This window comes from Siphateles boraxobius, unplaced genomic scaffold (assembly GCF_051911475.1).
Source record: "Siphateles boraxobius isolate OS27281-9 unplaced genomic scaffold, OSU_SipBor_1 61, whole genome shotgun sequence".
Taxonomy (NCBI): Eukaryota; Metazoa; Chordata; class Actinopteri; order Cypriniformes; family Leuciscidae; genus Siphateles; species Siphateles boraxobius.
In genome coordinates, this window is record NW_027509188.1 from 9,074,868 (window position 1) to 9,146,956 (window position 72,089).

At 41.1% G+C, this 72,089-nt stretch overlaps 2 protein-coding genes and 1 pseudogene across 2 annotated transcripts; 2 read left to right on the plus strand and 1 right to left on the minus strand.

The window, feature by feature from the left end:
- Positions 1-22,604: 22,604 nt before the first annotated feature.
- On the minus strand, positions 22,605-24,490 carry LOC143718299 (general transcription factor II-I repeat domain-containing protein 2 pseudogene; annotated as a pseudogene).
- Positions 24,491-30,160: 5,670 nt separating this feature from the next.
- On the plus strand, positions 30,161-31,799 carry LOC143718547 (uncharacterized). The gene is made up of 4 exons (XM_077209565.1): positions 30,161-30,171; positions 30,277-30,364; positions 31,137-31,301; positions 31,596-31,799. The coding sequence occupies exons 2-4, from the start codon at positions 30,284-30,286 to the stop codon at positions 31,797-31,799; spliced, it is 450 nt and encodes a 149-aa protein (XP_077065680.1). The 5' UTR covers positions 30,161-30,171; positions 30,277-30,283.
- Positions 31,800-54,458: 22,659 nt separating this feature from the next.
- LOC143718347 (uncharacterized) lies at positions 54,459-69,519 on the plus strand. The gene is made up of 3 exons (XM_077209433.1): positions 54,459-54,514; positions 56,125-56,273; positions 66,354-69,519. The coding sequence occupies exons 2-3, from the start codon at positions 56,189-56,191 to the stop codon at positions 67,364-67,366; spliced, it is 1,098 nt and encodes a 365-aa protein (XP_077065548.1). The 5' UTR covers positions 54,459-54,514; positions 56,125-56,188; the 3' UTR covers positions 67,367-69,519.
- Positions 69,520-72,089: the final 2,570 nt, after the last annotated feature.

The following is a 72,089-nucleotide window of genomic DNA, read 5'->3' on the forward strand; positions in this document are numbered from 1 at the left end:
ATCAAAACATATAAAATAAATTATTTGCAAAAAATAATGACAAAACTGAGGAATCAGAAAAATAATAAGAGCAAGGGTTCAACAATGACAATTATTGTTGAAAACTGTAAAAATATTATTATTATTTCTCAACTGTCTCAATACAGTGTAACTGTCCTCAAAATCTTTTTTATTATTATTATTGTAACAGACTTTGTTGGATTGTACATGACAGAATCCAACAAAGTCTGTTAATATAATACCGGTAATGATGTACTGGCGCTCGTTGTATGTTTGTATGCAATCTATTTTTCCCCTCGGGGCTTGCCGTAGATAGGAATGGGTCGTGCGCACTTGGTACTGGAGTGTCGCGGGTTTTTGGAGTTAGTGATCTGATGTGTGGTATAATAAAGTGGAGAAGAGTTCAAACTGCTATGTTTATTATTTATTCAAACTGCTACCCTTACACCTAGAAGGTTAAGTTCCCCAGCGGCTATTTTCTCCAACTTAAACCGATACCTTGACTGTGCGCAGTTGCGCACGAATTGTCTATGCACTCGCGAGGTGTCTAGATTATGCGCATGACTTAAACGCTGGCAGACACAGCAGCAGTTGTTGGCAGGTATATTGATCATGAAATCAGAATTTTCTTGTCTTGAATTATTCATTCATATTCATTCATTCATTTATGTCACTTGTTTAAGTCATCAAAAAAATAAAAAAAATAAACTCGATTGGGGGGCCCCCTGGTGGCCAGGGGGTCCCAAGCAGCCGCTTAGTTCGCTTATGCCTCGGGCCGGCCCTGGGTTCGGGTGAGAGAGTTTGTCTGAGGTAATTAAAATGTGTGGGAGTTAACGAGTTAAATGCAGTTAAACGTATTTGATTATAAATGTTTAGAACTGCTGAAGCACGAGTAATAGTCAATTTTCCATTAAGCATTACGATAATAATGTGTATCGTGAGGATGATGTGTAACGTTAACGGTTTCTGTCTTCCGTCTAATTTGTTCGTTTTGCTAAAAATCTTCACTAATATCCCCAGTATTTCATTCATACTCGACGAGGGCGCTATAAATTATGACTGACTTTACATTAGTCATAAAACACATGAATCAGTCATGAATAGTTCCCGATCTTTCCAATAAAGCTAACATAACGCTTAATGAAAAGCTGAAAACATGAAAACAAATAACACGATGGTGACAAAATACAGTTTGTGATCGCGGTTATATTCCTAAGAATAATGCAATAAGAATCGTGTTCATCACTGTTGGATGAATGTATTTTCTTCCTCGTTTTTTAAAAAGAAGCCTTTGGGATCGAAAACGGAAATTATTTTAAATAATGATGTTTTAAATTTGAGTTTTGGTTATTCATCTTATTGCCATATGTTGATGCTTACGTCACCAGTGTTGCCAACTCCTCAGTAAGGAAAGTAGCTATTGACTGTCCTAAAAGTAACTAGAAGGCGGTAAATGACGTCATCGCCTAATTTGGACGCTGTAAAGAGAGAGGAATAACGTCACTGGAGAGACAAAAGGTGAGTAAAAACCACCCTGAATATGTTTATAACCACAAATGAACTTCTAATGTCGATTCTTTTATTTTTTTATTATTATAATTTTTTTACGATTCACAACCCTCCTCCTTTATCCGGGCTTGGGACCGGCAAAAGTGACCCAAAAAAGACACTCTGGTGGAGTTAATATTTTTTTTTGTTATATATATATATATATATATATATATATATATATATATATATATATATATATATATATATATATATATATATATATATAGGCCTTTTATTATTATTTTTTGTATTTTTTTATTTTGTGTGTTTTTTACCTGGTCCACTTAGGAACCTATAAGTCACTGTAAAACATTAACCTTTTTAACCAATTTTTTTGTATACATTTTTTTTCTTTTTGAGTTTGGTTTTTAACCCTATGGTCCACTAAGCCTAAGGAACCTACAAGTCACGCTAAAATATTAACATTTTTAACCATAAAATTTTTTTGTATACAATCTTATTTTTCTTTTTTTCTTAAGTTTGGGTTTTAACCTTATGGTCCAATTAGGAACCTACAACTCACAGTAATACATGAACATTTTTAACTAACATTTTTTGGTATACAATCTTTTTTTTTTTTTTAAGTTTGGGGTTTAACCTTATGGTCCACTTAGGAACCTACAAGAAGTCACAGTAAAACATTAACATTTTAACTATAATATATAAAAGAAAAATGTTTATACAATCTAGATTAACAATCTAAATACAAAATCTAAATCCTTTTGCGCATGCGCGTGCGATCTGTGTTTGTGTTTGGAGCTCCGTCGAATTGATTCATTAATCCCTGATTTTCTTCTTTACCACTCATTTATAAACAAGCACTTTCTATTTTTATATCATGTGAACTTATCCTCAACACTATTCCTTATAAAAAACAATCGGATTGCTTTGATATCGCTACTTAGATCCAACTTTCCGAATCTCGGCTACTAGCCTTTAGCCCGCTAGCATTTCATGCGTGGCCTCGCGCCTATCGACCCTCTCATTTTACACCCGTTTCACTGAAAGGATACGGGTTATATCCATCATTTCAGTCCTAAATTAGTAGTGATATTGGTAGTATCACTACTAATTTACTGTTCATCTGTTATAATGGCGAACATATCGGATGTGTGTCTAACGTTACCTCTGAGTGCAGGTGAGGACACATTCGAGCTGGTTTCGGTACGATTGGAGCTGGAGTCGGTGGAGAAGCAGATCCGTGTTCTGCTGGTGAAGCAAGCCGAGCTGCGAGATCGGCGATCAGCGCTTGAAACATCACGCGCCGATGCTCACAAGTCAGTGGTTAGTAACTTTTTGACTCCGACTTCGTCTACTCCGTGCGTTTCTCTGCCCAGGAGGACGCGATCATCTCTGCCTTCATTCACTCCGGCACCGAGGCAACACCATGGACCCTGGGTGATCCCACAGCGGAAGACACGAGCCAGGACCAGACCAAGGACTTCCCTGCCCCTCCCGGTCTTCGAGATCTCCACCCGGAACCGCTTCTCCCCTCTTCGCGAGCCGGAACGTGACGCCGCCGTGATCATCGGCACTTCCATGGTCCGTCATGTCCGTGCTACCTCAGGTAAGCGTAAGGTGCGCACTCACTGCTTTCCTGGTGCTCGTGTTCTTGATGTCGCTGCGCAGATTCCCGAGATCCTGAACGGTGACGAGCGCGTCGGAGCTGTGGTCCTACACGCGGGGACGAACGACATCAGGCTGCGGCAGACGGAGGTTCTGAAGAAGGACTACAGAAGCCTGATCGAGACGGTTCGCAGCACATCGCCTGAAGCAACGATCATCGTGTCTGGACCGCTTCCCACGTACCGACTAGGACAAGAAAGGTCCAGTAGATTATTTGCTCTAAATGAATGGTTAATGTCATGGTGTAATGAACAGAAACTGCTCTTTGTAAATAATTGGAATCTGTTCTGGGAGCGACCTAGGCTCTACCGTGCTGATGGCCTGCACCCCAGCAGAATCGGAGCGGCTGTTCTGTCGGACAACATCTCCAAGACGTTAGACACCATATGACTAGTAAGTCAAAGTCCAAATCACAGTCTTTGCTGTCCCAACTTAATTGATATAAGTAAGTGTAGAACATTATATAGAAACTGTATCTATTCCTCGCTTAGTGAGGCCAAACAATAAATCTAGTGTAGGATCTAGCAAAAATCTTATTGTAATTAAACCAGAAAATCTAAATATCAGTGAACAAAAACAATTTCTAAAAATAGGTCTTCTAAACATTAGATCGCTCACACCTAAGGCGGTTATTGTAAATGAAATGGTCACAGATAATAGTTTCGATGTACTTTGCCTTACTGAAACCAGGCTTAAACCAAATGATTATTTCGGTCTAAATGAGTCTACTCCACCAGGATACTGTTATAAGCATGAGCCCCGTCTGATCGGTCGTGGCGGCGGTGTTGCAACAATCTATAGAGATATTCTTAATGTTACTCAGAAAACAGGTCACAGGTTTAATTCGTTTGAAGTACTTGTGCTAAATGTTACGCTCTTAGATGTAAGAAACAAATCCATATTATCTCTAGCCTTGGCTACCCTATATAGACCCAGGGCCCTATGCTGACTTCCTAAAAGAGTTTGCATACTTTCTCTCAGATCTATTGGTCAATGTCGATAAAGCAATAATTGTTGGAGACTTTAACATACACGTAGATAATACAAATGATGCGTTAGGGACTGCGTTTACAGATTTATTAAACTCCTTTGGGGTCACGCAAAACGTCAGTGGTCCCACTCATCGTCTAAATCATACACTAGACTTAATTATATCATATGGAACCAATCCAACTGATATAAATATTATACCGCAAAGTGATGATCTCACTGATCATTACATGGTATCTTGCGTAATACGTACTGCTGAAATTTGTCATGTTGCGCCACGTTATCGACCAGGCAGAACAATCCTTCCAACCACTATAGATAGATTCTCAAATAGCTTACCTGATCTATCTCAGCTGCGCAGTGAACCCAAACAAACAGATGAACTAGAGGAAATGACTAGCAGTTTGAGCACCATGTTCTCTAGTACACTAGATATTGTTGCACCAATTAGATTAAAAAAGGTTAGAGAGAAAACTAAAGCACCTTGGTACAACAGTGCTACGCATGCAATCAAGAGAGAAACTCGTAACTTAGAGCGTAAATGGAAACAAACTAATTCAGAGGTCTTTAGAATCGCGTGGAAAGACAGTATGTCACGTTATAAAAAGGCTCTAAAAGCAGCCAGGGCTGAGCATCTCCGCAAACTAATAGAAAATAACCAAAATAATCCAAGGTTTTTATTCAACACCGTGGCTAGACTAACAAATAAACAAACATCACCAGAGCAAAATATTCCATTACAATATAGTAGTAATGATTTTATGAATTACTTCAATGAGAAAATAGAAAGCATCCGAAACACAATTGTAAATATACAATCCTCTATGATGTCTTATGATTCAGCCTCAATTATGGCCCCTCTAGAACAACTACACCGCTTTACAACTATAGGACAGGAAGAGCTAAATAAACTTATCATTGCATCTAAACCAACAACATGTTTATTAGATCCAATACCCACTAAACTACTGAAAGAAGTGTTACCTGTAGTGGAAGAGCCTCTTCTCTTCTTAATATTATTAACTCGTCTTTATCTTTAGGTCATGTTCCAAAAATATTCAAGCTGGCAGTAATACAACCTCTCATTAAGAAACCGCAATTAGATCCAAATAACTTAGCAAATTACAGACCCATCTCAAATCTTCCATTTATGTCTAAAATACTAGAAAAAGTTGTGTCCGCTCAATTGTGCTCTTTCTTGCAAGAAAATGATATCTATGAAAAATTCCAGTCGGGATTCAGACCGCATCATAGCACAGAAACTGCGCTAGTTAAAATTACAAATGATTTACTTTTAGCTTCTGACCAAGGCTGTATCTCAATACTAGTTCTACTCGATCTTAGCGCTGCGTTCGACACTATCGATCATAAAATACTCTTGGATCGACTACAAAACTACACTGGTGTTCAGGGACAGGCATTAAGCTGGTTTAGATCGTACTTATCAGACCGTTATCATTTTGTCTGTTTAAATGGGGAAAAATCTAAGATAACGTCAGTAGACTATGGAGTGCCGCAAGGATCGGTGTTAGGCCCTCTGCTATTCTCAATATACATGCTGCCACTTGGTAATATTATAAGAAAACATGGAATTAATTTCCACTGTTATGCTGATGACACTCAATTATATATCTCATCACGACCAGATGAAAACACTAACTTATCTAAATTGACAGAGTGTCTAAATGATATAAAATGCTGGATGACGTGTAATTTCCTGCTATTAAATTCAGATAAAACGGAGGTACTACTTATTGGTCCAAAAAACTACCCACAAAATCCCTTACAATACAACTTTAATTTAGAAGGATGTCCTGTTACTTTATCCACAACAGTAAAAGACCTGGGTGTTATACTAGACCGCAACTTGACTTTCGAAAATCATATTTCATATATTACAAGAACAGCCTTTTTCCACCTTAGAAACATTGCTAAGCTACGTAATATGCTATCTGTTTCTGATGCAGAAAAGTTAGTTCATGCATTCATGACCTCTAGACTAGATTACTGTAATGCTTTATTAGCTGGTTGTCCTGCATCCTCAATAAACAAGCTACAGTTAGTGCAAAATGCAGCTGCTAGAGTTCTTACTAGATCAAGAAAATATGATCATATAACACCTATTTTATCATCTCTACACTGGTTACCTATTAAGTTACGTATCAATTACAAAGTATTCCTACTGACCTATAAAGCCCTAAATGGTTTAGCTCCTGTGTATTTAACAGACCTTCTATCGCCATACAATCCATCGCGCTCTTTAAGATCACTAAATTCGAGGCTTCTGGTCATTCCTAGGATATCTAAGTCCACTAAAGGAGGGAGGGCGTTCTCGCATTTAGCTCCTAAACTCTGGAATAGCCTTCCTGATATTGTACGAGACTCAGACTCGCTGTTCCAGTTTAAAACTAGATTAAAGACGCATCTCTTTAACCAAGCATTCACTTAATGCTTAACCTTTGATAGTACTGCTGAATCAGTTCGAATGCATTAACATTATGAACATCAGCTATGCTAATTATTTCCCATCTGCCTTTCTGCTGTTATCTCTGCTGTAGATAAATAGCGTTCGTCAGCTCCAGTTGGTATCCAGCCTCTCACGGAGACTTCAGATGCCCCAACGCCTGTGAAGAGACGACTCGACGCCTGTGAAGAGACGACTCAAAGCCGGCGATATGTTATGCCATAAATTAATACATGATTAACTAACTGTATTTTTCTATGTACATTTCCGAAATGCACTTTCTGTAAAGCTGCTTTGAGACAATGTGTATTGTGAAAAGCGCTATACAAATAAATTTGAATTGAATTGAATTGAATTGAAATAGACCAAAAAGAGATAACAGAAATAAAATAGGACATAGTAGAGAAAATCTGAGAAAATGGTAACTAGTCTGGCCCTAATTCAGGTTTTTTTTTTCAGACCCCCCTCCACATACAGACAGGCTGTGCTGGCTCACAGAAAGAGTGGCTCATGGTCATTTTGGACAAGGCTCTCTATGGCAGGTTCAGCAACTGAGGGAGCTGACTTGAACGAGTAAGCAGCTGATGTGCCAAAAAGCTGCAAAACATTATCTGGGATCTGGTGCTCATAACAAGCCTCACCAGACAGCTTCAGTCCATATCGGATGTACAGGATGGAGTTAAGGGTCTGCAAGGACATCCGATTTCTGAGCTTGCTTTTTTACCAAACTCATCTGGCTGAATACTCTCTCGACTTCAGCATTCGAGTGTGGTAAGGACAACACAGACACAGCAGCCATGGCAAGTTCTTGAAACGGGTTGATATCAGCTGCATCTCTGAACTTTCTAATCTCACTCCAGAAACTCATTGTGTTTTTTGTCTCATTCCATTTACTAAGGTGGATGGCACGCCATTGATGGACAATCTTGTCTATGTCTGCAGGGGAGTAGCCGAGGAGCTTGGCTATTTTTTCTATTTCTCCAGGGCTCTTATTGTGCTTTAAAGTTTCCTCCACATTAAAAACTGACATGTACTGCAATGCTTCGATGTTGTCCGGCAGTCTCACCCTCAACTCATTAGTGAGAGAGATGGTGAAGGCTACACACCACTTTCGGACATTGATTTCATCCTCCGACACAAGATGGAGCTCAGCTGCCTTTGATTCAAAAAGGTAACCAAGGTACGGTTTGGGACTGATGTATCCATCTATTGGCCCTTTAAGAACATCAATTTTTGCCAGTGGATTCAGCACCCTGTTACTCACAGACTTTATCAGGCTAACCAAGCTGTCAAGTAGCTTAAGAGGATCTACTTGTTCACCCTCAAAAGCCTTGATGGCCAACTGTACCTCAACCAGTACTGACTTCAAAAACGTCAGATACAAAATGTTTTGAGGGTCGCTATACATGGAATACAACACCTCAGCCATGTAGCAGTGTTCACTGGACTTGGTGACTGAGAAATGCAGCCTAAGCTCCTCCCACTGGTCCAAAATGCGTGAAACCGCAGGTTCAATGGAGAGCCAACGTGTGGCACAGACCTTTGTTATTTGTAAAGGTTTTTCCCCACAGTTAATGGTCTCATATATGGCCTTGTAGGCCTCCCTACGCTTTGGAGACACTGAAAACAGTTATAAGTCTCTCGTACCAGGTATTCCACGCTACGGGGGATGGTGTCATTGGAAGCATGACTTACAGCAAGCTGCAGAGAGTGGCATACACAGCGAATAAGAACCAGATCTTTGAGGCCATACTCTTCTTTCAGGACTTTATGGACCCCATTGTTAATCCCCTTCATGACAGAGGCATTGTAAGTACCTATCCCCAGGAGTTTCTCTTTTTTTAGACCACACTTCACGAGGAAACCCACAACAGCACAGGCTATAGATCTGTCATCCCCTCCCTCCAATTCAACAAGCCCCAGAAATGTTGAGACAACTGTCTGCTTGGTGTCACTAAAGTACCTTATCACAACCCCCAGGTATTTAGAAACACTTATATCTGTGGACTCATCGAGGAGGAGACTGAAACGCTGATCACCCACATCTGCAACCAACTTTTTGAGAAAGTATGGTGCTAGAACACCATTAATCATCTCTGTGCACTTTGTCCTGTGCATTTTGAAATGGGTAGCAGCAGTGGAGTCTGAGAAAGCAGCTCTACATGCTTCTCCTATATGATCACATGCCAGCATGGAACAGTGTTCAGCAATAGCTAATGCCATGGTGGCCTCAGCCTTTTTAGCAGAGTAACTTTTTTGAATCATAAATGGCAGGTTTTTTTGGGTGGAACTATCATAAGGCTTTGCCTTTTGAGTGTCTTTTTGAGTTGCCTTGTGTTTTTTAACATCACTAAGTTTGGATTAGAAATCAGCCTTGCAATACAAACAGTATGCCGTGTATTGTCTCCAATAAACGGCTTTAACCAACCTTTGAATTCAGGGTTTGATTCCCACTCCTTGCTGTATTTTTGTGTGTACAGTTTCGACATGATGAGCTAGCTAACGTTAGCTAGTTTAGCTGATTGTCACAGAAAGGCACAAACACGACAAGATGAGTAAGTGGACCAGAGTAAGTGTGGCTCAGTGCCTGTGTGAGTCAAATAAATGCAGCGATTTATTTTTAAGTGGTTTAATTATTTTAGACAAAGTACATTTTACATTTTAAATCCCTTGATGAATGTAAGACAGGGCGGGATCAGCCAGCGGCGGCTTCACGCACATGATGCGCGATTCATTTGCAGTCAGGACGCGGAGGGGTGAACATCTCCGCGCTCTGACTGCAGCTGGGGGAGGGGCTGCTGCGCGAGAACTGGGCCGCCTGTGAGTGCTTTGACACGGGGATGGATCAATCAGACGGCAGCACCCACTCGTTGAGAAGAGTAAGAACAATGTGCGGTTTCACGTCAAAAAGTCTCTAAAAGTCTCAAATAACACCAGTAAAAGTCCCATCTGACTTTCTGCTGTTATCTCGGGACGCTAGTCCCGAGGTAAATAGCGTTCGTCAGCTCCAGTTTGTATCCAGCCTCTCACGGAGACTTCAGATGCCCCAACGCCTGTGAAGAGACGACTCGACGCCTGTGAAGAGACGACTCAAAGCAGGCAATATGTTATGCCATAAATTACTACTTGATTAACTAACTGTATTTTTCTATGTACATTTCCAAAATGCACTTTCTGTAAAGCTGCTTTGAGACAATGTGTATTGTGATAAGCGCTATACAAATAAATTTGAATTGAATTGAATTGAAAAGTCGTTAGATTTGTCGCTAGCCGCTCTCTTGAAAATGTGTCGCTAGAGGGGTCTGAATACTCGCTAAATATAGCGACAAAGGCGCTAAGTTGGCAACACTGTACGTCACGATGATAAAACGGCACCTTTGCATGCAAAAGTCACCAAAAGCCAAACTAATAGAGAATGAGGATGTGACGTCAAATGCAATTTCATTTCCTCATTCGGATTAAAATTTTTAATTTTCATCAAACCAGTATAACTCCTCTTTCTCTATAATGCTAACGTTACTTAAACACATGTTCAAACATCCATAGGCCTACCTGTGTTTTATCTGACTTATTTCTCTATTTTGCTTGAGTTTATAGGTCGTTGTTGCTCCTGTGTAAGTATTTAATTTGACAGCCTGACATACTCTTACGTGTGGGTTTTGCTGTGTCTTGTATATCACGTGATTCCTTGTTTGTCATGGGACCCTGCCATGTGTCTTGTCTTTTGTTGTTGTTGCTCAGTGTCCACAGGTGTTCCTCGTCCATGTTTATTAGTCTCCCCAGGTGTTTCTTATTAACCACGCCCCCTTGTTATCTTGTTTAGCTTGTTTGTCTGTGTATTTAAACCCCTGTGTTTTAGTTGTTGGCTGTCGGTTGTTGTTTTATGTTACTCCTGTCCTGTTCTGAGTTCCCTGGATTCCCTGTTTTTGTATTTGTTTAATTAAATGTGTTGCGATTGGATTCACTCTCCGATTCATACCTGACTGGATGTAACAGAACAACCGACCAACATGAATCCAGCAGCACAGATTATGTGTCTCCATCAGGGAGATCGGCCCATAGAGGAGTACGTGAAAATTTTTATTGAACTGGCAAACATAACGTCTATGGATTCTCAGTGCCTCATGATATTTTTTAGAGGCGGACTATCTGAGCCACTCAGTTATTTCATGCCCTTGCATGATCCTCATGGAACTTTAGAGGAGTATCTTGACCTGGCCCTTGTGTTGAGCGGCTCAACTTTTACTGTGGGTTTGGTGGAGGAGGAGCTCCGCAACCCCACAGTACCTGAGCCAGAGACCGTCCAGCCAGAGACCGTCCAGCCAGAGACCGTCCAGCCAGAGACCGTCCAGCCAGAGACTGTCCAGCCAGAGACCGCCCAGCCAGAGCTTCACGTCAGCCACGTCCAGCCAGAGCTTCACGTCAGCCACGTCCAGCCAGAGCTTCACGTCAGCCACGTCCAGCCAGAGCTTCACGTCAGCCACGTCCAGCCAGAGCCTCACGTCAGCCACGTCCAGCCAGAGCCTCACGTCAGCCACGTCCAGCCAGAGCCTCACGTCAGCCACGTCCAGCCAGAGCCTCACGTCAGCCACGTCCAGCCAGAGCCTCACGTCAGCCACGTCCAGCCAGAGCCTCACGTCAGCCACGTCCAGCCAGAGCCTCACGTCAGCCACGTCCAGCCAGAGCCTCACGTCAGCCTAGTCCAGCCAGAGCCTCACGTCAGCCACGTCCAGCCAGAGCCTCACGTCAGCCACGTCCAGCCAGAGCCTCACGTCAGCCACGTCCAGCCAGAGCCTCACGTCAGCCACGTCCAGCCTGAGCCTCACGTCAGCCACGTCCAGCCAGAGCCTCACGTCAGCCACGTCCAGCCAGAGCCTCACGTCAGCCACGTCCAGCCAGAGCCTCACGTCAGCCACGTCCAGCCAGAGCCAGTCTTCGAGCAAGAGCCAGAGCTTCACGTCAGCCACGTCCAGCCAGAGCCAGTCTTCGAGCAAGAGCCAGAGCTTCACGTCAGCCACGTCCAGCCAGAGCCAGTCTTCGAGCAAGAGCCAGAGCTTCACGTCAGCCACGTCCAGCCAGAGCTTCACGTCAGCCACGTCCAGCCAGAGCCTCACGTCAGCCACGTCCAGCCAGAGCCTCACGTCAGCCACGTCCAGCCAGAGCCTCACGTCAGCCACGTCCAGCCAGAGCCTCACGTCAGCCACGTCCAGCCAGAGCCAGTCTTCGAGCAAGAGCCAGAGCTTCACGTCAGCCACGTCCAACCAGAGCCAGTCTTCGAGCAAGAGCCAGAGCTTCACGTCAGCCACGTCCAGCCAGGGCCAGTCTTCGAGCAAGAGCCAGAGCTTCACGTCAGCCACGTCCAGCCAGAGCCAGTCTTCGAGCAAGAGCCAGAGCTTCACGTCAGCCACGTCCAGCCAGAGCCAGTCTTCGAGCAAGAGCCAGAGCTTCACGTCAGCCACGTCCAGCCAGAGCCAGTCTTCGAGCAAGAGCCAGAGCTTCACGTCAGCCACGTCCAGCCAGAGCCAGTCTTCGAGCAAGAGCCAGAGCTTCACGTCAGCCACGTCCAGCCAGAGCCAGTCTTCGAGCAAGAGCCAGAGCTTCACGTCAGCCACGTCCGGCCAGAGCCAGTCTTCGAGCAAGAGCCAGAGCTTCACGTCAGCCACGTCCAGCCAGAGCCAGTCTTCGAGCAAGAGCCTGAGCCAGTCTTCGAGCAAGAGCCTGAGCCCGTCTCCTGTTCGCCAGAACCGGAGCCAATCACCTGCACGCCAGAGACTGAACACGCCGCACTTGAGTCTGCTCTGGAAGACAGCGCTCATTGTGGTGTCCATGGCTGTTTTGTGTGTGTGGGCAGCACACACATCAGCGACAGCCCATGAACCCAGCCCTTCGCCACTGGTCCCGTCCAGCCCAGAGTTTCCTTCGCCGCTGGTCCCGTCCAGCCCAGAGTCTCCATCCCCTCTGGTCCTGCCCAGCACAAAGCCCTCTTCCCTGCTGATCATGCTCAGCCCAGAGCCCGTTGATCCTGCGCCAGAGCCCGCTGAACCAGAGACTGTCCACGTCACTTCTGCCGATTCAGAGACTGTTCACGTCACTTCCTCAGAGCCAGTGTCTACGGACAAGATGGCCGCCTTCGAGCCAGTGAGTGTGTTGTCTGTTCCCGAGCCAGTGTGTGTGATGTCTGTTCCCGAGCCAGTGTGTGTGATGTCCGTTCCCGAGCCAGAGTGTGTGTTGTCCGTTCCCGAGCCAGTGTGTGTGTTGTCCGTTCCCGAGCCAGTGTGTGTGTTATCTGTTCCCGAGCCAGTGTGTGTGTTGTCTGTTCCCGAGCCAGTGTTTGTGTTGTCTGTTCCCGAGCCAGTGTGTGTGTTGTCTGTTCCCGAGCCAGTGTGTGTGTTGTCTGTTCCCGAGCCAGTGTGTGTGTTGTCTGTTCCCGAACCAGTGAGTGTGTTGTCTGTTCCCGAGCCAGTGTATGGGTTGTATATTCCTGAGCACGAACCAGTGTGTGTGTTGTCTGTTCCCGAGCCAGTGTGTGTGTTGTCTGTTCCCGAGCCAGTGTGTGTGTTGTCTGTTCCCGAGCCAGTGTATGGGTTGTATATTCCTGAGCACGAACCAGTGTGTGTGTTGTCTGTTCCCGAGCCAGTGTGTGTGTTGTCTGTTGCCGAGCCAGTGTGTGTGTTGTCTATTCCCGAGCCAGTGTGTGTGTTGTCTGTTCCCGAACCAGTGAGTGTGTTGTCTGTTCCCGAGCCAGAGTCTGTGTTGTCTGTTCCTGAGCCAGAGTCAGTGTGTGTGTTGTCTGCTGTTCCTGAGCCGGTGTCTGCTGTTCCTGAGCCGGTGTCTGCGCCGCCCTGGTGGCCCGAAGGGTCTTCTCCGCCCTGGCCGCCCGAAGGGTCTTCTCCGCCCTGGCCGCCCGAAGGACTGTCTTCTCCGCCCTGGCCGCCCGATGGACTGTCTTCTCCGCCCTGGCCGCCCGATGGACTGTCTTCTCCACCGTGGCCGCCCAATGGACTGTCTTCTTCGCCCTGGCCGCCGATGGACTGTCTTCTTCGCCCTGGCCGCCCGAACGACTGTCTTCTCCGCCGTGGCCATCCGATGGCTCATCTCTACCCTGGTCCCCTGCGCAACCTTCTCTGCCCTGGTCCTGTTCCCCTGCTAGGACTTGGCCCTCCTACCCTCCCCCAAGACCACCTCCGCTTCACCACCCTCCTGAACTTTAGTGTTTTTGTTTCAAGGGGCGTCGGGAGCCGCCCATGGGGGGGGGGGGGGGGGCTATGTTACGTGTGGGTTTTGCTGTGTCTTGTATATCACGTGATTCCTTGTCTGTCATGTGACCCTGCCATGTGTTTTGTCTTTTGTTGTTGTTGCTCAGTGTCCACAGGTGTTCCTCGTCCATGTTTATTAGTCTCCCCAGGTGTTTCTTATTAACCACGCCCCCTTGTTATCTTGTTTAGCTTGTTTGTCTGTGTATTTAAACCCCTGTGTTTCAGTTGTTGGCTGTCGGTTGTTGTTTTATGTTACTCCTGTCCTGTTCTGAGTTCCCTGGATTCCCTGTTTTTGTATTTGTTTAATTAAATGTGTTGCGATTGGATTCACTCTCCGATTCATTCCTGACTGGATGTAACACATACATTTTCAGTCATACATTTATAACAGGGGAATGATTTGCAGATTACAGAGATGAAGAACATATATATAAAGTGAAAAGTTTTTTCTTACATTCACTTTACTTTGTGGCCATCTTACTTTTGTGGTAAATAGATATAATACCAATGTGTACATCAATTTCAGATTAACGTATTGATATGATTCAGATTAGTCAATCATATTATTTTAAGACTTGTCATGTCGATCCATGCAGGCCTGTGCAATATTTGATTCATATAATAGTGAATCAAATGTGATTTCTTATTTTACTCCCTCTTTCTTTTATGTGAACCCGTGTCTGTAAAAATCTTGCCAGTTCATTGCATCCATTGCGGTAAGTAATTTTTTAAACGGACTCTCTCACAATTTCAGTTTGCATTTACAATAAATATGGAATAGCAATCTATATCATCATATTTCAGAACATGTAATGACCCCTTTTATTAAGCACTTAATATTTGAATACCATTCAAGATTACTTATTTCATTTACCTATTAGGTTTCGTATCTCCTCCACTGCCGTACCCACTGCCAACTGCCTTTAGCACCTTCATTCTAAGGTAATTAACTTATTCACATTAACCTCACTAATACTCTGATACAAATAAGCAGTGTATTCCATGGTTTGTTTTCTTTTTGTTTTTGAGATTTGATTCACTCGATCAATAGCAGTTTTTATTTTTATTTATCCATAGGGTTGAGCCTGCTTTGGCTGTCAACGCAACTAACACACACAACATGTTAAAGGACGATTCATGCGCAAAATTAACCTAGGGCTTAATAACACGTGGGTACTGAGTCGACTGTTCTCTGTGATGCGTTTTCATGATAATTGAATGTACCCAGTTTTATCTCTAAAAACTGATTAGCTTATAACGCTAGTATATGGGGCATTGAATAAGTAAAAAGAAATCGCTAGTCTAACAAGGCTCAGAATAGCTCCACACTAACACGATAGCATAATGAGGGTCCCAACATGCAAACCGAAACATTGAGAACTTTGTAAGTGTACAGACAGTTTAATAAGAAGATACTTTATAAAGACAGTACACTTAGCGTATAAAGGCATGAGCCATCTTGGAAAACAGTCTCGACCAGTCGAACCACGAACGCCGTGCTACGTGAGCTGAACTGTGACTAGAACCTATCGACCAGCTCATGTAGCACGGCGTTCGTGGTTCGACTGACTCATATAAAAGTGAATCGTGTAATTTCTTATTTTTCTCTCTTTTTATTTTACGTAAATCTATGTCTGTAATATCTTACCAGGTCATTGCAGCGTTTGTGGTAAGTAATCTTTTTAACTGACTATATTTTGACATTTACAATAGATTTAGAATAGCAATCTATATCTGCATATCATACAGCATGTGATATTCTCTTTTGTTAAGCATGGGTTCTGTTAATATTTGTGTCACCGATGTTAAGGCCAAGGGTTATTTACCACACTCCGGAGGAGCAGACACCAGAGGACAGACAACCAAGGTAAGTTTAAAAAGTAAGTTTTTTTATTAAAATTAAAAAGGGATTAAAACCAGGGGCAGGGACGTTCGGGGCTGTGGCTTTGGTACGATACAGGGAGGGGAGTGCTGGTAGGTATTCTTCCGTTCTTCAGGTAAATATATTCCTCTCTGGGTGGGCTTGTGGAACGGACAGTGACTTCTCTCGTCGTCAGACTCGTTGAATCAGCTCGTGGGACAGACAGTGGATCAAACACAGCAGTCAGCAGACTCACAGAACAGCAATAGCAGTATACAGCGGCGGACGGCAGAATCCCTCTTCACAGAACAGCAAGGGTGGGTACAGAATCCAACAGTTAATAACTGAGTCTTTGCTTACCACAGAACAACAATAGCAGAATTCAGCAGCGGACGGCAGAATTTCTCTGTTCACAGAACAGCAATGGTGAGTACAGAATCCAACAGTTACTAACTGAATCTTCGCTTACCACAGGACAACAATAGCAGAATTCAGCGGTAGACTCTCTGTTCACAGAACAGCAGAGGGGACAGATCAGTTTGAACGAATCTTCAAAGTTATGGGTCAATTTCATCCGTCAGAGACTCAGAGAAAACACATTTGTTTGATCTCACCACACTTGTGCATAAATCACTCTTGTAAATCTCCACACGTGTTTGTTTCACTCTTTCAGACACTGCAAACTTACTCTACCTTCACAGTGATTAATCAACTCGTTTCTCTTCTCTTCATAGGGTGAATGATCCAAGGAATAGTGGTCTCAGAAGATGAACATGGATTCAGCGATCTTCCCAGCCGTTACCATTACTGTTCTTTGCTCTGTCAACAGGATAACACACACTGCCAACAAACACCGGTTAGTCGTACACTGGTGATGGTAAATCTTTACATGTGATTTTCTCCAGAAGGTAAATCATAATAGGGTGCACTTAACTTTCCCTCTGTGAATCGCGTGAATCCTGCAGCGGGTTTCCACTCTCTTTTCTGCCAGTCACTCTCCTTCTTTCTCTGTGAAGTTTTCTCACTTACTTCGTTGCGTTGCTGTTTGTGGTTTCTTTTAAAAGACTCACTTAATGAGCATGTCTCGGGGGACTCAACATAGAACACTGATCAGGTCTTAAACCGCTGCTTTCTGCACCTGTCACCGCTCACTGCCGCTGCTACAATCCACTCGCGCCCTCTTGTAGAGCTTTCCTACTGCCCGAGCATTTTTCCTCCTCCCTACTGTGCTTCAAGCCCCTCCCTTTATACTCCTTTTTCCCGGACACATGCTTCAATAGCTACGTTTACATGGACACAATCGGAATGAAATCAATACGATTGATGAATCCGAACACGGTGTTTACATGAAATATCAATAAAGTAACCGGGTTGATGTGCGCGTTTATATGTCACAAGATTCAAATCGGAATAGATTTTTTGACATGCGCACACTGCACGAATATGCCGCTGTTCGCGCATAACTATTCTCCTTTATTGGTTCTTTATTTTTTTTAAACAGCAGACTTAATATTTATCCGTCTCTGGTCATGATTTGGAGACGATGAGCATGAACCGTTTTGCCGTGCGCCTATTGATCACGCAGGAAAACCACGCGCCCAAAACCAAAACCGTCCATGGATGATAATCTGAAACAAGCACTGGTGGGACGTTGTCCTGCTCCACTTCACAGACGCTGAGTGAAATGAGAATTTTTTAATGACGGAACACTCATTTATATTCACTTTATTCAACAGGAAGAACAGCTTGTTCCACGCGTCATTCGTCATTACGCTATTTCAACGTCATTGCACATGCGCAGTCCTTTAAGTTTCGGTTTTCAATCCGATCAAGTGTTTACATGTTCTCTCGATCGGATTACAAAAGGAGTAAACCACCCCTTTCAATCCGATCGAAATTTCAATCGGATCGAGCTCAATCGGATCGATTAAGGTGTTTACGTGAAGGTTTTTTAGTCCGATTGAGCCGTCAATCCGATTATAAGTGTCCATGTAAACGCAGCTATTGAAGCGCTACTCACTGGTTTCAGCTGGCGCTTGTTATGGTCGGGGGCCATGACAGGTAAACCCACCACCGGCCCGGTGTTACACCGGCATTCCTTCCCCCTGGAAACGAGTCAACAATTTTTTGGTTCCCGGTTTGTTCACCCGGTGACACCTGCATAACATTTGTGAGTGAATCATTTATTTATTTTACTTATTAGATTTTGTCGTATTCCACTGTCGTCTCCCTGCTGTTAGGGGTGGCCAACAGCACCTTCATTTCAAGGTCATTTATATTCATATTCACCATATTAACAGTCAACAAATGCGTACAAAATACTAGACATTTCTTTTTCTTTTTTTAGGTGACATTGCTGCTTTGAGTGACTATGTAAGTATCCCTTTAAACTTACTATATAATGTTCATCAGAGTCATTATTAGTCATTTGTTTCCCTGCTGTAAGGGGTGGCCAACAGCACCTTCATTTCAAGGTAATTTATATTCATATTCACCATATTAACAGTCCACAAATGTGTACAAAATACTAGACATTTCTTTTTCTTTTTTTAGGTGACATTGCTGCTTTGAGTGACTATGTAAGTATCCCTTTAAACTTACTGATTAATGGCAATCAGAGTCGTTAGTCATTTCTTTATAATATTCTGTCTGCATGTATCTTGTCTTTATTAACAAGATTTGGTTAGTAAACACATTACACTGGCACTACAACATAATGTAGTATTGTGGGACAGCAGACACATCACAGCTTGAAGGAATAGCTAGAATTGTTTATCCTCACTAGTAGATTAGTAGATCTCAGTTTGTTAATGTGAGACCAATTGTCACATTTATCAGTTTGTAAGGGCTAATCCACAGCTAGAAACAATGATTTAACTGTATGATAAAAAGTGTAAAAACTCTTTCCACCCTCAATTGTGTAAGTAACCCCCTTACATATAATTTTAGTTGGAACTATATTACTAGTGCATTTTTGTATTGACTGTTGTTATTTATGTAAATTATACTTGCCATTTTGCATTTCACAAATGTAACTGACTTGATTTCTTTCTGTGTTTGTCTGTCCTGACTTGTACTATACTTTCCTCTCCATAATTTTATATTATTCACTCAAACCTTTATCTTGCTTACTAATTTTAAAAAATGCCTCTTCCATCCTTTCTCTTCCAGAACTCATAACTGACCTGGCACATCAAATGCTGCTGCAATGCTTGCTGCTTGCTTGCTCGCACTATAAACTGCAAGATGCAAACTCTGATCTGCTTTTAACCCTTATGCACATATGCTTAGCTTGTCAACGCATCTTTTTAAAAAAAAGGCCAGTACCCATGAATTGATCTATGATCATCTATAATTCTTGACGCATCTTGATACTCTGAATTACATACTTATACCACAAAGATTTGCACCCATACTCACACCCTGAAAAATCACCGTCTCAGGTAAAAAAAAACTGTGCTGCATCTTCAGAAATAGTAAGAGAGAGTTTTTAAAGTTTTTAACTCTTTTAAAGTAACATTTTTTTTTGATTAACCTAACTTCAAATCAATTAATTAACTGCTGTTATATTTCAACTGTTGTATTACTGTTACTATATATATATATATATATATATATATAATATATATACTCTTGTTATAGAGCAAATCTTTAACTTTTCTCTATATCTGATCGCATACAAGGCATTATCTTTTGTGTTTGTTTTCTCAAGTAACAGAAAATATCAATATTTTTACCCATTACTCAAACATATTTGCTTGATTGCCAGTGCTGACCATGCCAAGAAAACGAAAGAGGAGTCAATCTCAGAAACAGCGCAGAAACCTAGAAGCTTCATGTGGCACCAGTAGCGGTACTTCTGAAGCAGGTATGATTGATGCAAACCCGTATGTTCTGTCTGTTGCAGCATCCCACTGTCAAAGCGATTCGAGGTAGAAGATTCACTCCAGAGGCCGTCAGTGTACTTGCAATGCCTTGATGTTCCTAGCTTTTAGGGATGAGCGAGTACAGCATTATCTGTATCTGTATCTGTATCTGTTAACCATATGAATTATCTGTATCTGTATCTGTACTCGGACTGGGCGGGGCCTAACCCGGAAGTGGGCGGGATTTAACCCGGACGTGGGTCAGGTTGTCTTGAAATGGGCGGGGCTTTTACCGGTATGGTATTTTAAGCATGCAATTGATATGGGTTGTTCAGAAATTTTTATTTATTGCTGATTAGAAAACTATTTACTCATTATTCTGTATCACTGATCATGGGGGGGGGTTTGTGTTTTTGTGAGTGTAGCAGCTTAATTTGTAATATTATTTATAACACAACTACCTTTATTTTATTTATAAAATACAGCAAGAAAGTGTCACTCAGTGCGTGAAGTAAAAAAAAACTGGTTAGAGCCAGCAGACGGTTTAAAAAAAAAACTCAGATGACCGGCAGAGAGAGAGAGAGAGAGTGTGTGTGTGTGTTGCTAGCTAATTCATTTGTAATATAGTTTTATACCACTACTTCCTTTATTTTTTTTAATGAAATCCAGCAAAAAGTGTCAGACACTCAGTGCATGAAGTAAAACAAACGGTTTAAAAAAAAAAAAAAAATCAAACTGGCAGAGACGCAACGCGAGTCGCATTCTACCAAGCACCACGTCTGAACAAACCCCACGTTTACCAGAACTCTACTGGTTAATAAGTAAGTGTACTACAAACCGAAGTAAAAAACAAACCTGAAGCTGAAGAAACCCTAAACGTTAACGGAAAAAAGACCCGCGAACCTGAGTGACTGAGGGAGAGACAGAGGGAGAGAGTGTTCTGTGTGTGAGTGAGCAGAGCGGGACACAGCAGCACAATAAATCAAATCTGTATGCGTGTAGGGGAGGGGCGTTGTGACTAGTCTATCACAGAACGCAGACACAGTCAGCTACCCAATGAGGATTTTTATTCAATCCGAGCACAGATATTGACTCGTATTATACTCGTACTCGGCAAAAGTGCTTTATCCGTACCGGATACTCGTTTCAGCCGAGTATCCGGCTCAACTCTACTAGCTTTCCATAATGAACGTAATGAGCTACTTGGTTTCGATTTAGACCGCATTTTACATAAAGGTGATGCAGTTTACACTAGTGTCAAAAAAACACTGCGGAGCAAAGGACAATTTGTGGCAGATTTTTTCAACTGCCAAGAACAATTAAGACCAACTCAGCCTGCTACAACATCCTGAAACATCCTCAGAGAGTTGGATTTCTTAAAGATTCACCTGCACTAGGCGAGTATGAAAACCTCGAGAATACTCTGCAGTGCCTCAGAGCTGATGTGAGTGACGCGTTGCTGCTGTGTGGATGCACGTGTATCGCCGTATTCAGAGATCGCTCAGGAAGGTTTGGTTATTTTGATCCTCACTGCAGAACAGCATATGGAATGCCTGATGAAAATGAAAGCACTGGTACATCCGTGATGTTGACCTTCTTCCGTTTAGAAGACATGATCGCGAGGCTCATGCTATTGTTTCAATGGTGTTTCGATTTGAGAGACCAGCAACAATTTGATCTGCTGTCTGTATCGTTCATTAACCGGATAACTGGAAGCCATGTACGTCCTGAAGTCTCCCTGAACTGCTGTGAGCTTGAACGTGATGTACAACCATCTGTCTCTTTTGAGAACAAAGCTCTGTCAAACAATGAACAATGCAGGTCTGCTGATGTCTCAGAACAGTGTGTACAAGATACAGTTCAACAACCATCTGAGACTACCGTTAATAGAACCACATCAACTAATGAACAAGACCACTTGACTTATCAAGATAAAATGGACGTTCTAACTAACGTCACTCAGAATCAAGACAGAATACGAATCCTATCTACGGGGTGCTTTTAAGTGTCCTCAAACGAAAGAAATGCTGTCTACATTGGATGCAGAGAGGGGCGACGCTACACAACAAATTACCAACAGTAAACTGATCGCGCGCGCTCTGTTTCTGACGCACTTCAAGCACTCGCTGGGCGGGGGAAGATTGATGCGCCGGACCGGAGTCGGGGGACTTAGTTAAGTTTTTGTGGAGTTGTTTTGCTTTATTTTGTAGTATGTTGAATTGATGTTTTTAAAACAGTAAAAAATTCACTCGTTCACTCATTTTGGCGCCCCTATTGAGTGGCGCCCCTAGCACTTGCCTATTCCGCCTATGCCACGGGCCGGCCCTGCAACCATTTTCATAAATGAATGATACCACTTAAAATGTGTCAAATCCTTCTGCAGGTGTATTTCAAGTTGGCCAAAGCAGGCACACCTTAAATCAGGGGTGTCAAAGTCAAATGGACGGAGGGCCAAATAAAAAATTTAGCTACAAGCCGAGGGCCGGACTGTTCGAATGTTCATTGAAAAATTTTTAAATGACGCATATAGTCTAGTGAACCTAATTGAACCTACTGAAAACCTAACAAATATATTCCAATATGATCAGATAAATAAAGCAATATTTTCTTATGGCTCTGTCAGTAATCTTTAATTTTCAACAGACACAAAAGACAAATTTCCTTTATATAAAAATCCCCATAACATGAACATTAAATGAAAGAAACCGGTATTCAAGGCACCATCAGTAGCCTATATTTTCTATTTTAGCAAAAGTGGGCTAAATTTACTTCAAAGAAAAAAACAATAATAGCAATTTTCTATCATCCACTCAACTGAAATATTTTTAAAATATAATTGGATTGAAATACAATAAAATAAAGTGCAGAAATCTATTAATCAAAAACAACACTTTGTTTAAGAAGTAACATGCAGTGAAAACAAATATTAAACTTTAACTTTTAAACTTGAACTGAGTAAAAACTCTAAATATGTGATTGCACAGTAATGTTCACTTGTTTGAGGTTGAGGGTGATACTTGGTGGTGTCCCATCTTTTCCACAAGTTCATCAATGTTCGGGGTAAGGCTCTGAGCTGAGGAAATCCTCAGAATTGAGTGGAGGTGTTCAGCAGTAAGTCGACTTCTGTGTGATGTTTTGTTCAGGTTCATCAAAGAAAACAGTTGTTCACACAGGTATGTGCTGCCAAACATAGACAACGTTTGAGCAGCCTGGATGCGCAGCTGGGGCATTGTGTCGGGGAGGAAACGGGCGAACTCCGCAGCACCCACTGCCGCATATTTTGCCCTCAGTGCATCATTGCATTGGAGGTCAATCAACTCCATTTGGAGGTTTGGTGGTAAGCTTTCCACGTCAACAGCAAATGGGTTACCGAGCAGGTCCAACCTGCTTTTTTGTGCTTCAAAGTCAGCAAATCGGCGTCGAAAGTCAGCGGCAAGCATACCTATTTTATCAGCCAACTGTGCGCTCGGGAACGCACTGGTAGAGAGCTTCTCTTTCATGGTCTGACAGCTGGGAAAGTAGCTCAAATTTTCTTTCCGCATCTGCGTCTCCCACAGAGTCAGTTTGGTTTTAAATGCCTTCACTGTACTGTACATATCAGAGATGACACGATCCCGACCCTGCAGCTGCAAGTTCATTGCATTCAGATGACTCGTAATGTCACACAGAAAAGCCATTTCACACAGAAAAATTTCGTCTCGGAGTTGTGTTGTGTCTTTCCCTTTGCTGTCCAAGAACAGACAAATCTCCTCACGAAGCTCGAAACATCTTTGAAGCACCTTTCCCTGGCTTAGCCATCACACCTCTGTGTGATAAGGCAAATCACCATGCTCCGTTTCTAACTCCGTCAGAAATGCCTTGAACTGGCGGTGATTCAAACCTTTGGCTCTGATAAAGTTAACTGTGCGCGTGATGATGCTCATTACATGCTCCATTTTCAAGGCTTTACCGCACAACGCTTCCTGGTGTATGATACAATGATAAGCTGTCAGCTCACCTGTCGCGTTTTCCTCTTGCATCTTTTCCCGTATCTTCGCCACCAGTCCGCTCCTGTGTCCACACATCGCAGGTGCTCCGTCGGTTGTCAAACCCACGAGTTTTTCCCAAGGCAGCTCCATCTCATTTACACATCTTGACACCTCTTCATACAAATCATGCCCCGTAGTTGTGCCATGCATAGGACGTAAAGCCAAAAACTCCTCTGTCACGCTTAGGCTGGAGTCCACTCCGCGGATGAAAATTGACAACTGGGCAATGTCAGAAATGTCGGTGCTCTCATCCACAGCCAAAGAATATGCAATGAAATCTTTTCCCTTTTTCACAAGCTGCTCTTTTAGATTGATGGACAACTGGTCTACTCTCTCGGCAATGGTGTTTCTGCTCAGACTCACATTTAAAAAGAGTTGCCTTTTTTCTGGGCAAACTTCGTCACAAACTTTAATCATGCAGTTTTTGATGAAATCCCCCTCCGTAAATGGCCGGGCTGATTTAGCGATCTCTTCTGCCAAAATAAAACTGGCCTTGACAGCAGCCTGGCCTTGACAGCAGCCTGGCCTTGTGATTTGGCTTTTTTGAACAGAGCCTGTCGAGATTTGAGGCCTCGTTTTAATTCCTCTGCCTTTTGTAGCCTTTGTTCCATGTCCATATTCTTGTTTTTGTCCGCGTGTTTCGTTTCATAATGTCGTCTCAGATTATACTCTTTCAGTACCGCCACACTTTCTCCACACAGAAGACACACAGGTTTTCCAGCTACCTCCGTGAACATATACTCCGACTCCCACCTTGTTTGAAACCCCCGGTTCTCAGTGTCCACCTTCCGTTTTGCCATTTTTGATGGGTATCTGAAAGTTAATTTTACTGTGATGCTGACGACTGCTGTGCCAATAAATATTGAAATGAAGCAGCCTACTGCTCGGTGCGTCACCGTTGCATTGTGGGAAATGTAGTATTGGTGCGTGTAAAAGATCTGCGGGCTGCCGGCTTGCTGCGGTCTGCGGGCCGGTTCTAATAATAAATCAAGATCATCCCAGGGGCCGTAAAAAACCTTCTCGCGGGCCGGATGTGGCCCGCGGGCCTTGACTCTGACATATGTGCCTTAAATCATGAAATTCAATTTTCACTGTACTGGTTATTGTATTCTATTTCCAGAATGCTCTTCCCCTCAAGCAAAATGTATTACTCTGTTGCAGATTTTTGGTGTGTGTGTGTGTGTGTGTGTGCATTCTAAGAGGTACTCATCAGACAGGGCCTATGAAGAGGGGTTTGGAGTTGGAGGCAGATGCGATCTGGGAATATTGCCAGATAAAACGTTTGAACCACTACAAATGTGGGTTTGTGGTACAACCGGATGCACCATGGATTGGTGCCTCACCAGAAGGGGTTGTTTTTGACCCCTTAGAGCAGCCTCAGTTTGGCCTTGTGGAAATAAAATGTCCAAACATTCCAAATCATGTAGACGCACCTTATCTCAAGGTCATCAATGGCTCATTGCAGCTCAAACCAACTCATGCCTATTATTGGCAAGTTCAGGGCCAACTACTTGTCACTGGAATGAGTTGGTGCGATTATGTCGTCTCCGCTCAAGATGATGTTTTCATACAAAGAATACAGAGGGATGAGAGTGTGATGGAAAAAATGAAGCGTGGGATAGATAAGTTCTACTTTCACGTGTACATGGACAAATACCTGGCAGTGGCGTAAATTGGTTGCTTGTCATTCCTGAGTTTTGGGCACATTTTTACAGAAGACTCCTTTAAATCTGTTATTATCTTGCATAATTACCTTGATCATTTCTCATATTATAAATGTTCATTTGTGCCTTTGTATGCATTGTTATTGAAGGGCAGTGACACTTTCATGTTAACCATTTATGAAATTGAAGTTTGTCAAATACAGTTCACTTGAAATCTATTGTGTTTTTGCTTTCTGAAGAACAGAGAAATGGTCTTTGCATTTTTACAAAATCTATCAAAGCAAAATTTATTTATAAAGCACCTTATAACAACGCTCAGGTTGACCAAAGTGCTTTACAACTGTGAAACCCACAAAAACAGATAATACAGAACAATAAAGAGCAAGATCACATGTGTATATATGTATAGATAAAAAACACGTCAAAACCATATAACTAAATTATTAAAATATAAAACACCTTAAGATAAAATATGAAAGTGCTAAAAAAATCGAAAAGCCAGTTTAGATAAATGGGTCTTTAAGAAATATCTATCACAGTCAACAGGAAGCACACAGAACAAAGCTGTAGTAGACTGTAAAAGTAAAGCAGTTTTATTCGCAGAGTAACAGCAAATCATTTCCAAAACTGTATGAGTATTGTTAAACATCCTGTGATGTGTTACTGACCTTTATTTTGCCAGGAGAGTGTGATGTCAAAGTTCATTATAGAATGGATTAGGAAATCCGGCCACCAGAAAATCAGACCATCCCGGGGTCTGACCAGGGGTCCTGGTTCCTTTCTTGACCAGGGGTCCTGACTGATAATTAGTGAGGAGACATGCAACAGTAAAAAGTTGGTTAATATTCCCACAAATGGAGAGAGGGATGACCGTGTCAAAAAGTTTGTTCTCTTTGACCCTCCTAATGAGCCTCTCGACGTGGACTTTCAGACGTGCAATGGCCTGGGTTTTAAGGACGTCCACCTCTGACATTTGATCCTGTTTGGACAGAAAAGCCGGGCGATGCACTTTCCCGGAAACTAGCTCATCTATCAGAAATCCCTTGTCTACCATAACTTCCATGTCTGGTGTTAGGAGGGAGGTGATGCCGGAGTGACGAAAAATCTCCTTGTCACTGATGGAGCCTTCAAAAAGTGCCGACACAAATGTCAATGCTCCATGGGGGGACATGCCAATAAGCGCTTTGAATGTACAGTGCGACTTGTATGTGGAAAATACCTCACTTTGGAGCAGAAGGGAAGTAGGGGTTTGGCACCTCATTTCTGTGCAGTCAAGGATGACCTGGGTGTTTTCATAAGTCCCATGGCAGTCTGTGGGGCAGTTTGCTCTCACTGATTCGCTTGTCATCCATATCAAGAGAGATCCAAGTAAAGTATATAGAAAGTTGGACCACGTCACAACTATTCGACTCACTGTAGCTCTGTGGATGTTGAACTTGTGAGCAAGTTCCCTTTGTGTACAGCCGGTTGATAGATAGTTAAGGAAGAGGAAGAGCTCGTCAATTGGCACCAATTTCTGGGGAAAATAGTTACCGTATTATTAATAGATAGAAACACTATACAACAAAGATAAAATACACAAACTATAGTGATTAAAATTTGCAGTGCATGTGGGGGTGTATGTAATCTAAAAATTGGAAACTTTAGTCGCTTGCACAGACAACAAGAGTGCCAGAGCAAGCAAAAAACAAAGCACAGCTATATTCCAAAAGGCCATGAAATGCTCATATGATGGAAATCTGCATACAAACAGCACATATCATATAGTTTTTCTATTGATGGCATTCAGATTACATAAAAACATCCTCAAGTTGTGAACATGGAATCTAGCGTTGTTTTCTCTAGATCTGTAAATTATATTTCCTTCATTATATTGTATTCTTCTTTACTGAAACACACAGTCAAAATCCACACACATCAGTCACTCACTACACACGCATTGTATGGAACCGCAAAAATCCATACTAGCAAAACTATTATACAGCTATCGTGAAACTTTAAAGCTAATCACATCACCGGCTGCTGATGATAATTTTTTTATTGCCTCGTCAGCGGAGATGAGCCTGACGTTGATGGAAGGGATAGATCTGTCTCGTGACATGCATGTATATATTCATAAAATATGTATTATTTACAGAACAAATTAAAGAAAATACACCAAATGTGATGGTGCGAATTCTATGTTTTCTTACCTGGTAAAGTACCGAAAGTCATCAGAGAATGTGGCAAACCGCTGCAACCCAAATCTCTCCAAACGATGTGACTCGAGCTGTCTTGTGAGCTCCTCGATCTGCCTTGACATGTTCTCAAATTTCATCCGGTCGACCACGATGAAAGAGCTGCCTGTGTAATCGTGGTCTTGCATCAGGGGTGTCGGAGCCAACTCAGCACAACCAGAGACTGGTGTGTTTTCATCCACCTCAGTCACCATGTCCACGGTGGAGTCATCCTCTGGAGCGCGGTCGAAAGCCTGGATTGCTCGAGGGCGGCGCTCCCAAACTCCGGGTCGCTGGGTTTTTTTAGTGTAATTATTCCAACCGAACAAGGATGGAACTGCCTTAGGTCAAAGACAACGCTTTCCAGAAGAAGATATTACTATCTCTTCTTGCTCAAAGTGCCGACTGCACACTGTGGAGTTGGTGGTGGGGTGAAACCTTCCCTTCTGATTTTAACAAGCCACTTGGCGCGTAAATTAAGTTCCTTTGGGAAACTATGGAAGCTCAAGGTTGTGTTGAATCTCCCCCCGGCGGTACATAGTGGCACGCAGCAATGGTGGTTATTACCACCGACTGCCCTTTGAAAAGTGAATCGGGTTTTTTTATGTTTTAGGTCCATTGCGAACGATTAAACTAACTTAACGCCGGTCCACTGATGTAAACAAGACGGCAACCGGAAACGAAGTACCCAATTTCCGCCCTCAAGCCGGAAGTTAGCATTTTTCTCGTGCACAGAGCGTATTAGATCTAAATTAAACTAATTGCCACTCATTTGTCTGTCTCCCAAAGCAATGTATGAAATTGCCTGGACAAAATTAATCAAGTATGAACAGAACACAGATGTACCAACTGAGTCCGATTCTATAGAGAATACTGGAAGGGGGAAGCGCAAAAAGAGGTGAGGGTATTTTAACTACTACTACTAAATGGATGATGAAAATTTAAATTTCCCAATGACACAGGAAGGACAAGTTTTGTGGGAGTTTTGTTTAGTGTATTTGGCTCAAAGCTGTCAAAACAAGGGAGGTAGACAGCAGATATGCAATTAACCAATAAATACAATTAAATGTAATCAATTAATAAAAGTAACAATCACATGTTTAGGGGGAAAAGAGATGTATACAAATGGATGTGTGCATGCCTGAAGGGGGAATGGGGTGTTGGAACAGATGTTAAGGATCCATGTGAGAGTCTCTCTGGTACCCAGAGTGTTGTCATTCTGTATATAGATCAGTCATGGAAATTCTCTGGTGGAAATGTGTGCGAACCCTGTGTATAGTGGTATCACCTGTTGTCCAAAATGTATATATATTTTTTAACCAACTGTTTTTAAAATGCATTAACTCATTGATTTTGCTTGTATATTATACATTTCTAGGCGAGTGATTTTGTCCAGTGAGGATGAGGATGATGACAACTGGTCCGGCAGACAAATCAGGCCTACACCTCCATCCACCCTCATGTAATCACCTCCACACTGTAAAAACATGTACCATTTTGGTGATGAGAGTTTCCTTTGGTTGGGTGGTTTGATTCTTGGCTTTTTTGTTTGTGGTCTTTGAACAGTGTTTAGCAAAACACATAATTTGTTGCTTAGAAAGAAAGAAACCAAGATGATAATGAATAGGGGTGTGACGAGATATTGTGACAATTTTTCCAGTCATGAATTTTGTCATTGAGGATTTCTGAAAAAAAATCTTGTCTCGTTCTCGTGAACCCAATCTCATGTCTCGTCTCGTGAGATAAGTGTCTCGTCACACCCCTAATAATGAATTACGTTTTCAGCCTCATAAACTAGAATAAATCACTAATCTTATTTCTGACCAGAAGTGATTAGAACATCTGGACCTGTTTATTCTTAATAAGAATTTCTGTTTCCAATAGACACAAAATGTTGAATTGGCTCAACTACAAAATATTTGTTACAGAATAGTGGCACATCTCCAGGAAACATGTCAAGGCTGAATCCCAATTCTCTGTCTTACCCCTTCCCCTTGCCCCTTCCCCTTAGTTTTGCACGTTCACGTAAGAGTAAGGGCTATCCCAATTCTCATTTTGATCTAGGGGTAGGGCTAAGGGGAAGGGGTAGATACCCCTTAAAACCAAGAATTTTCGCGAGCTTACTTGAAACCAAGGGGTACCCAGAATGCACTGCGCAAACGGCAACAATGGCGGGGATACCATCCAGAGGGTCCCATAAATGTAAGTAATTTCGGCTTAAATATTGATAAAAAAATTATGAGTCTTGTTTTGTGCTCCACACAGTCATGTACATATATATATATTTGCAACCATGTTGTTAATTGAAACGTCTTTAAACATTTTTAAAAATCGCTAGTCTGCTACGCTAGGCTATGCTAACGTTACATTGCTGATTTGCACAATCAGTCCCGCATTTCTCTGACTAGCCTCCATAAACTAAACTCGTAAGTAGTGAATTTCCTTTTCCCGGATTTCGAGATTGCCCAAAATGTCCTGGGAAAAAGAGGATGTTGTATGGTCACCCTGGAGACATCAATACGTGCTTTACATAACGTTAGTCCTGTATCACACAGGGACGCATGAGGAAACCCGGCAGCTGATCCACTTTCGGGATGAAAACGAGCTGAAGTTTCTAAAATCAAAATATGCCGCAAAGCAACTATGGGAGTGAGTCATGCGTTCATGTTGTAGCCATTCAATATTGTATTATTGTAATCATTTGTAATTAATTCCTGTTCATTCACCTGTACATTGTTGTTGGTTATGATACAGGACACTGATGAAAGAAATGGGGTTGGAGGGAAGGGTTTCTGGCCAACAGGCATCAAAGAAGTGGGAAAATCTTAAGCAAAGATACAAGGTATGTGATGTTCTGTTAAAGAAAAAAAATACATCTTCAGTCTCATTGCAAGGCAATGAATGCATACTGTATAAGTTGAATAAGAGAGTGATGTAAAATTTAGGCTACTGATGCTAAACTATTAAACTATTAATATTAAAAGTGTATTAAAATTTATATGGAAATGTGCATTTTAGCGATTGGATTATTATTTTCACTTAATTATTTAGATTGAATAGACCCGTGCTGTTAAAATGAGTGTTATATTATTAGTGACGTTCACAGCGCCGTCATTAGTATTTTTATAAAGCCTATTAGCAATTTAAAGCATGTTAACATCACTGCAGAAAGACATCTAAAATAAAATCACTATTTATTCACCTAGTATAATAATAGTAAGTTCTCTCCCTCGTGTACCGCATTGTCCTGCAAAATCAGGTCTGCTGACCTGCATCAGAGCAATAGCCAGGTGGTCACAATAGGCGAAACGCGCATAAGCAAAGTATACTATGGGCTTCGGATAGTGCCTAAACGGTCAGATAGCTTACACACAAACATGTGGTCTGTTTAGTATCCACGTAAACACAGTCGGTTATGTCTTAAGTGAATGCAAAACATTTGAAAAATCTTGTTTGAAACGTTCAGCTCTTAAAGTGACAGCAGCCAACATTAATGCTGCAGTCATTGTTGTTAATCAAACCAGAAAAGACAAAGATAAAATCACTCAATACTCTTAAATAAAGCCCTAGTTGTAAGCATTAGTTAATTTTTTGTGTGTTGTGGGTCCTTCCAGGAACTAAGAACTCCCAAAACAGGGTCAGGAACAGAAAGGGGGGAAGTGACTGCTGCAACCTGGCAATATTATGAAGATATGCATGAGGTGTTGGGTGCCAGGCCCTCAGTCGACCCTCCTGTGGTGGTGGCATCCTTTTATGAGGATCCCACTACAATCCTCATGGTATGTAATGCAGCACATTTTGTGGTCTGTAATTTCAGAATAGCAGAATGTTAACATGTTCTTATTGTAAAGCTCTTTATATATATATATATATATATATATATATATATATATATATATATATTAGGGGCTGGGTAAAAAATATTGATTTCTCGTTTTTACGTACCAATATCAATTCTTAAATCCCAACAATTGATTAGTCATCCTATATCCAATAAATCTCAATAATCTTTGTGCTTTGTTACTATTGATATGAAACAAAATTTCAAATTATGTCCATTTTCGTCTATTTAGGAGATTGTTGAGCCCTCACCCCCAGCCAGCACTTCTGCAGCCAGCAGTTCAGAACCCTCTACCTCTGCCATGGCAAGCACCTCAACTCTCTCACTCACCCCCCCCCCCCCCCCCCCCCCCCCCCCCCCCCCAAAACAAAAAACAAATCCCATCCTGAATTTCCTCACTGAGGAATCCAAGAAAGAGCAGAGGCGTCATGAGTAGAGCGAGGCCAAGACAGAGAGGTTCTTGGTCCTTTTTGAAAAGATGGTGGATAAGCTGTAGTTTTTGTGCGTTTTTTATGTTTATTTTATTGGTTCTGTAATCAAATTTTTATCTAATGTATTTGCCTGTTATATTTACTTTATTGATTCTGTAATCAAATATATTTTTATCTAATGTATTTGCCTGTTATGTTTACTTTATTGGGCAATAAAGACAGATTTTTGTTAACTAACAAAGTGTTTCTGAACATCAGTGACATTCAAAACAGTGATAACTGAAACAGATATGCAAAACACCATGCAGTGTGTATAAAAATATTTATTGCAAACATATGTAGGTATTACACAGATAAGAACATCTGCATTCATATCCAACAGCAAAGTGAACAAAAGAAGTATAAAGTAAAAAATATATAAATGCATATGACACTGTTGTCATGTTCATGGGGCTTGCTCATCAGGCTTGCTCATCGCCTGAAACTAGGACAGCCAGTCTGTTTCGTGTGTCATTCCCAGAGGTTTCATTGTTTGCCATGGGTTCACAGGGTGGTTGGGGGTCATGCCTATCCCTTAAAATATCTTCATCTGGAACCAGTGTGTCACCATTGTCCATACACACATTGTGCAAAAAGGCACATGAAGCAATTACCTGGGGTGCAAACGTGGGCTACACCTCCAAAGCTCTGAAAAGTGTTGACCTCCACCTGGTCTTCATCATGCCGAACGCCCTTTCTATTATGCTGCGCCCCCTTGACTGATAGTAATTAAATCGTTGCTGTACTTTTCCATGCACTGGCTCCTTGAATGGGGTGATGAGGCAAATCGGTGTTTCCAGACAAGGATACCCACCATCACCCAGAAGGATGTAGCCCGTTGGTGGATACCGTCTTGCGGTATAAAAACTGCTGTTTTTCATTATGCGCGTGTCATGGACAGACCCCGGGTACCCCACATAAATGTCCAGAAACCTGCCATTTGAGTCACATATTGCCTGCATGTTGACTGAATAAAATCCTTTATAATTCAAATAGTCTAATCTGTGACGCTGTGGAGGTTTTATCCGTATGTGGCTGCCATCGATTGCTCCAGCCACATTGTGGAATGCAGGGGTTCCTAAAATGTTGACGAATCCCTGACCAACTGCAGGCAGGTCCACTGTTAGAGGGAAGCAGATTGCTCTCTTCAGATTGTCCCATATATTCTGGACCACTCTGTGGATGATGCGGTGAACTGTAGCCTTTGGAACATTAAAGACACTGGACACCACCCGATAAGAGTGTCCGTGTGCCGGCCAATAGGTGTATATGAGTACTTCAAGCTCATTACCCCAGCCATGGTCCTGCTCCCTTTGCAAAAGCCTCTGTAAGCTGTGCATCGCTGTTCTGCTGAGGCGGAAATCCTGCCTCAGCTCAGTTTCAACATTGAACCACATGGGCAGTATAGGCATGTTGGGGTTTATGGCACAGTATCTCGTTGGAGTACCAGTCTGGAAAAGAAAAACATTTCACACCATTAATGGCAAAAAATATTTGCCCCTTCAAACTGTTTATTTCTCGCCCTGCCCCACAGCAACGCACATAGTGGCTACAGTTACGTCAAAAAAACAAAAAGCACATCGTGACAAGAATTGTCTCTAGGGTTGCCAACTTCAGATAAAGATTCAAAAGCGTTGTTTTTTGTAATAGGAAAATACGGGACACTCAAAATATTTGTACTGTAGGCTACCTCAAATACCACACGCCTATGTCATTTTCACTGAATTTCAAAAAATGTCACATTAACTTACACACAAACCAAAATAGAAAGCTTTTGTAACATTATAACATCCTAAAAGTGACAGTATAGACATTTATAACGTTACAAAAGCTTTCTATTTCAGAAAGCATTCTATTCATCAAAGAATCCTGAAAAAAACAGTTTTCTATAATCAGAAATGTTTATTGAGCAGTAATCAGCGTATTATTCCTTAAGGTAGGTTGCACGTTTTCTTGCGTGGCTGGATGTTGGATTCCATAATCACGTTGTTTGCATTCGCCTAACGTTAAACTGATATGCCGGAATCAAAATCCTGACATTGAAAGGGATTTGCCGTTAGCGCGAGTCCCGCTCGGAACAGTTTTTGAAACAGCAGTTTGCAAATCAAACAATGATTTGTCCCAAAATAATGATATATTATTATTGATAGGATGACAACAGGTGTTGTGATCATTCATTTGTATAGGTTGTATAGTATTAACAGTCATTACGTTCCTGTATATATTGCGTGAATGACGGGTGGTTGGGCAGATATTGTGTTTTGTGGTAGGTGGTATGCCATACGGAACCGTTGCCACTGAAACTGCATATTAACGCACCAGTGGGGCTCGACAGCCTTAGTCAAACGGGTTGGCGCGTATGGTTGGGTTGCGGTGAGATTGTGGTTAGGTCTCAGCAGCAACTGTTGGTTTATTTGTATAGGTTGTATAGTATTCACAGTCATTACGTTCCTGTGTATATTGCGTGGATGACGGGTGGTTGGGCAGATATTGTGTTTTGTGGTAGGTGGTATGCCATACGGAACCGTTGCCACTGAAACTGCATATTAACGCACCAGTGGGGCTCGACAGCCTTAGTCAAACGGGTTGGCGCGTATGGTTGGGTTGCGGTGAGATTGTGGTTAGGTCTCAGCAGCAACTGTTGGTTTATTTGTATAGGTTGTATAGTATTCACAGTCATTACGTTCCTGTGTATATTGCGTGGATGACGGGTGGTTGGGCAGATATTGTGTTTTGTGGTAGGTGGTATGCCATACGGAACCGTTGCCACTGAAACTGCATATTAACGCACCAGTGGGGCTCGACAGCCTTAGTCAAACGGGTTGGCGCGTATGGTTGGGTTGCGGAGAGATTGTTAGATTGTGGTTAGGTCTCAGCACCAAGAGGGAAGTAGAAGTCAGTAAGCTGGGCTGAGTTGAGTGGGGGACGGAGGGGGGTGACTCTGGGACGCCAGAGTCACTGTCGAGCCCTCTTGAGGTGTCGTGGGCTAGTCGACGAAACACTGAGGACGGAAGGTGCCCACTTGAAGACCCTAGAGATGTTCCCTACTCCGCTCAATCCAGAGGGTTGTTATGGGGGGACCGCACTGTGGTTGCAGCCGTTGTGTGTGCTGACGCGCAATACACTGTATTAACACCAGACAGAAAATTCACGTCACCAGATGGAAAGAATGGATGGAGAAGCATAGGTTACTGTAAAGCTACGTCTTAGTTGGTGATTATCTTGGCGAAAGCCGAGTACAAATCAACATGAAGTTTTAACATCTACTCTCGTGTAATGGAAATCATGAAGATCTGGATACGTCCAGTGACTGCGGTGAATAGTGCTGCTGGCAACAAGGGAAAGACCTTGTGACAGCCTGGAGAGACAGCTGACAGGAGGAAAGAGACCCCAATGGGGCTGGTAAGGGTTAGCTACCCTTGTCGGCAGTATCCAGCTCTGTGTTTACAGGATGCTGGAGACACCCGCCCAAGGCTTCTGAAAAATTAAAGAGGAAAATACCCCTAGAGTCTGCGAGAGCAGGGGCGGAAGATGACTCAATGGTGGACAACATGGTTAACGACTTTGGAATGGAAACGGATATGAGTATAGAGAGTACTTCACAAAAGACTAGTTCAGGTTCTGCAGTTAGCAAAGCCATTGAACTCCAAGCTTGTGTCTGTGGCTGGAGCAAGGCGACAACGGTCAGGGGTTTGAAGATTCATCAAGGGAAAATGAAATGCTTGAGGGAGAAGGGACAAAGGCCTCGCATTGATCAGTACTTCTTACGAAGTCAGTCAAGTCAGTCGAATGAAATCCAGCGACAGGAAGCAAACCACAGTTCGCAGGATATCAGCACCCCTGTCATAGAGGAGAGGAGGGTTTGCACAGTTAGTGATGAACACATTGATTCTTGTGAACCCGGTCAGACTAACCAGCATAAGAGAGAAAAGAACCTCAACGGGCATAGGCCTGGAGTTAGATGGCCAAGAGCTTGTTAGAAAACTGCATGGGACACGGTAAACACAGATCTATGCTTTGCATTAGAAAGATTAACTGGTACAGTTGAAAAGAAGCTGGATAAATTTGGGGACATCATTTACGCATATGGAAGTGAGAGGTTTGGTGTGGAAAAAAGGAAGGAAAAAGTACAAACTACTCCTGGATTGTCTAGACGGCAGCAGAAAATTGAAGGGTTAGTTAGAGAAAGGAGACAGCTGAGGAAGCAATGGAAAAGAGCGGAACAAAGTCAGAAGGAGGGACTCAATCTCTTACAAAGGGCCATAAAAGATAAGCTTGCAACATTACGCAGAGCTGAGCGCCTACGGAAACGCTACAAAAAGAAGGAGCGTGCGAGGGCTAATTTCTATAAAGATCCATTCAAATTCGCAAAGAAGTTATTCACTAGTGAGAAGAATGGCACTTTAAAAGCATCTAGGGTTGAGCTAGAGAGATATTTGGAGGAAACACATACAGATGCAAAAAGGCATAAGCCTATGTCTATTCCGTCAGACATCCCACCTGTCAATCCACCAGAATACCAAATGGAGGTCTGTGCACCTAAGTGGAAAGAGATAGAGCAGGTTGTGAGAAAGGCAAGGGCTTCATCATCTCCAGGGCCTAATGGAGTTCCGTACAGAGTGTACAAGAGTGCTTCAGGAGTTCTACGAATTCTGTGGAAATTGATAAAAGTGGCTTGGGAAAAGCAGGTTGTACCTAGAGCATGGCGCAGAGCAGGGGGAGTCTTTATACCCAAAGAAAAAGATGCTACAAGCATCAGTCAGTTTCGCCCTATTTCACTATTAAACGTCGAAGGAAAGATTTTCTTCAGCATTATTGCTCAGAGATTGTCAACCTACCTATTAAAGAATGGCTTCATTGACACTTCAGTTCAAAAAGCGGGCATTCCAGGATTCTCAGGATGCTTAGAACACATCAGTGTTATCTGGCAACGAATTCAATCAGCTAAAAAGGAGAGGAAGGAGCTCCACGTGACATTCCTGGATTTGGCTAATGCATATGGTTCAGTGCCACATGAGCTTCTTTGGGCATCATTTGATTTTTTCAGGGTACCGATGTCGATAACAAATTTAGTGAAAGCCTATTTTGGAGATTTGCAATTCAGTTTCTCAACTCCAGAATTCAGCACTACATGGCAATGCTTAGAGGTTGGAATAATGGCAGGATGCACCATTTCTCCACTGGCTTTTACCATGGCAATGGAAGTAATCATTAGGGCATCAAAATGGGTAGTAGGTGGAGAGCGCTTGGCTTCTGGGAAGCGACTACCACCAATCAGAGCATACATGGATGACATGACAACCATGACTACAACGGTAGCCTGCACTAATCGGTTATTGGGGAAGTTAACAGATAATATTGAATGGGCACGAATGCAATTTAAGCCCTCTAAATCAAGGAGCATCTCCATAATTAAAGGCAAGGTAGTAGATAAAACATTCTTCATTAATGGTGAGGCAATACCAACAGTTTCTCAGAAGCCAGTGCAGAGTCTAGGGAGATGGTACGATGGGGATCTAAAGGACACAGTTCGAGTGGGAGAAGTTAGACGACAAGCAGTGGAAGGGTTGAAGAGCATAAACAGCTGTGCTCTACCAGGCAAACTGAAACTCTGGTGCTTTCAGTTTGGTCTACTGCCAAGGTTGCTGTGGCCACTGACTGTGTATGAGGTTTCTTTGACAACAGTGGATAAGCTGGAAGCGTTAATAAGTTCATACATCAGGAAATGGTTGGGAGTTCCACGCTGCCTCAGCAGAGTGGAACTTTATAGTAAAGGAGTATTGCAGCTGCCAGTCTCTGCTTTAACCGAGGAGTTTAAGTGTGCCAAGGTCAGACTGGAAATGACTTTAGCAGAGTCACGCGACAAATGTGTAAGGGAGACAGCCCCTGTGGTAAAAACTGGTAGAAAGTGGTCAGCAAAGAAATCTGTAGTAGAGGCAAAGGCTGACCTTCAAATTGGGGATATCGTGGGACAGGTACAGCATGGAAGAGGGGGTTTTGGGCTCAGTTTAGCTCCTCCTAAATGGCACAAGGCAGGCCCAGCCCAAAGGAGGAAGCTGGTAGTCAACGAGGTGCGAAAGCAGGAGGAGAGGATGAGATGTATAAAGGCCATTTCCCAGGCCAAGCAGGGAGAGTGGATGAGATGGGAGAGTGTGGAACAACGCAAAATGGGCTGGCAAGACCTTTGGTCAATGGAAGAGAGTAGGATCAGTTTCCTTATTAGGTCAACATATGATGTTCTCCCATCACCGCAGAACCTAAACCTCTGGGTAGGAGAGGATCCATCTTGTCCTTTGTGTTCATCACCTGCCACATTAAGGCACATTTTGACAGGATGTAAGGTGGCTCTTAGCCAGGGTCGGTTTACTTGGCGCCATGACCAAGTATTGCGATGTTTGGCTTTAGCATTGGAAGGCAAGCGTAGTATGACCAATAAATTGCCGCCTGTTCTAGCAAAACATTACACGCAGAAGACAATATTCCTCCGCCCAGGCGAGCAACCACCAAGAAAAGGTGCTAACACCAATTCTCGCCCAGGACAACTGGAAGCTGCTAGGGACTGGAAGATGCTGGTTGATCTTGATCAACGGCTTATTTTTCCACCCGAGATTGCCACCACTAACCTACGACCAGATATTGTTTTGTGGTCTGGATCAGCACGCATTGTTCAACTGATAGAGTTAACAGTGCCATGGGAGGATGCGGTAGATGAGGCATATGAGAGGAAGAAACTGCGGTATGCTCATCTGGCCACTGAAGCAGAACAGCGAGGATGGAGAGTCCAGGTTTATCCAGTGGAAGTGGGTTGTCGTGGTTTTGTGGCACACTCTACAACCCGGTTCCTCAGAGACGTCGGATTCAGTGGCCAAGAGTTGCGTCGTACAGTAAAGAACTTATCTGAAGCAGCAGAAAGGAGCAGCAACTGGCTGTGGTTGAGACGGAAAGATTCTAGCTGGCTGTGTACAGGCCGCCATGCTACGGTTTCGTAGAATTCTTGAAAACTTGAAAGGTCTGTTGGTTTATTTGTATAGGTTGTATAGTATTTACAGTCAGTACGTTCCTGTGTATATTGCGTGAATGACGGGTGGTTGGGCAGATATTGTGTTTTGCGGTAGGTGGTATGCCATACGGAACCGTTGCCACTGAAACTGCATATTAACGCACCAGTGGGGCTCGACAGCCTTAGTCAAACGGGTTGGCGCGTATGGTTGGGTTGCGGAGAGATTGTGAGATTGTGGTTAGGTCTCAGCAGCAACTTTTGGTTTATTTGTATAGGTTGTATAGTATTTACAGTCATTACGTTCCTGTATATATTGCGTGAATGACGGGTGGTTGGGCAGATATTGTGTTTTGTGGTAGGTGGAATGCCATACGGAACCGTTGCCACTGAAACTGCATATTAACGCACCAGTGGGGCTCGACAGCCTTAGTCAAACGGGTTGGCGCGTATGGTTGGGTTGCGGTGAGATTGTGGTTAGGTCTCAGCAGCAACTGTTGGTTTATTTGTATAGGTTGTATAGTATTCACAGTCATTACGTTCCTGTGTATATTGCGTGGATGACGGGTGGTTGGGCAGATATTGTGTTTTGTGGTAGGTGGTATGCCATACGGAACCGTTGCCACTGAAACTTTATATTAACGCACCAGTGGGGCTCGACAGCCTTAGTCAAACGGGTTGGCGCGTATGGTTGGGTTGCGGAGAGATTGTGAGATTGTGGTTAGGTCTCAGCAGCAAGAGGGAAGTAGAGGTCAGTAAGCTGGGCTGAGTTGAGTGGGGGACGGAGGGGGTGACTCTGGGACGCCAGAGTCACTGTCGAGCCCTCTTGAGGTGTCGTGGGCTAGTCGACGAAACACTGAGGACGGAAGGTGCCCACTTGAAGACCCTAGAGATGTTCCCTACTCCGCTCAATCCAGAGGGTTGTTATGGGGGGACCGCACTGTGGTTGCAGCCGTTGTGTGTGCTGACGCGCAATACACTGTATTAACACCAGACAGAAAATTCACGTCACCGGATGGAAAGAATGGATGGAGAAGCATAGGTTACTGTAAAGCTACGTCTTAGTTGGTGATTATCTTGGCGAAAGCCGAGTACAAATCAGCATGAAGTTTTAACATCTACTCTCGTTTAATGGAAATCAGTGTTGTGATCAGCACTGCTGCTGTATCAGTCAGTGGTTAGATCAGCGTTGCAGTCAAAAAACAGGACAAGGGAGATCACGCACGGGACAAATAAATTATGCCCAAAATACGGGGCTTTTGGCAACCCTAACGTTAGTTTTTTCCCTTCCCCAAGCACATACATTTAGCAGGGCTGAACTGGGACACACAAAAAAAACATATAGCTAACAGCTAAGCTAACTGTGTTGGTTAGTTCGGTTCACGTTGTTTATTACCAATCCATACATACCATAAGCGGATCCACCAGCATTCGTAGGCGTCGTAGACCTCTTCTTCTCCCTTGATTTCTGCGATTTGTTGCAGACAATCGCAAAAAAACTCTAATACCCACGCAATCGACATAAACACACTTGCAGACGGCATCTTGGATGTTTGTGATCACAGACGCCAGTTAATGACGATGTATGATGACGTAACCAAGTGGTGTCTCATTTCATAGGGGTATGTTTTCACCCCTAGTGCTTACCACTCGGTTTCGAGGGACAAGGGGTAGGGGAGGGGAAGGGGTAGGGGAGGGGAAGGGGTAAGACAGAGAATTGGGATTCAGCCCAAGTGTCAAGTTGACTCAACTAAACTTATTTTTGTATCATAGACATCTTATTTTCAGTTTGTAATGTTATTTACAAAAGTTGAGTCAAAAAAAAAAAGCAAGGGGAAATTGGTACTAAGATTTTTTTGTTGTTGTACGAGATTATTACAGTGTGGATTTTTGTACAGTGCTCCGGCTCCATCCACCCTCAGATCTGTGCTGACACCTCCACTGCCTCCATCTACACTCAGGTCTGTGATGACACCTCCACTGCCTCCAGTCACACTCAGATCTTCACCTCCACTGGCTCCATCTGCTAGGCCGACACCTCCACCACCTCTGGGTAACCTTAGATGGCCCAGTGTTTCAACCCATCAGACGTCACCATAAACCCCTCGAAGACAAATCAGGGACATCATGTTTGTTCGCATCTTAACACTGCTTGAGGAGATGAAAGAGACACAAAAAATCCAGGGAAGGATGCTACAAACGCTTCTACAACAGCGTGTTAAATTTAGCACCACCGTCTCTTCTACCCCAGAGGGTTTCCTCCTAAAGACAGTTAGGGATGTGGAAATCGTTGAAGAAAACTGGCAAACTCAAACTTCATGTCCGAACTGGTATGTATGTTAAGTCTAGGGTAATGCAACTCAAGTAAATTTTATTGGGGGGCTTGCAGTGAATTTGATCTAAAAATTCTAAAGTGTGCTCACACTAGGGGTGGAACGGTACACAGAAGTCACGGTTTGGTCACGGTTTGGTCACGGTTCGGTATGAGTTCGGTACAGTGTAGAGAAAAGCAAAACAAAAATGTACAAGGCATTTTTTTTTATTTTGCATGTCTCAGGCTGTACCACCAAAGTAAAATAAATGTCTTAAACCTTGTATTTTTTAATATAACTTTTATTAATAAAGGCATAGAACCAGTTTATTTGTAGTGCACTGACAATAGTTTTATATAATAATTCATTTATTAATTAAATTAATAAAAAAGACAAACAGACCTTGAGATATGTTTGGTAATTGAATGAATTTAAAATTAATTTGCTATATTTCAGATCAATATATTTGTTTTCCTTAATTTTAATTAACACTAACTTTGGGGGAGAGATTGTTGACGAGGCCACAAAAAGGATGATGACCTTCCTCCTAGATCAGGCAGTATAACTTTCTGGGCCGAAATGGGAAGAGAGAGTTCAAGGCCTTAAAACTGTATGAAGTAATATATGGTAGGTACACATGTGGATAATTTTTTAAAGGAGAACTGCGGGCAATTTTAAAGTTAATCTTGATCGTTATACCTTTGTGAGTACTGTCTATAGAAGAAAAAAACGAACCGGATTAGTGCTTGCAACACGGAGCTGCTCCCGCAAATGCCCAGAGCTCCCCCTCAGCTAAAGCGGTTGAGCGTCAGCGCCACGTTTTTGATGCGTCCCTAGCTCGGCGTCAAAATCCACTGGAAGCATCTCAGATGCGTTTCAGCAGGGGAGCGTTGGTGACTTCTTGATTTTTCCACAGGGTGTTTTATTTTCAAAATCGACCGGATCCTCTATGCCGTTCTGTGTTCTGTGTCAGTCTATGGTTCCTACCAAGGATGTATTGGTGTGCAATACAATTGGGATTCTGCACAGGGTGTTTATTTTGAAATTGACAGTGTTTTTTTAACTTTTATTTTGTATTTACGGTGCGGCTTGATCGCGGGTCCGTCAAAAATAGACTAGGCGCCTATCTTTAGCGAAGCGGCGCGGAGAGCCGCTTCTGGGACGCTTCTGAGACGCGCTGCGTCCGCAGCTGGTGGACTTTAGAGCATTGACTATAATAGCCGCGATTAGCTGCGGCATCCGCGACGCTGACGTTCCGCGCCGTAGACGGATCCAGTGGATTTTAGGGGTGAGAGATGGTTTTCTCTGCATGCTTAGAGTAAAGCCACCTCACAAACAGCCTGTGAGTAACAAAAGTTATTTTTCACGGATTATATCGCTTTTACAGCCAAAAACAAGCAAAATGATGTCAAAAAATGTCGGTCTTGGTGAGTATCCAACACAGTCGGTTATGTCTTAAAGAAGCATAAAATGCATGTGATGTGACAGTATAATGAAAACAGGATCCGTGCACTAGCTCTTAAAGTGACAGCAGCCATATGTGTCTGTCATTAATATTGTTGTCAAAACAACAAAAGATAGCTTTAATTATAATGAATCTGGATTTATAGTCGATGTATTTACTTTAGTCAGGACTAAAATACTACCCAATGTCATTTTACGTTTAATTACTTTATTAAGTTCATAATACTAGTGCTAGACCTATTCAAAAACTTTTCTCTTTATTGGTAGGCTATCTTTATTCTATTGTATTTATTGGTTTAAAATGATTTCAACATAATGTAAAGAAATTACTGTGTTTGGTGCACATTCCAACACTTATTTAATTTAATGACAAAAAACATTAGTTTTTTAATGACAAAAAATAAATAGTTTTTCAGTTATCACAACTGTGATAACACTATTTATTCAATAAAGATATTGCTGTTAGTAAACTCTGCTCAAAAGAAATTTAAATTCCAAATTGATCCATATCGTGATACGTATCGTATCGTGGCTTTAGTATTGTGATGCGTATCGTATCGTGACATTGTTGGTGATACACAGCCCTAATACTAATACTAATACTAATACTGATACTTATTAATACACTATGCGCATCGATATGCCTTTCCTTTGTGCTTTGAACTTTTCAATGCGAACTCCGTGTTAATAGCCTGTTCTGTCCTATCTATCATATGTTGCTGCCTCAAACAGCTGTGCTATACATTTAAAAAATGTCTTAATTTTATAGTAGACTATATATATATAATAATTGATCTTTCTGATTTTTATCTTGTTTTTCATGAATGTATTTTACAACAATACAAAGAGCAATGTGTAACGTTTTACAAGATTTAGTGCTACACTAATTGTCTCTTTGTTCCCCACTAAATGTTTTTTTTTCACTAAATGTTCATATTTTATACAATTATTGTTTTTCTAGACTAAATTTTACTGAGTTATCCACTAATCTAGTTTATAATATAATTTTTGTCATAGGTTATGATCCTATAATTATTTTTTTTTCTTCTTTATAATGAAGTTGTCTGTATTAAGTAGATTGTGTTTAACACACAAAAGAGTGATTATCAGTTCAACACACAGAGTTATAGAAATTCTACTTGATTTAAAAAAAACTGCGCTGGTATCGGATCGGTATATATAATATATATATAATTGAAGACATAGAAGCTAGTGAAATAATTAAAGTTTTGCAAATAAGACTACAAAAACATATTACTGCACATCTCTCCTCATGCCGTGTGTGCCTAAATGGAAGGATAAATAAAGATTATATAACCTTCACAGTGGTTGCACACGTCTTCGTCCACGGAATGGATTTTTTCTTCAACCGGCCCCGCTGTGTTGTGTCTGTGTAGTCATCCTTGTCAAAGTGTTCGCTACAAATGCGGTAATCTTTAGCGCTCAGTAATTGTATGGGAGTTTGCACATTAAGTTGAAGTACAACAAGCCACAACTGCAGAATCTCGAGGTCATGGAAAGGAAGACGATGAAAATTTAAGTTCTTGTATTTTCGCATTCTGTTGCCACAATTTGGAACGACACAAACGCGAACCATTTCTTCTTCACTTGTGAGCAATTCTCTGATCATCACTCTTCACACACTACGCTCCTCCCACGTGCACACTGTTTACTTTTTTCCGGCTACAACTGAGTTCCCACGGGACTTCAGCGCGAGACTACAGCTAGCCGTCTAAAACACTATTTAGGTGAATTTAAACAATGGCTAAGTTGCTAAACGCACCTTGTTCACATGTAAGGGCCCTGTTCATGTTGGACAGACATTTTAATTGCATTTTGTGTCTGTTATGAGGCACAAAGACACTCTTTATGTATAAGCTCCGTGTTGCAATCACCAATCCGGTTCGTTTTTTTTTTTTCTATAGACAGTACTCACAAAGGTATAACGATCAAGATTAACTTTAAAATTGCCCGGAGTTCTCCTTTAAGTTGTACCGATAATAGAAAGGTGTCACAATACCCTAACGTTATAAACATGTTGATTTTTGATATATGTTGTGAATGGGTTTTTCTTTACCATGGAGAGGATCCTGCGATCATCAACCACTGTTGTTTTCCGTGGACGTCCAGGCCTTTTTATGTTGCTGAGCTCACCAGTGGTTTCTTTTTTTCTCAGAATGTACCAAACTGTTGATTTGGCCACTCCTAATATTCCTGCTATCTCTCGGATGGATTTATTTTGTTTTTGAAGCCTAATGATGGCCTGTTTTACTTGCATGGAGAGTTCCTTTGAACGCATGATGTATGTTCACAGCAATATACTCCAAATGCAAATACCACACTTAGAATCAACTCCAGACCTTTTACCTGTTTAATTGATAAAGAAATAACGAAGGAATAGCCCACACCTGTCCATGAAATCGCTTTTGATTCAATTGTCCAATTACTTTTGGTCCCTTAAAAAGGGGGGGGGGGGGGGCTCTCTCAAGAGCTGTAATTCCTAAACCCTTCCTCCAATTTGGATGTAAATACCCTCAATTTAAACCTGAGAGTGTGCACTTTCAGCCAGGAGCGTAGCCAGAAAAGAGAGACTGGGTGTGCATCTGAAAAACTGGGTGTGCCACATTTATTGTCAGATTACTGTGCAAAATTAATTAACCATAACCATATAACCATGCCCCACATAACCATAAAACTATATAAAATATAACTATACATTACACTCAGGTTTGCCAACAACATAGTCATAACATAGTGCCTGTTAGCTGATTAAAGGGAGAGACGGCGTGGCCTGGCATTGAATGCATCAATTATATCATCTAGGTCCAGTGTCTCTGCGAGTTCTCGTTCAAATGTCTGCAACGAGAGGCTATTTAGTCTTTCTGTGAGCATGGTTGATCTGTTGCTGAATTTGATTCGGTTCACTGCTGAAAACAAGCGCTCTACAGAACAGCTTGTAACAGGCAATGTGATCAAAACACGCAGTAAACTGTTCATGTTGGGGAAAATGTCCTTGTCACATGAGTCTAATACTTCAATTAAGGATGGGTACAGGTGACCCCCATCCACCTTTCGTTTGAGGAATTGCACAAATACTGCAAATTCAGGACCTTCCACTCCAAGTCCATAGTGCTTACTCGGTACCTGTAATATTTCCATCTGACCAAACCTGTCAGATCCGGGCAGCAAGGAGGAAGCAGTCTTCATTAAACCATAGGAGTCACTCTCAAAACGGTTGTTAAGTTCCATTAGCTGTCTGTCAAGAATGGAAATCCACAATGATTGCAAATTCAAGTCCCTCCTAATGGGCACACACCTGCCCACTGTAGAGGTCACATGCGAGTAGGAAAGCCTGGCAGGTAATTTTTTTTACGTGCACCCACTATGTCCCAGTTGTGCACATCGTTTTTTTTCATGACGTCATCAGTAAGCCCAATGATTCTCTCAAATGCCCCGTCTGAGTTATTCCTAAATGTAGTAAAAGTTTATTTTAAGCCCTGAATCAAGTGGACACAGTCAGTAACAGAAACAAATGGGGACTGTAGGCCTTTTGTCGCAAATTCACTTGCACTGAACAGCTTAGAAAATGCAACAAGGAGAAAGATGAACCTCTTGGTCTGTATTTGTTGTAAAAGAGACTCTGCATCTATTTTGGTCTGGCCTGAGCCTTCTGCAAACTCACTCAGTGTTTCCAATATGACGTCGTACAAAGTCAAGACTCGACTCACAGACTCAGATTTTGAACTCCATCTAATATCCGTGGAGCGCACAAGCTCCAGACAGGGTTTGTCGGGATGTAGCTCTTTTTGAATCTGTAGAAACCGTGCGTGTCTGTTACGACCCCCGAATTAGCCTAGGGGTTAGGGAGTCCAACATTTAAATGCGACATTAAAGAGGGACATATATATATAAGCCATGGTTTGTACAAAAGACCCAAGAATCCAACTTACTGTGCAAAAAGCCAACACCTTTATTCAGTATAACAAGGTCAATGGCAAAAGTGAAATGAACCAATCTATGACAAACATAGATTAATAGATATATACATAAGGGATACAGAATTTCTGTAAGATAAATGGATCATCAAAAAGAGAAAAAGATAGACGTAGACGGCGCCAAAGAAAAGAAAGAAACAAAACCAAACGAAGTCTAGCTGTTAAATAACCTCTAATCCTAACTGAGAAAATAAAGAAGAAAACAATAATCTTCGGCGTCCAAGACGCCCTACCTAATCTCCACTAACTATCAGAAAACAAAAATACAGGGAGTGGCACTCGCCCCTAACCTAATGTATTTAAACAGAACGAAAACCCCTGCGTGTTGCAGTGTATGTCACGTGACATGCTTACCTGTCTATCTCTCTCTCCGCACTAGTAACTTTCAGCGGTCTGCTGTATACCAGTTACATAAAACCAGAGGAACGAACACAGGAAGAGTTCACTCATACATTGATTCAATATCACACAGATCGAACAGGGACAATAGTCTTAACAGGGTATACGAAATCGCAAAACAGAAAGCTGCGTGGCCTGAGTCTCAGCGAGCTGAGCCTGGATGGAGATATCTGGCGTGCCCTTTTATTCCCCAGGTGGCCTGTTCCCATTGGCGACAGTGAGAAGTGATGACGTCAGTGCTAGCAATGATTGACAGGTCACTTGGCCAATCACGGGTGCCTGCCAAAGCGAAAGTAACCAAGAGAGCGGGAAGAGAAACACAAAAGAACACACACACACCATACAGGAACGTAACAGTGTCTGTTGGCTCCGGTCATGAAATGATGCAGTGAATTTATAACATCAAAAAAAGTGACCACAGTTGGAGACACTTTTGAGGCTGTTGAAAGAACAAGATTCAGGCGGTGTGATTGGCAGTGACCATACACTGCATGGGGGTACGTTTTTTTGAGGAGCATCTGCACCCCTGCTCTCCCACCTGACATGACTGCCGCTCCGCCAAAACTGAAACCCACACACAATTCAGGATCCAGCTGCAGCGGTTCCAGTACTTCCAAAATTTTGCTAGCGATACCAGAGGATGTCATATCATCTGTTGCCACAAATCCGACAGCTCTCTCTCTTAGATTGCCATCCAATATATACCTCACACAGACAGCAATTAGTTCCTTCTTCGAGACGTCCTTGTACTCATCAGCTAAAACGGCATAATAGGTGTCAGCCTGTGCATGCAATTCTGCTCTGATTTTTCGTCGGAGAAGTGATGCTGCAGTTTCAAGGAGGTCGTTTTGAATATCTGGGCTCATCATTTTTGCATTAGCTGGAAGCTCATCAAGGCGTCGTTTTATCTCGGGGTCATATTGACAAAGCACTTTAAACAACTCAAAAAAGTTTCCTCTGTTCAGGCTTTCTGTGTCTTCCTTGTGACCACGCACTGCAATACCTTGTTTCGCACAGAAAAGCAAAATGTCAATGATAACTGACATGTGCCCGGTTTCTTTCAATCAGGTCAGTAAAATGCCCCTGTGCGTCTTTTGTTACCTGATGCATGATGTCACCTTTTCCAGCCCTTTTTATCTCCATGAAACCTTTGTGTCGGGCCACAGCAGCAGCATGGGCTTTACTGGCATCATGTTTTATACAAAACTGACCAAGATGCCCCCAGTCTCTCAGTCCTGCTTTGCTGAATCTGTCCTCCTTGGCATCAGTGTTAAAGTGGCGACAGGAATGGCAAAAAACAGCATCCATTGTGATACTGTACTCTAACCAAGTGTACCGGTCATACCACTTAGCAGAAAAATTCCTCCTCTCTCCACTGACTGTTTGCGTGACTGGAAAAGCACACAGTTTTGGCAGACATGCAGGCTCATCTACTGCGGAAAGGTTTGTAGGCTTAAAGGAGAACTCCGGGCAATTTTTAAGTTAATCTTGATCGTTAGACCTTTGTGAGTACTGACTATAGAAAAAAAAACGAACCGGATTGGTGCTTGCTACTCGGAGCTGCGACCACGAATGCCCAGAGCTCCCACCCAGCTAAAACGGCAGCTATGGGGGCATGGACATAAAGAGCGTTTTTGAGCCTCTTAACAGACACAAAATGTAATTAAAATGTCTGTCCAACATGAACAGGGACCCTACATGTGAACAAGATGCGTTTAGCAACTTAGCCATTGTTTCAACTCACCTAATTAGTCTTTTAGACGGCAAGCTGTAGTCTCGCGCTGCAGTCCCGTGCTGTAGCCGGAAAAGGTTTACAATGTCCAGGTGGGAGGAGCGTTGATCATGTGCGACGAGTTATGATCAGAGTTGCTTACAAGTGAAGAAGAAATGGTTCGTGTTTGTGCCTTCCGGAATTGTGGCAACAGAATGCGAAAATATAAGAGCTTCAATTTTCATCGTCTTCCTTATCATGACCTCGAGATTCTGCAGTTGTGGCTAGTTGTACTTCAACTTGAAGTGCTAACTCCCGTAGAAGTACTACGCGCTAAAGATTACCCCCATAGTAATCTTAGTAAACTCGTCGCACATGATCAACGCTCCTCCCACCTGGACATTGTAAACCTTTTCCGGCTACAGCACGGGACTGCAGTGCGAGACTACAGCTTGCCGTCTAAAAGACTATTTAGGTGAGTTGAAACAATGGCTAAGTTGCTAAACTTATCTTGTTTACATGTAGGGTCCCTGTTCATGTTGGACAGACATTTTAATTGCATTTTGTGTCTGTTAAGAGGCTCAAAAACGCTCTTTATGTCCATGCCCCCATAGCTGCCGTTTTAGCTGGGTGGGAGCTCTGGGCATTCGCGGTCGCAGCTCCGAGTAGCAAGCACCAATCCGGTTCGTTTTTTTTTTCTTCTATAGTCAGTACTCACAAAGGTCTAACGATCAAGGGTACTTAAGCTCTGAGATGAAGGCCATTTCGGTGTCTTCTGATTTAACATTTTTTTCCGTAGCCAGCAGTGCAGGAGGAGTCAAACCTGTTGATGTTGGGCCCGGGGAGGGAGAAACATCCTCATCAGGTGTAACGTTAGTCCTTGTGTCCGGCTGTCCATCAAGCCTTGGTTTTTTGCTAAAGAAATTAAGTAGGAAGCTCTGCGACATATTAATAGCAAGCAATGTGTAGCCAAACATTCTCTGTTGTTTATATGCGTGGCAAACATCTCTGGGTAGATGCTGAGGTCACAGTCAGCTGCTGTTTGCTGATTGGTTGGCAGTCTGAATGTCGGCAGATATTTTTTTAACGAAAATAATTTAAAATGTAAATTACATTTGAACCTTTTGAGCATTATGGCACGGTATATTCGATTTTTATTTCTGTGCCCCTGAGAGTATGATGTAGAATGTTCAGTGACGTCACAGAACTACCAGATTCAAACTGCTTTCGTGCGTTGGCTGGCGCTGAGCCAAAGACGGATATCACAACTAATATGCATTGTTTTCAACCACATAATGTTTATTTTAGGTTTGACATTTAAATAAATACACATAAGCACTATTAAAGCAATACATTTGGAGTTTGAATTATACACTGATGTCTATGGAAGCAGCAATAACAATCTATTCAAATGTAATTTGCCGATGTGTTTTATTTAATATATCAGACACACATAGTGGAACTATAAAGTTTACTCTATTCTTCTCCCAGTTCAACGCCCACTTACTTTCGTGTATTTCGGGAGAAACTGATGAATTCAGGTGCTGTAATTCCGGCTGACAGGACTCTCTGAACTGCGGCGCTCATCTTGTTATATCAAGATCATTTATAAAGGTTTTTAAACGAAGAATTGGAATATCAGATAGTTGACATGGTAAGAAAGTTTGTGAATATTTTGAATAAAAAAGGAAAAACTAAATAAAAGCGAATAGCGATACATCTGTCAGTTATTGGGCTGCGCTGTGTCACGTGATAATCATGATGCGTCGCCATGGAAACAAGGGGTCAGTTTAAATATTTTTAACTTGCGCTTGAAAGTGTTGATTTAAAAAAATATTGTAAGTAATCAACAATAGCCCAAGTTTAGTAAAACATTTTTTATTAAGACTATAAAAAATAATTCTGCATTCATTTTAGGTGTGCCAGCTGCCACTGTGGGTGGCACCGGCACACCCTGGCACACCCGTGGCTACGCCACTGCTTTCAGCCCATATCCATTAAATAACTATAGCTTGAATATGTGTTGGTAAATACCTGAAAAAAAGAAAAATTGTGCCTGTGTCCAAATATATATGGACCTAACTGTATGTGTTTCTTGAAGGAGGCTTAAGGAAAAAAGCCATGACCAGCCAAATCACCCGTAAAGATGCTGAGAAGGCGGTCTCCAAGTGGCTCATTGGTGCTAGGGACCGGGGGGGTAATAGACAGGCCCGACTGGCAACCCCTCAACAAGGACTTCAGGCTTCAGGCTCATTTGAGGTGGAAAGCATGTTGTTTTAAATTTTACTCAAATAAAAGCTTAATTAATTGTATTACTGGTCTCTTTGTTATTGTAGCTTGTTTAACCCAAGGTGTTTGGGTCTGTGGGACCCATTTTCAATGTTTGCTAAAAGAAAAAGTTATGCTATATATTATTTCTTCTAACTCAAACTCATTGGCCCTGGCTCATTTTCTGTGAAGAACATAGAAAATAACTTATTTTCAATGACTGCACATGGTACACCCTCCTACACAACTATTACATATGAGGTGCTCGGGTCTACTGGACCCGAGTGTAATAATTGTTGGTGCTATGAAACTTAACTGTGTCCTCCTCCTAACTGGGCCTGCTGTGTGTGTCTTGTCTGTGTGCATGAATGTTGTCTTTCTGCACTTGCTATTCCCACACAAAGTTACAAAATTGTTACATTTCAAGCACTTTCACCTGTTCTGGTTAAGTTATAAGAAATGAGCACCAATAATGATCAAAAATCTTGTTTATATATATATATATTTTTAATATAATTGAATTTCATTGTTTTCTCACAAAAAAAAGATATGATCATAATTGTGATCTCCCAGAGGTAAATGGTAAATATGAACCAGAAGTTATGTATATAGTAGAGATGCTCCGATCAGCATTTTTGGGGCTGATCACCGATTACCGATCACCAAAATCATGATCTGCCGATTGCCGATCACTGCCGATCACAGAATGGCAGGGAAATGGGAATCTTTTATCTATAATCTAGCAGAGTTTGCACCATTTGTAGAAATGTGTTTATTTAATTGTATTTAGAAAATGAGATGTCTTAAGGCTACTGTAGGCCAGCTTTCCCAAATAAGGCAGAGTAACATTAAATTATTCCAAACAAAGAGGCGTCATGCAGACCAACACACATCAGATCAGCCTAATGGCAGGGGATCAAGTTACACTTAGGCATTTTTGGAAATTGTTGCTGATTAATACACCCACTACATTTACTAACTGGCAACAAAATGTACAACTTGTTACACCCAAACTGGCTACTGATAAAAGGACAAAACTATGGCAAGTTTTTGTCTGTTATTATTATGAACGTCTGATGTAGTTGAGCAGAATGCTCTTTTATGAAGTTACTTCATTAAAGGACATATTTAATGAGATTATGCCTGAAAAGGTTTTGGATTTTTTATCATATGTTCATTTAAAAATATATATTGTATAAAATGACTTCTTGTTTATATTCGTTTTGTTTTATTGTATTTATATGATATTTGTATTTTTATAATTTAATTTTTGCCATGAAAATAGCTTTGAATGCTGACATGGCATTACATAAAATAATCTGTGTCTGATGTAGTTGAGGAATCAACTACGTCAGATCAACAAAAAAAAAATACCACCACCACTTTTGAAACGTCTCGCGGCACGAATGTACCAATACAAATAAATAAAAACATCTCCAGTTAACTCAGAGCATTCATTTTGTTCATTTGTTAAAATAAGAGGCGATCTAGCGCTGAAATTTCTTTTTTTTTTTATCAAGTGATACGCGCAGATACCGCGTTCTGTTGTGGCTCGCGCGGTGCACGGTCTTCACTCGGACGCGCGCTTCAATCCGTTGGGAGACTCCCTATTTGTTCCGGTGAAGGAGAACTCATGTTGCCACTGCCAAGCTCCACTCTGCTGTTGTGTGCCCGTGCCCACGCATGCAGGTGGGAAAAAGTCGCGCGAGTAATTTACCTCACGTGATCGGCTTTTTTGATCGGCGCTTTTGGGGTTCGCCGATCAATCTATTTTTAGCCAATATCGGCCGATCATGATCGATCATGAGTATATACCATTGGTAATATTGAGCTAAAGTAAACATCTCTTAAATATTTTTACATAAATTGTTATGGCTGATTTAAAAGCTTAATAATATGGTGGGTCCACCAGACCCGGGAATATTGGCTGTGTAAACAAAACTATTAACATATTACAAGGGTTAAAGAACTGTATGGGCTGACTGTAAAATAAGTGAATTTGTTAGCCCATAATAATAATGGTTATTACCCATATGGGTAGAATAGCAGGGACCCATAATCCGCCCACATGGGGACCAGCTAGTGTGGGCCCCAGATGGGAGAAACCTGGGTTGCCCATGTGGGTTTTAGCTAGGGCCCGTTTGAAGCTCACCTTCAGCCCATCTGGGCTTGCCCACATGGGGCCACCATGGAACCCCCGGACAAAATTAACTGGGCCCCATCTGGGCAGCCCAGATGGGGCCCACTCACCAGCCCATATTCAACCCTTATGGGCCCCACATGGGTGTGTTGACAGGGCGGAGTCTCTCAGTCCTCTCCCATTGGTCAACTCTATTGTAAATCCTATTTGAATTATTCCTTTTCCACATTTATTTATTTATTCCTCCTACATTATATTTCAGTTTAACAATCATATAGCTATAAGTTATAATTGATTTAAACTATATACAATTCTTATTATGAACCCTGAAATTAAGTCAGGGTTACACTTGTCTGTACCAATCACGCTGTTCCCCATCATCATTGTACCCAGCTGTTCCCTGTTATTCATTGTTAGTTCTTCGTTTTATACCCTCTCGGTGTCAAAAAGTCCTTGTTTGATGTCCGCATACTTCCATGTTTCCATGCCTGTGTTGTTTCATGTTTTCTGGACTGCCTTTGTCGGATTTTGACCCTTGCCTGGACTAGTTTGAGAGTATGGATTTCCCAAATAAATAATGCGTTTGGATCTTACCTATTTGTGTGCGCATCGTGACAAATGGCTAATTGTGTGACTGTTCATTAGTAGTTAGGCTCAATCCCAATTCACAGCTTGCCCCTACCTCTTTGTTACCTCTTGTTTTCGAGTGTTAAAACAGAGTCATAAGGGCCAAGGGGTGGAAATATTCCCCTACGAAATGCAACCCGATACGCCATCAGTCGTTGATGATCGCTCTGACGTTACGGAAGCGACGAGTTTTTACAGGATTTTTCCATGACAACGACTGACAATGAACGCAGCTGCTCTTACCTCATGAGGAAACATGATGATTATAACGTTTATGATTATAACATGATGATTATAACGTAATGACTGAATTCAGGAGTTATTGATTAGCTAATTGTTGCTTAACACAATAAAAAATATGATATTACATACCGATTAGTTAACACATAGTAGTGACCGAATTGTTCATAAATAATTACCTATTAGTTCTGCAATAATTCCTTATTAATTATGCATTAAGTAAGATACAGTATTCTAAAGTGTTACCGAAAGTTCTTCTGAAGTGCGCTGACAAGTCATCCAATGAAACCAATGAACAGATTGAATTTAGGATTTTATTCCCAAACATTAATCAATGTAGTATGGTAAATGTGAACTAAACCACTGAATTAATAAGGATTGGGTTCCTCTGACACATTTTTATTTTATTTCAAATGTTTAGTATGCAAGTGATTTTAGCATATGAACGGAACTTTTATTTTGAAGTGACGATGTGACGTCATAAGGATGCGCCGCGCTCCTGCACTAGTGTTATTCGGCTGAAGAAAGGTTCGTGTTTTTAATCGTTTAAATCTAACGTTATGCAGACTGTCCTGATAATGGTATAGTTCATTTACATGAACTGTAAAACGATTTGAATATACCATTGTAATGCTTCATCTGACACGTTATTTTTATGAGTAAAGTGCATCCATACATGAGTAACAGTAAAATCAGTTCATTTTCAGTAACACGAGTGCAATTGTTTACTTAGGTAATTGCAAAGGTATGCTAAATAAATTATCACATGTTTATTTACTCATTTATATAATTATTTGTTTACTATCGCGGGAAATGACCGTCGCTGTTTATTATTTTGAAAGCATTGATCATTACAAAAAGTGAAATAAAAAACGTTTGACTTCTCTCCCTACATTAATCCTCTCAGACAGGAGAGCTGGATCTACCTCAACACATATCAACCGTCTTAATTTATTGCCTTAATATTGTTCTTGTGGGCCATACATTATAATGATTGACTAAAAAAAACTTGATTCTTCTATTTTCCTATATTCCTCTATTGAAATAAAGCTGCTATAGATTTTCATCGATGACTGATTATTGTGCTGGCCTATTAAAGACTATTATTATGTACCTAATAATCATATTATTAATTATTTGTTATAGTGATGTTTTTACTGTCAAATGTTAAAATGTTTTGTTAAAGTGTTATGGAAACAAAACAAAATGCTGACGAGTAATGGTCGTTTTCACCTCGGCTCAAACATAAGAATGATGCGTCTCTTTTATAACAAGCACCTCTTTACAATTCGTGATTTTAGATCAACTTAGATCAATTCTATTTAGATGCGGGATGTAGCCTAGTTTTGTAGTCTGTTTTTATACCTTTTCATCGGAGTCGTTGGGTATTATGTGGTGATGTCGTTATGAAATTAAGTAATTATGTAAGCTTTATTAATAATTTGATGATAATATTAGCAAGATAATAACAATAATGTGAAAACAAGCCAAATATGGCATCTGACCGTCGTCAATACACAATATCGTTGTCTATTGCCATATAGTCATCATCAGAGTTTGATCGCGACTTTCTTAAATCTGCAACCGTTAAATGTGCGCGTGTCTGACATGCCACACTTCATATTTAATATTTGTTTATATATATATTTTTATAAATATCGATTCCTCGATTAAATCCGAGTACTTGATTTAAACAAATCCTTGATTGCAATTTACCCGTGTTGAGTAACCAGTAAAATACCTGAAGTGGCTCATTCAACGGATGAGAATCCATGAGCCACATTATTTCACCATTTTCTAAGACTGCACAATGTATTAAAACCATTTTAAAACCCATACTATAGCATAGTGCTTTTGTGAATTCACAAAGGCGGAGTTTCAATTAAATAAATACATGCCCTGTGAGTTTAATATGCCCTTCATTGTTATCATATATGTATTTTAAGTCATTTTAAAGGCCACAAAAATATCCGATTAGCCGATTAATTGTCAAAATAATTAATTAAGGGCTGACGTACTTCACTACCGAGTGAACGAGACTTGAGGGAAGTCAACGAGGGAAGGTTAGATTTAAGAGACGCTAAGAGATTTAGTTTGGATGTGTTTTTCTTTCTGTTAATAATTCTCTTCTTAAACAGGACAAACACACACAAAAAAAACTCCCAGTGAAGCGACTGAGATCCACGTGAGACAAATATAGAGATGGCGTTTATTAAAGAGGAGAGTGAAGACATGAAGATTGAAGAAATATTCAGTGTGAAACATGAAGAAACTGAGGAACAAACAGGTTGGTTGATCTGGATGGTCTGTGGACTTCATCGCTGAAACTTAGACACTAGTGCTGTAACTCTGTTTTAACTGCATATAGTGCCTAATTTACTTAAAACGTCAAATAAAATTAGATTCAAACTTGAAGGATTTGCTATAGTGAGATTATTTATAATGTACAAACTACTCAAAATTCACTCTGATCAATTACAGCTTTTAAAAGCAAATAAGATTGAAACACATTTGTGTGGGCAGTGGGAGAGTCGTGCAATGAATGCTGTTTTTATATTTTGTGTGATGCACATAGAAGCTAATAATATTCAGAACATCATGAAATTCAGTGTGAAAAATGCTTTGTTTTCAAGCAAAATACCATAATGTGACTTCATGCACTTTGCCAGAACAAGTAGTATTTTAAGTTACTATAGGTTCTGACAAATGATAATTGCTGCAGTCTATTAAAATAAATGGTTTAATTTGAATTCATTAATAATAATAAAAAATAAGTTTGAATACAAGATTCACTCAAAGTCTTCACTTGTTTCATTACTGGATGAATGAGCCTTTTTTTTCTTTCTTTTTTAACCAAATCTCTTGAGTGAATAATTAAATGAAAAAAAAATTAACAGTGACTTGTCGCCGCCTACTTTTGTGACAATGCAACTGATACAATCTTTATTTGAATTGCCTAGTTACTTTCAAAATAATTTGGCCCTACTCTATTTTTATCGCTGCTGTAGACATCAGTGTTCATAGTATAATGATCTGAAATCTAAACTTTTATCCAAGGGTATTATATATTATATGCAGTACTGATTAACAAAATAGTCAGCTATAAAAAAAGACCTGAAATGGCATATGGGACTCGGATCGATTAATCTGTTCATTAAGAACCTTCTGCACGAAGCGATTCACTAGAATGAATCAAAGCTACAGATGTACCAACCGTTTTAGACTAACCTATTCAATCGAATAAATAGAAACTTAACAGCACTATTTAAGAGATGTTTACCTCCACTCACTTGTCAGTGTACAAATGTGACATTAAAAACAGAGATGGCCGCGCTACACCGCTACTCGTTGACGAAAAGTAGCTTTTTACTGGAAAAGCTTGTATTAAACAAGAACAAGAAGCTTTTATCTTTGAGAAGCTTTTAAAATTCTGCTTTTATGTATTTATATAGCACTGTTAAAACACAACCAAGGTTGAACCAAAGTGTTTTACATGCAGATTCTATAAAAAAACAAGAACACACAGACCAATAAATAGACAACATATAAAACATCACATCTAACCATTATAGGCTACTAACATTTAAATGATTTTTCAACAACTTCTTAAAAATGAGTAGTTTATGGTTCTCTAAGCGCAATGTTCTAGAAGGGTTGTTTGGGGTTAGAAGGTTTGCCAAATATGGTGGGGCCTGATTATTTAACGATTTATATACAAATAATAATATTTTATATCTAATTCTAAAATGGACCGGAAGCCAATTTAGAGACGCTAGTACAGGTGTAATTGATTTGTGTTCTTTACCCTCATTAAAAGCCTCGCAGCAGCATTTTGCACCGATTGTAATCGAGGCAAAGATGCAGCGTTGATGCCACAGTACAGAGAGTTACAGAAGTCCAGTCGTGTTAAAATAAAGGGATGGATTAGTCTTTTGAAATCTTTATTTGATAAAAATGGCTTAGTTTTTGCTAATAAATGCAGATTATAAAAACAAGCCCCAAGCGGTTGTTTTCGAGTGAGATGCCATTGGACTTGAATCTAATATAATTTGAGTTATTTGGGTGGCCGAATATAATAACCTCTGTTTTTTTCCTCATTTGGCGTTAAAAAGTTTTTGACCATCCTGTTTTTAACGTCCTTTAAACACACTAAAAGTAGGACTGTTCGATTCCGGACTTTTTGGAATCGATTCCGATTCCTGTTTCTGGAATCGAAAAGAATCGATTCCTCACTGTTATTTTTTTAAATACTAACACCGTGTCTAACATTGTTGCGTCTTACCGTGCCACACAGTGAGAAACTCTCTACACCGGGCGTGACAAAGCGACTGTTGCAAATCCATTTGTCCTTCCTATATATTATTGGTAGTGCTGCTTGGTGCTAGATAGAATGAGGCATTTACTTCCATGCATGAAAACGGGTCTGGGGTGAAATAGGTGAGAAGGATATTACCCCTCTAGGGGATTCCGGGGGCATGCTCCCCTGGAAGAAAATTTTAAATATTCCATATTTTAAAGCATCAATCTGGTGCATTTTGAGATGCATTTTTTGCCAACCTGGGGAGGGCTGGAGAAACTTAACTTCAGCCATGAGTCAAAAATGTTATGGCCTTAGCGTAGCGTTAGCTATAAAAATCAAGCAGAATTTCTATAACTCTGTGTTGAACTGATAATCACTCTTTTGTGTGTTAAACACAATCTACTACAGACAACTTCATTATAAAGAGAAAAGCAACAAATCAAAAAAAAAATTATTAGTATTATATTCTAAACTAGATTAGTGGATAACTCAGTAAAATTTAGTCTAGAAAAACAATTGTATAAAATCTGAACATTTAGTAAAAAAAACATTTACTGGGGAGCAAATAAGAGACAATAGCCTAAGTGTAGCACTAAATCTGGCAAACGTTACACATTGCTCTTTGTTTGTTGTAAAATACATTCATGAAAAACAAGATAAAAATCAGAAAGATCAATTTTATATATATATATATACATTCACCTAAAGGATTATTAGGTCAGAGGAGAATGGGCCGACTGATTCAAGCTGATAGAAGAGCAACTTTGACTGAAATAAGCACTCGTTACAACCGAGGTATGCAGCAAAGCATTTGTGAAGCCAAAACACGCACAACCTTGAGGCGGATGGGCTACAACAGCAGAGGACCCCACCGGGTACCACTCATCCCCACTACAAATAGGAAAAAGAGGCTACAATTTGCAAGAGCTCACCAAAATTGTACAGTTGAAGACTGGAAAAATGTTGCCTGGTCTGATGAGTCTCGATTTCTGTTGAGACATTCAGATGATAGAGTCAGAATTTGGCGTAAACAGAATGAGAACATGGATCCATCATGCCTTGTTACCACTGTGCAGGCTGGTGGTGGTGCTGGTGTAATGGTGTGGGGGATGTTTTCTTGGCACACTTTAGGCCCCTTAGTGCCAATTGGGCATCGTTTAAATGCCACGGCCTACCTGAGCATTGTTTCTGGCCATGTCCATCCCTTTATGGCCTGAGCATTGTTTCTGGCCATGTCCATCCCTTTTATGGCCTTTATATATATATATATATATATATAATATATATATATATATATATATATATGTATACCGTGAGGAAAATAAGTATTTGAACACCCTGCTATTTTGCAAGCTCTCCCACTTAGAAATCATGGAGGGGTCTGAAATTGTCTCTCACAGTGGATATGCACCTACGATGACAATCTAAAATTTAAAAATCCAGAAATCACAATGTATGATTTTTGTAACTATTTATTTGTATGATACAGCTGCAAATAAGTATTTGAACACCTGAGAAAATCAATGTTAATATTTGGTACAGTAGCCTTTGTTTGCAATTACAGAGGTCAAAAGTTTCCTGTAGTTTTTCACCAGGTTTGCACACACTGCAGGAGGGATTTTGGCCCACTCCTCCACACAGATCTTCTCTAGATCAGTCAGGTTTCTGGGGTGTCGCTGAGAAACACGGAGTTTGAGCTCCCTCCAAAGATTCTCTATTGGGTTTGGGTAAAACACCCCCAAAGCATGATGCTACCACCCCCATGCTTCACAGTAGGGATGGTGTTCTTGGGAAGGTACTCATCATTCTTCTTCCTCCAAACACGGCAAGTGGAATTATGACCAAAAAGTTCTATTTTGGTCTCATCTGACCACATGACTTTCTCCCATGACTCCTCTGGATCATCCAAATGGTCATTGGCAAACTTAAGACGGGACTTGACATGTGCTGGTTTAAGCAGGGGAACCTTCCGTGCCATGCATGATTTCAAACCATGACGTCTTAGTGTATTACCAACAGTAACCTTGGAAAATGTGGTCCCAGCTCTTTTCAGGTCATTGACCAGCTCCTCCCGTGTAGTTCTGGGCTTATTTTTTCACCTTTCTTAGGATCATTGAGACCCCACAAGGTGAGATCTTGCATGGAGCCCCAGTCCGAGGGAGATTGACAGTCATGTTTAGCTTCTTCCATTTTCTAATGATTGCTCCAACAGTGGACCATTTTTCACCAAGCTGCTTGGCAATTTCCCTGTAGCCCTTTCCAGCCTTGTGGAGGTGTACAATTTTGTCTCTAGTGTCTTTGGACAGCTCTTTTGTCTTGGCCATGTTAGTAGTTGGATTCTTACTGATTGTATGGGGTGGACAGGTGTCTTTATGCAGCTAACAACCTTAAACAGGTGCATCTAATTTAGGATAATAAATGGAGTGGAGATGGACATTTTAAAGGCAGACTAACAGGTCTTTGAGGGTCAGAATTCTAGCTGATAGACAGGTGTTCAAATACTTATTTGCAGCTGTATCATACAAATAAATAGTTAAAAAATCATACATTGTGATTTCTGTATTATTATTTTTTTTAGATTATGTCCCTCACAGTGGACATGCACCTACGATGACAATTTCAGACCCCTCCATGATTTCTAAGTGGGAGAACTTGCAAAGTAGCAGGGTGTTCAAATACTTATTTTCCTCACTGTATATATATATATATATATATATATATATATATATATATATATATATATATATATATATATACATACAGTCTACTATAAAATTAAGAATTTTTTTTAAATGTATAGCACAGCTGTTTAATGAGGCACCAACATATGATGGATAGGACAGAACAGAAAAAAAGGCTATTAATATTCTTTCATTGAGCAAAAGTATTATGATATGATTATGAAAGACTCCATACAGTGCGGCACAAAGCGCTTATGCGCATCCCGAACGCAGAATGATGCGCTTGAAGCAACACTGAGTCACAGCACACAGCTCTTCCATTTCCGCATTGAAAAGTTCTAAGCACAAAAGAAAGACATAGATGCATAGTGTATTATACAGTATCTATCTATGCAATCGTTTATTGATTTCTTTTAACAGTTTTAAATTTCAGTTACTGTGCGCGTGAAGAACAATTATAGTGTTCTCCTGTGTTGTGATCTAACAGACACACGGTTGAAAGGAACATTACTAAGGTAACGTTACAGCAATACAGTCCAGCAAGAAAGTCATTTTATGCGAAACCATAGAGCTTTATCTACGGTTCAAGTATAATAATAGTAACACGGAATCATCTTAGAGAGCGTTTCATCGTTGACCGTCGTAACCGAACGCGACGCGCTGTTTGAACGCTGAATGGAGAATGACTGACAGACGCAGCGGAGGGAAAAGTTTACTTGAACTTGAATTTAATGACTTGAATATTCATTTGATTGTTTTTGTCGATTGATTTCATAAATCAGATTTATTACTTGTCCTAAACCAGTAAGATCAAACCCCAACGAGTAAGATCAAACCCCGCCAAGCAACCGATTCTAAAGATTTCATTGGGTCAGTCATTGCACTGATTGCCTACACAATGCTGAAATAATCATCCTACCCTAAAACATACAATCTACCCTAAACCATACTGTGTCACGACTGGATCCATTTATTTAGTCTGAACTTTATTTCTTTACAGGTGACATGATTGTGTTGACAAATGAAATCGGCTACAGGCCGCGGTTTGTGTTTGAAAACAAATCTTTAGAGCAGGAGTCGATTCCCCTTAATGGAATCGATTCCAACCTTTGAAATCGACTCTCAATTCCCAACGCCTCGGAATCGATTATTTTTGGAATCGATTCCCAGCCCTATCTAAAAGTGACTTGAATGAATTGGTAGAACGCCTGAGTGGTAGATACATTTGCGTGTCGTCTGCATAACAATGAAATGACACTCCATACTTTCTGAAAAGGCTACCCAAGGGGAGCAAATATAAAGAAAAAAGTATGGGAGAAAGAATGGACCCTTGCGGAACCCCCCAAGGAAGAGTTTTTTTTTTACCCGAGGTCATATTACTATAATTAACTGAGAAACATCTACCACTCAAATAGGACTGAAACCATTTCAAGAATATGACTTTTAGACCTACTGCCTTTCATTTTTCATCACTTCATTTTGTAGAAGTTATTCACACACAGATCACAAGACTATGTTGTTTTTACCTTAGAATAAACAATCACTGTACAAATAAAACCGTTTCTAGGTGGAATTTTATTCTAGGTAAAGTCCATCATAGAAGACTGATGCAGAAATTTAGGGTGGAAATTCTGAGGATAAGACAGGGTGGCAAAAAGAATAACATTAGCATAGATGCCATTCAGAGATAAAGAGCCAGAGAAATTTTGGAACTATTAGTGGGAAAACAAAAGTCGGCACACTAAGGCTCCAAAAAGGCACCAATTTAATAATAGACTCTTACACAGGTGACGTTTTGAGCCCGCTGGCTCTTCATCAAAAAATTGAACTTTTATTTTACAGTCCCCATGTATATGTACTTATAGCTAGGTCTGGGACGGTACCGCAATACCGTGGTCACCTGACACCTACCGCGGGTCTAAGCTCATCACCGCAAAAAAAAAAAACATTGGCCTGCACGTGTGCACGTTGTGTCTAATGACATGGATTAATTTATTCTATTGACATTGTGACACTTGACAAATTACATTTGTTTAACCAAAAGCGGAAATCGCTGTGATCTAGCCATGTCTCGTTGAAAGTATATTTTCCACACATAACCGAACTTTACCAAATGCAATACCTGCCCGCGAAATACAACTGTGTCTCCTTAGAGTTTATCACAGGATTTGTTGTTTTATCACCACGTATGTACCAACACCAGTATCCCCCTGAAAGAACTACAACACACCGAAATACACTGAACAAAATTAAAAACACAACACTTTTGTTTTTGCCCCCATATTTCATGAGCTGATCTCAAAGATCTAAGACTTTTTCTATGTACACAAAAGGCCTATTTATCTCAAATATTGTTCACAAATATGTCTTAATGGGGTGGTCCAAAAACCAGTCAGTATCTGGTGTGACGACCATTTGCCTCATGCAGTGCAACACATCTCCTTCGCATAGAGTTCCCGCATCCCGCAAGAACCGGGATGTCTTCAGCTTCCAGGAATTGTTTACAGATCCTTGCAACATTATCATGCTGCAACTTGAGGTGATGGTCATGCATGAAGTGCACAACAATGGGCCTCAGGATCTCGTTACGGTATCTCTGTGCATTCAAAATGCCATCAATAAAATGCACCCGTGTTCACTGTTCATAGCATACGCCTGCCAATACCATAACCCCACCGCCACCATGGGCGACTCGACCACAACGTTGACATTAGCAAAAAGTGTTGCGCTTATAATTTTGTTCAGTTTAAATAACTTTAAAGGTAAAATATATTGTTACCTTTAAATAAAATTAGTCATACCATGAAACAGAATTTTGGTCATACCACTCACTCCTATAATCCACAGTGGAATGCACCGGATACAAACAAATAATGCACTGCTGAGACCTTCACGTTGTTGAAAAAAAAAAAAAAAGTTCATGACCCCTTTAATATTGTTTAACAAGCTGTTTTATTGACTTATTTTCGCTGTAAAACACAGCGATTGCATGAGATGTGATTCAGTAAGTTGTACTGTATGTTTCAACATACCTTCTGATGTTCATTCATGTTTGTTTATTTGAGGCTGTAACTACTAGTAAAGAGGAAGAGACGCTCGATTCAAATGAGATTAAAAGACTATTTAGAAACAAAAATATTTCTCTAATTTTTATTGTCGACATTGTCAATAATGACTACTACTCGTTTCAGCCCTTATGGACAACTATCACAAAACCTTAAATACCCTATATTGCCAAAAGTCTTGGAACGTCTGCCTTTACATGCACATGAACTTTAATAACATCCTATTCCTGATAGAGTTTAATGTGGAGTTGACCCATCCTTTGCAGCTATAACAGCTTCAACTCTTCTGGGAAGGCTTTCCACAAAGTTTAGGAGTGCGTTTACGGGAATGTTTGACCATTCTTCTAGAAGCGCATTTGTGAGGTCAGGCTCTGATTTTGTACAAGAAGACCTGGCTCGCAGTCTACGCTCTAATTCATCCCAAAGGTTTTCTATTGGGTTGAGGTCAGGACTCTGTGCAGGGCAGTCAAGTTCCTCCACACCAAACTCGCTCATCCATGTCTTTATGGACCTGCTTTGTGCACTGGTGCGCAGTCATGTTTGAACAGGAATATCCCCAAACTGTTTCCACAAAGTTGGGAGCATGAAACTGTCCAAAAATGTCTTGGTATGCTGAAGCTTGAAGAGTTTCTTTCACTCCCTGAAAACAACCCCACACCATAATCCTCCACCAAACTTTACATTTGGCACAATGCAGTCAGGCAAGTACCATTCTCCTTGCAACCGCCAAACCCAGACTAGTCCTTCAGATTGACAGAAAGAAAGCGTGATTCGTCCCTCCAGAGAACACGTCTCCACTGGCGTCCAGTGGTAATGTGCTTTACACCACTGCATCCGACGCTTTGCATTGCACTTGGTGATGTAAGGCTTGGATGCCCAGAATGTTGACGACTTCTGCGCACTGTGCGCCTCAGCATGCGCTGATCCCATTCTGTGATGGCTGAGTTGCTGTTCCCAATTACTTCCACTTTGTTTTAATGCCACTAACAATTGCCGTGGAATATTTAGTAGTGAGGGAATTTCATGAATGGACTTATTGCACAGGTGGAAACCTCATACCACGCTTGAATTCACTGAGCTCCTGAGAGTGACCCATTCTTTCACAAATGTTTGTAGAAGCAGTCTGCATGCCTAGGTGCTTTAATTTATACAACTGTGGCGATGGAAGTGATTGGAACACCTGAATTCAATGATTTGGGACATTGTGCCAATACTTTTGCCAATATAGTGAATAACGTTCAAACAAAGCTGACCTGAATATTCAACAATGTAATTTTCATAAATTGTAACGTATAAAATCATTATATGCACATGCTTTGTGATAATTTGGTCACTGAAATGAATTATATTATTTCCGGGGGAAAAAATCATGACCAGAAATCAGGCCATGGCTACTACACATTTTCCAAGAGTGTGATGTCAAAGTTCCTTACTTCTTCTGAACCAGATATCCCCACAGGGCCTATGGTCCTATGGTCCTATTGTTCGTCTTAGGATTATTATTATGCTTTTGGGGCTCTTAACATGCTTTAAAACACGCTAAATTTTCATGTCATAATCGTTTGCCATTGCTGCATCACACATAGCTGTATGGATTTGTATTCTTACATGTATTGTTCTCATCGACACACAACTTCCACACTGACAATTATTAGCTCAGACCAACAATAAGGTTTTGAGGCTTTGTATATTTAGATGTTCCGATGCTCTTAACATGTTTAAAATTTCATGAAATTCTGCACACACACCAGAGTTGTCCACCATTGGTTGTATGAAACAGCTAAGACATGGATGTAGAGCAGGGGCAGTAACTTCAGACCTGTAGGGTCACTGTCCAGCTAAGTTTAATTCTGTGGTGTTCTAGATATAAATACAAAGCCAGGCCACAGCAGGTGAACGGGTTGAACATGTCTCATTTATTATTCAGTCACACAACTCGTGCTCATCCTTCAACTATTTCTATGCTTCTTCTATTTGTATCTCCCTCTTAATACTTACTTCCCACTATAGGTCTCAGTAAGTATTGCACTGAATAACAGGACGCCACAAATTCCATCCCTAATGAAATACACCTACCTGTGTGTTCAAGAAAGATTAGATTGTTCAGTTGTGTTTGATTAGTTTGAATCTCACATATCTTTCAATTTACCCACTTAAATGCATCTGCCCAACGGGTGACGATGGTGCCGTAGTGCTTGATTCTGTTGACACTTTTTTATAGCTATATTGATGTTTTTGATGCTTTAAAATGTTTTGCTCCCTGTTACTTTGTGTCATTAAACTGGGGTTAACATGTATTTGTCTCTTTTTTTTTGCCTTAGATCGGATCATGCTAAAAGAGGAGATTCAAGATCTGAATGATACAGTAGAGAAAGATCAGTTTGAGAAACATTATTTCACAACTGGAGAATCATTAAGTTGCTCACAGACTGAAAAGACTTCACCAAAAAGTGGCCAAAAGACAGCAAATAGAAGTTATTTCACCTGCCAACAGTGTGGAAAGAGTTTCACTCAAAAAGGAAATCTTAAAACTCACATGAGAATGCACACGGGAGAGAAGCCATACACATGTCAACATTGTGGAAAGAGTTTCACACATCAAGGAACCCTTTATACCCACATTAAAGTTCACACTGGAAAGAGCATTTACACCTGTAAACTGTGTGGAAAAACCTTGAATCGAAAAGGAAATCTTAACACTCACATGAGAATTCACACTGGAGAGAAGCCATACACATGTCAACAGTGTGGAAAGAGTTTCACACATCAAGGAACCCTTTATACCCACATTAAAGTTCACACTGGAGAGAGCCTTTACACCTGCAAACTGTGTGGAAAAACCTTGAGTCGAAAAGGAAATCTTAACACTCACATGAGAGTTCACACTGGAGAGAAACCTTTCACGTGTGATCAGTGTGGAAAATGTTTCACACGTAAAGAGAGCCTTAATAACCACGTGAGGGTTCATGTAAAAGAGAGCTGTTGTATATGCCGTAAGTGCGGAAGGAGTTTCACAGACAAGAAACAACTTAAGAGGCACGTAAAAACTCACACCGGAGAGAAGCCTTACATGTGCCATTACTGTGGAATGAGCTGCGCAAACAATACAAACCTTGAAGTCCATGTGAGAGTTCACACTGGAGAGAAGCCTTACAGCTGCAAACAGTGTGGAAAGTGTTTCAATCGAAAAGAAAGTCTTAAGACTCACATGAGAGTTCACACTGGAGAGAAGCCTTTCACCTGCAAACTGTGTGGAAAGAGTTTTACACATAAAGGAACCTGTTATAGCCACATGAAAGTTCACACTGGAGGGAAGCGTTTCACCTATCTTTAGTGTAAGAAGAGATTCAGCATTAAATAGATCTGAAAAGTCATTTGCAGACTAGTTCAAGAAATTGCAGTGTTCTGATTTTCAACAACTTTAAGTCCATTTATGCCTGGTTTCACAGACAGAGTTTAGATTAAGCCAGGATTAGGCTTTAGTTCAATCAGGGCCTTCAAGTAGCTTTTATATACCTGCCTTAGCTTTTATAGAACCATTGATTTAAAATTGCTGGGCGGCAGTGGCTCAGTGGTTCATGTAGGTTGTTTACAAACCGAAAGGTTGGTGGTTCGATCCCCGGTTCCACCTGACCAAGTGTCGAGGTGTCCATGAGCAAGACACCTAACCCCAGCTGCTCCCGACGAGTGGTGGTGGTCTCGGTCCAGTTCCAAATGAGAGCATGCTCTCTCCGCAGGAACCATCTTGTAGCACATCTTCGTCTTTGCAAAATCCAAATTTCAACATAGTATAGATCAGGGATGGGCAACTCCGGTCCTCGAGGGCCACTGTGCTGCAGTGTTTAGCTCCAACCCCAATTAAACACACCTGAACAAGTTAATCAATATTTTCAGGATTACTTAAAAATAATTTTTTTCAGGGCTGGAGCTAAACTCTGCAGGACAGTGGCCCTCGAGGACTGGAGTTGCCCATCCCTGGTATAGATGACTGTGGCAAGCAGGACGAGGCTGAGAGCCGTGAGAAAACGGTGCAAGGCCGGTGGCGTGATTACCAACGTCGTATCTCTCACGAAGGAGCTACAAAAGCATAAAAGGAAGAGAACGATGACAGTGAATGACGAGAGAAGACCAAGCCTGGACTTTTGTTATCTTTTGTTTATGTGTGTGTGGCAGTCGTCCGTGAAGGGCTATCGTTTTTACTTTGGTTTTGTGTTTTTTATTATTATTAAATTGTTTATATGTTCACTGGTTCCCGCCACCTCCTTCCCATAACAACATACTTTGTTACAATGACATTGTATCATAATATGCTCATAAGTTTCTTCATATTGCGTTAGTAGCTGATAACACCAAATCAGTACAAATAAAAATTGCACTACGCATGATTAGCCTGTTTTGGCACTTCCTTCTTTCTCCTGTTTGAGAATTTCTGTCCAACGAATGGATGGCTTTAGCACACGTGTGGTTGTGTTTATAAATTTTGGTTCACTTCCAGAAAGGGCAGTGTAAAAGCAAACCACACACAAAAAAAAAAAATTCAACATTGTATTTGGTCTGGACCAAAGCAAGTGATCTAGTGGACTTTACTGGTGTAAACTTTGACTTTCCCTAAGATATGTCAATGCTAGTTGCTTTCAGTTAAAACAGCTTTAACATGCATTTTAGTCAGGGATAGGGTAAAGTCTTGTCTGTGAAACTGTGAAGAAGTCTTAAAAATCATAAATAGTAGGGGAAAGTCTTAACTGTTTGCAAAGATTTCTAATTTTTTAAGCACAAACAGGAGACGCTCGGAAAAGGCAAACATGATTTTGTCTGGAGATTGTGATGGTTACTGATTTGCATAACAGAGCTGCTGGAGTGATTCGGGTGTGTTTAGTTGGACAAGAAGTAATAGGGGAAATGTAAATTTACCAGCAAGTGGCTTGAAAATATTAAATTCTCGGGCTGGTTAGAACCAGTACCAGTAAATTATTTGAATTACTTTATTTTGTATTGAATGCTATTTATTCCATATCTAAATCTAGATTATATGAAACATTATTATTCTAATGATAAGACAACTGACATACTTTAGTGTATAAGAACATAGTTAGTCTCTGGACTAACTGGAGTGTTGAGTAAGAAAAAAAAATCACAGGACAGGTTAATTACTTTTGGAGACTGGCTCCATTTATCTTCAAAACAAAATAAACAAATACATTCTTTTCTAAGGGTGCTGTGATTGATCGATCGCCGATCATAATTGGCCAATAATTGCTTTGGGATGTTTGATCGGCGGTCTCTATAAAGGCAGATCCAGAAAAGCCGATCAGCTGACGGAAAACTCGCGAGACAATTTTTAACGGCTTCACTGGTATGGCAATTCTACAAGGTGTGTGAAAAAGACAATTCATCAGCAATCTGCAATGTGTGTACCATGCCGCTGCCCGCTTGTCAAACTGTGCAGCCTCCCTGCTCAACCCGTAAATAAATGCATCAATCCGCAAATTTTGAGTTTTGAGTTCTTAAATCGTATAGTGGTAGATCTTTTGCCAAGCTTTTCAGAGGTTACGGGTTGTAATCCGAACTCGTATAGTTTTTTTTTCTCTCTCATCAAAACTGAATATGTTCATCAGTGGTTACAGTCTATATCAAGCAGGGACACGTTTGTGAGCATTTTATTTTGTGATTTCACCGGAATAAGTAGGTATAAATAGGTCCGCAACGGCGCTTTGTATTTCTCTACCTCACTCTCACTCTCCCTCTCTCTTATTCTTTAAATGCCCACAAAAATCTGAGTGAGCATCCCAGAAAAAAGCAAAGTTATAGATAGATACAGATATGGAAGTTGTTAGTTATTTGTATTTTTTGTTGCTGTGCATTTGTTGCTGTGTACTACTTGTGGTACTTTAAGTGTATTGTAAAAACTGATGGCTGACTGACTCAAAACAATATTTTGGCTATAGCCTTTTTTGTTGCAGTTTTTAGTTTATAGTAGTCTAAAGCTAAATTGACTAACAGGACTCAGATGTTCTGTCTTTTATATTTTTTAAATTTTTTAATTTTATATTCTACAGGAAAGTTGTATTTGTCAAGCCCTAAACTGTTCCCAATAACCAAGCACAGGCTGCCATGTTAAGTTAATATGCTGGACATGTTGCTTGCAAATAAATACACAGGTGTCAATTCATGATAATTGTCTTCTCTTAATTGTAATACTTAATGTACATTGTTGTTAAATATGGTTTAATAAATAATGCTACATGATAAGTAGAAGGCTTCAAATAGACCCTGTAATCGGTGATCGGTGTCGGGTGATACAGCTTCCAGTAATCGGTGATCGCCCCCAAAAATCCTGATCGGAGCACCCCTATTAATTTCCCTTATATATTAATGTGGAAAACCTGCCATTTTGAAAAAGTTAGTGACTCAGAGTCTAAACTTAACGTAGCTCCTGGAGCAAATGGTGAAACTCGCCATACTGGGTACGCCTCTGGAGGGTCTGGTGGATCCAAGTACGGCGACGATGATCCCTATGCCGCTGTTCTGCTCTCCAGAGCAGTAACTCTCTTGATGAATGCTCGATAAACATCAGCCATCTTGCAAACAGACAACAGCCTAGCACAGTGGTTCTCAACCTTTTTTGGCCCAGCGCCCCCTTTCCAAGATCCAGAACCCTGACCGCCCCCCACCACCACCAAAAAAGGGCTAAATGTCTTTATTGAATGTATGCTGATTATCATTCTGTTATAATAATAATAATAATAAAAACAATAATAATGTGTATGATTGACGTCCTTATTTTCTTCTTAAAATTATAATTATCATTATTATTATTATGAAATCCGTAACTTTAAGTATTTAAATTGTGAAACATTTATGTATTGAGTCAGTATATCCATTTTCAAAACCGTGCTTTTGTCTTATTCTGAATTACTAAAGTACACCTAATAAGTGTACATAAGGGCCGCATCGTTTTCTCCTTTCCACAAGCGCTTGCGCTCCCGTCTGTTGTTGCTAAGAAAGCATGAGCTGCGCTCTCCATGACATGATGACGAGGATTCATTGCATTTGATACAAAGGATTGATTGATTTCTAGCCCTTGCATTAGCTTTACTAGTAGATATATTTATGGAGATGAGAAAAAAAAAAACCTGCCCTGTACAGCTATGATCAGCTGTCCGGCCGAGCGTTCGATGTTGTTACGGAAAGGCCGAAGCTGATCAGATGGGTTTTGTCATTATGACTTGCTGTGCACTTGCGGCATTCTGAAAAGTTGAGATGTTTTCAACCGAGGCGTCGGTTAACATATTATGTCTTCAGTTAACTAATTTATAGTTATAAACGCAAATAATAATAATTACCATTATTACCATTATTATTATTACATTTGGGCTATGTAGAAGACGCTTTTATCCAAAAAAAAAGAAGAACAACAAAGCAATTCTTCAAATGTCTCTCACAATACAAGTTAGTAGTTAGTAGTAAGATTATCACAAATAAACACAAGATGTTTACGCATATCCAAGTGTGTGTGCGGAGTGTGGCGCATGCTGCATGCAGGCACGATCACGTGCATTTTCCTATCAACAGTGGAAACAACTGAAAATACTAGCTATATAATTTCTGGTCATACAAAAAAAAAAAAAAAACATAATTTGCAACTTTTATTTAAACTCACAATAACAAGAAAATCTGCTTTTGTAAATAAAATCAAACTATCAGGCGCACTTTGATGAACTGGAGCGCGTCTCAAATATGAACAAACAAAATATAGCCTACCTATATTGAAATGTCCACTTTTAAACTAAAAAAATCTGATCGAAAGCAAATACCCGTATGAAAGGTGCATTTCTCTCTAAAGGCGCATCCGCTTTACAGCGGAGATGGAGAGGTTTTCAGCCAACAGCGACACTGATTTATAAAACACTAGTTTATTAATAAACAATTAAAATGGGTCAATGTGAAGACACATTTATTATCATATTAACTTATAAAACATCTATAAATCAGTTATGGTTAGAGGCTCTTCTCATTCAGCACTGCGGGAAAAATATAATTTCCAGGTTCTAATTTGG

What these genes read in the sequence shown, in the direction of transcription:
- LOC143718547 (XM_077209565.1), top strand. Translation starts at nt 30,284, where the DNA reads ATGAAAGAAATGGGGTTGGAGGGAAGGGTTTCTGGCCAACAGGCATCA. An exon ending in ATCTTAAGCAAAGATACAAG is followed by an intron (nt 30,365 to 31,136) that starts GTATGTGATGTT and finishes GGGTCCTTCCAG; the next exon opens with GAACTAAGAACTCCCAAAAC. An exon ending in ATCCCACTACAATCCTCATG is followed by an intron (nt 31,302 to 31,595) that starts GTATGTAATGCA and finishes TCGTCTATTTAG; the next exon opens with GAGATTGTTGAGCCCTCACC.
- LOC143718347 (XM_077209433.1), top strand. Translation starts at nt 56,189, where the DNA reads ATGGCGTTTATTAAAGAGGAGAGTGAAGACATGAAGATTGAAGAAATA. An exon ending in AGAAACTGAGGAACAAACAG is followed by an intron (nt 56,274 to 66,353) that starts GTTGGTTGATCT and finishes TTTTTGCCTTAG; the next exon opens with ATCGGATCATGCTAAAAGAG.